At 44.7% G+C, this 72,089-nt stretch overlaps 1 protein-coding gene across 1 annotated transcript; it reads left to right on the forward strand.

The window, feature by feature from the left end:
* The first annotated feature begins 29,583 nt into the window (after window positions 1-29,583).
* Window positions 29,584-60,197, forward strand: LOC147641533 (uncharacterized). The gene is made up of 4 exons (XM_086786767.1): window positions 29,584-29,875; window positions 58,811-59,072; window positions 59,232-59,299; window positions 59,403-60,197. The coding sequence occupies exons 1-4, from the start codon at window positions 29,660-29,662 to the stop codon at window positions 59,658-59,660; spliced, it is 804 nt and encodes a 267-aa protein (XP_086642893.1). The 5' UTR covers window positions 29,584-29,659; the 3' UTR covers window positions 59,661-60,197.
* The last annotated feature ends 11,892 nt before the right edge of the window (window positions 60,198-72,089 follow it).

Consider the following 72,089-nt stretch of genomic DNA (forward strand, 5'->3'; position numbering starts at 1 on the left):
CACTTTGACACCCGTTTTTGTAACCTTTAACCCCGTACCTTATGACCATCACCAGGAGCAATGATCTCTTGGTTTGCGATGCTTATCATCAAGCTATTGATGATGCATGGGTGCCATGCACGGTTGCTTCTCTCAATAGTGACAAAGTTGACCATGACTAGCTAAAACTTCTTGCTACAATTGATACCATCACCCATCTCACAGACTTGGCACACAATTTGTGCTCCCAAATGGCTAGACCATTCATGAACCCTACAAAGCCATTGCCTCACTTAACACCCTCAGTGTTAGTGTATCTCCCCCACTTGAAACAACCACCCTACCGGCTTGGATAGATTTCCCCTTTGGCAAAAATACGTAACGGAAATGTGCCTTGCTATGACCCACAGCTAGCCACAATCTTTTGCCATGGGAAACATGGGGCTCTATGGGCAAACCATCTCTTAAAACTACCAATGCCAAAGTTCAATTGTCGGGTGGACAATGCATACAAAGCTTTGGGTCCTTTATACAAACTGTACATATTGTATCTAACCCATTGGCTTGTAAGTTCTATGTGTTTCCCATAGGTGAGACAAATGAAATAGTCGTCCTTAGCGAAAGCTGGATCCAAAACGCGACAAGTACAATTAACTCCACTCACAACATAGCCACCCTCATGCTTCCACAGGGCAAGGTAAAACAATGATCCTCTGGGATGGGGAGTGCATCCAAACCAATCCTCTGCCCCCACCAACTGCTTCCACAAAGGGTACTTCCTCACCCCCCATAATAACTAGTAGTAGGTATTCCACTGCCCCTGAACTACCACTAGAACACAACCCACCAAGAATATGGATTGGACTCCCGACCGAGAATGGTCTCCAATGGTGGCAAGCCCACATCTATCCTATCGTCTGCACCAATCTCATATGCTTGGAGGCATGGAAAGCTCTTGGAAAACCCACACTAATAAAAGATAACAATCATATTCAAATTTCACATAAAATATGCTTAATGAGTGTTGGGTATTTCATTCCTAAAATTTCTATCGAGAATAACTACTTGGAGTGCAAATTTCACGTCATAGATGCAGGTGCACTCCAATGCCGTATTATTATTGGAAAAGAGTGGATTGATGCCACTCACTTCCAAATCAATTGGCATGAAGAAATGGCCACCATGGAAATCAACGGCAACAAGACCATAGTCCTTTTGTGTCCCCAAGAGGAAATCATACACACACCCTCACCCCCCCAACTGCCCTTCCCCCTCACACCCCATCCTCATCATCGGCAATCTCCCTTGTTCCCACACCCCTTGCCTCACCAAATATGGTTGATCAGCCACTATCGACACCATCCACCAATGACAATCAAACCTCATCATCGACATTGCCCCTTAACTCTACAACCTCAACCACCCACACTGTAAGCACGCTGACCTCATATCTTTATCATGACAATCAATGGTGGGTAACCAAGAATCTTCTGGCTTCTCAGGGCTTCTACAATGGCTACACAAAACTATGGATCCCCAAACGGCCATCTCTGAAACCCAAGCACAAAAAACCAACTAAGCTAACAAAAACCAACCCCGAGTGAAATCTTCAACATTGGCTCATCCCCGACCGCCTGTCACACACAAGCACAAGGCTACTATAAAGGCAACACTCCATGCCTCTAGCTACCCAAGCATGCCGCTTGTGCTCATTCCCCACAGCAACTCCCTAGAAAGCCACGGACAAAAGGTCCCACAACCACATGTTAGGCAACCCCAAGCATTGTATAGCCAACAACATTGGGTGCCTACCAACGTGCTCAAAGCTCAAGGCCTCCATGAAGGGAATACACACCTATGGCTCCCAAAGCCACAATCAAAATCCTCTCCTCCATGTCGACAACCACATCATTCCTCAAAGCCTCGTTGACAAAAAAGCTGGAAGCCTTGACAACCACAGACCTTCATCACTCGACAGTGTTAGGTGCCCAAATGTCTCTTAGAAGCCCAAGTCTTCCATGTTGGTAATTCAATGATTTGGCTCTCAAGGAATACCCCGTAGAGCAGTTTGCCCAAACCACACCCACCACTCCAGTACCAATCCAATCGATGAAGATAGTTTGGCAACCAATGGATAGGCAAGTACCCTCCTCCTCAACAAAATACTACGGACTTGCCCTCACCCAACCCATGGGCACTCAAAAGCTCAATTTTTCCACTCCTTTTCCCAATGGAGCCTCCTTCACGAAGAGTCCACCACACTCCTCGACTTCGTCACCAAACCAAGGGGCAACGCTACAAATAGCTTAGCTTCTCCAACCACTCAAAGGTAAGCTCAAAAATCTAGCCACATGGGCCACTCAATACAAAAGCCTCTTTAGGGGTGCTGACCAATAAACACATGTTTTTTTTTAAGTCTCTAGATGATTAGGATTTAGGTGATTCGGACCACGAGTCCACCTTTTTTCCTCTCCCATGTACAACACCTACAAATCTCACTGGACTATGTCCTATGCTAACACACCACACAGAGCTTCATCATCATTACAGCCATCTAGATACATCTCTAGATGGGGGTACCATGGTGGGTGCAATCCCGGTCAATGGTTTGACCCATCACCTGGATCTTCTTAATCACCCCCACTTCACCCCAATAAACGTGCTTCATGCCTAATCCATCCTATCCAAAACTTCTTCTTCGGCTCAACACCTATGGATCCTCGCCATCAACTACCACTCCTATCCACATAGGATCCCATCGCTTCAATTGACAGAAGAAGACAACACACCAAAAGAAAAAGAGAGAACATTGCAACCTGATGACTCAACATCCACGGGATCTAAGATACCCTTCACGATGGTGTCTTGACAAAGATGCTAGAGCTTCATGAACATTTCCATCGACATATAGCATCTTGGAGCGCAAGCAGTCTCCATGCGTGTTGCCTCCTTCTCCCTCTGAAATTTTCCCCTCGCCATTTGCTTTCTAACCCTATTTTTTACTAACTCCTCTTTAATCATACCACCTACCACTAAGATAATTGTCATTAAGTATTCCATGCTAGTCTACTCATTCAAAGTACTTTGACTCCTCTAATGGGGATGTCCCGCTGTGCGAAGGCGATTTTTAAAAGAAAAATAAAAAATAAAAAATAAAATAAAGAGTACTACTGGGAGCATCCAACAAAGCAAATTGATAAGAACCCATCAACCTAGTTGGATACTTAATCGCCAGCACTCCACTAAATGTTTTCCATTATACTAACTCCCCCACCCCCTCTCATTTTTAGAGAAACAGGAGAACCAACCAAGTTTGACACTTCCCCATGTTCCTTGACAACCCTCACCGATCACGAGGACGTGATCGACTTTAGAAAGGGGAGTATGTTAACCATATATTGGTTAACACATTCCTATGACAACTATGTCCGCACACTTATGTAACGGGCGCCAACACTATATATTGTAAATCCCATCATTTGATGAGGGAAACACCCTAAAGATGCTCACAAGTATTGAGCTTTGATGGACAGACAAGAAGATCTTGGTCAATTGGCCAAACCATAGAGAAAAGCCTTCTATGTTTTGGGTGCCTCGGGTCACTTACTCCCGGGCGGCGGCCTAGTGGAAAAAGGCTTGGAACTATTAAAGCCAATTTCTTTTGTTTGTAAATCATTCTCCCATTTGTGTAATAGAAGTGGAGTGTTCTCTCTCTCCCTCTCTCTTACAACTCTAATCTAGCATGTGTGGTGTGCTTAGGGTTAGGGTTTGGGAGTGCTAATCACTTGTTCCCTCTTGATTTCCTCTTGCTTCCTCTCTCTGTCTTTCTTGAGTGATTAGGCTAACCAATGTGATCCTCTTTCGTGGAGATCCCACATAATCTTCGCAAGAGTGCTTGCATCACCCATATGATTAGAGCAACCGCCTCGATGTGATGAGTACAGGAGAATGGTGGTGACTAGCGGCTACGATAGAGCTCTGGAGCCTTGCTCAAGCTTGGCGGATAGGCAACTTCCCACGACATGTTAGGGTAGGGTTTCCTTAACATCTTATCTTTTGGTAGAATCCTTTTGTTGATAAAAAGAAGAAAATTTTTTAGCCTCTCATCTTGTGTGTTCTCTTCTAGGGTTTTTGTGAGTGTGTGTGTGCTTGCAATAGCTCAAGCTCTCTTCCTCCCTGTATCTTTTCATGGTATCAGAGCCTTGTTCATGATGCTAAGATGTTGAGCAACAAATAAGAGAAGCACAAGAAGAGGTACGAGGGTAAGAGCTTCACCTACTCTTCCCCCTTTGTGTTGGCTACTACACCCTTGTCTGGAGCTCCTCGGGAGGCACTAGCAAACGAACTTTGATTGAGGATCTGTCTTCGTGGGAGCGGAGATGCAAGGCAACTATAGGGTCCTTTAGATAGAATTTTTAAAGCCAAAAACATGTTTTAGGTATGTCTGGACCTCCATTTTTTAGCTCGCAGGCGTTCACGTGCACTGTGGTGGCTGGGTAAGTTTTGATTCTCTATACAGAATTCTATTGTTGGAACTACAGGAAGGGAATTTGGTTATGCAGACACTATGTGTACTACAAAGAGGTCTTACAGGTGCTATTGGGTGTATGTATGCAAGTTGAGGTCTGGTTGTGACAGTTTGGGTGTGCAATATAGTACAGCTATAGAGAATATAGCAGTTTGTGTAGGCCAAACAAGAGTGTTGTTTTTGGTGAGTTTGTGGTGTAGACAAGATGTCAAATGATGGAATTAACCAGATTTTTGCAGAGAAGCTTGACAAGAACAACTTCTATTCTTGGAGGTTTAGATTGAAAAAAAAAATTGATGGGAAAAGGCTACTAGGACTACATTGAAGGTAAACATGAGGAGGCACCAAAGATACTTGAGATTAATCCAACTGTTGTAGATGTAAAAGAATATAAGGATTGGAATCAAGGGGCAAGTAAGGTCATGTATTAAATTTTTATTAGCATATAAGACACTATGATTGGGCATATACAAGATGCCAAGTCACCTAAGAAGGCATGGGACACCTTGGTAAAGCTATATGAAACTAACACTAAGGCACAAAAGATTCAGTTGAAGAATGAGCTTCATATTGTGGAGAAGAAAAACATGTATGTGAATGATTATGCCTTGAAGATCATGGGCATTGTGGAATCCCTTGCATCTATTGGTGTTTCTGTTAATGATGATTGATAAGGTGGAAGAATGTCTGCGTGGTCTTGGGCCACAATACAAGGCATTCAAGATGTCTATTCAAACTCTGAAAAACATTCCCAATTTTACAAATTTGGTGTCAATGCTGATCATTGAAGAAAAGAGTTTGGGTGTTAAGGAATAACACACTACCTTGCACACACAAGAGAAGGAAGAAGAGAAAGGTACATGCAAGAGTCAAATCCGGAGGATAGCACTTGGCCAACCCTAAGAGGGTTAACTCCTCGATGTGAAGCCGCTAGGGGCTCACTCCACACTCTCCTTGTGTCACCCAAGAAGAGATCCAATGCTAAGTGTGAGCAAGAGGAAAGGAGCTATGGAGAGCTCAACCTCTACCTCATGCCAATCATATGCAAATGGGACATGGTAGATAGCAATGATAAGAGAAGGGAGAGCACAATCGTATGCAAATGGGACATGGTAGATAGCAATGAGAAGGTAGAAGAGAAGAGAAGGGAGAGCACAACCATTCCTACTCACATACACCAACAATCAAAGCAACCAAGCAACAACACAAGCAAGCAACCAACCATAAGCTCAAATGAGAGAGAGAGAGAGAAGGAAAACTCAATTAAGACAAATGGGATTGTCCCTTTTCATATTTCATCAAATGTCTTATATACATGAGCTCGTATTTACAATGTCTGGCAGCCCAATTACAAGTGGGGGCCCAAAACTAGTCTTCCTAAATTTACCTCGGGGGGGTCACTCGTATAAATATGTAAGTATCACGTGGGTTCAACAGAAGGACATTTTAAATATTTAAAACTTACAGAAATATATTTACAGAGGGGATTTATTTATTGTATTTTTAAAAAAAATTACAGATTTGAATAGGAAAGGATACATTATATTCACTAAAAAATTCACAGATAAGGGACTTTTTAAATAGGCCTTGAACGCACGTGATATAGAGGATTTACATATAGTGACCCCCCCGAGAAATTTACTAGCTCTATGTACATCAATTCCTCATGATCGGCATTACATATGCCATAAGCTCGGTCATCCCATGTCTCATATAGAATTAGCGCATTGCGCGGTTACAAAAGGATGTGTTACAAGAGTGGCATAGTAGCGATGTGAAAGGTCATGTTAACTGGAGTGGTTAACATACCTCGGGGGGTTCACTATATGTAAACTCTCTATATCACGTGCGTTTAAGGCCTAATTTAAAAACCCCTTATCTATAAATGTTTCATGAATAAAACACACTCTTTTTCTATTCAATCTTTAAATACGCCCTTTAAATGGTACCCTTCTGTATGTAAAAAAATGTGTTAAAAAGGGATTTAAAAAAACCCTTCTGTTGAACCCACGTGCTACGCTTAAATATTTATGAGTGACCCCCCCAGTAACATACCCCCTCCCTAAAACAGGTCCCTCCTCGAAACTAGTTGGATCTATTTGTAATAGATGGAGTAGGTGTGGACGAAATCCCAGCACAAAGTGGGAGCGAGAGGGGCTCAATGGAAGACCCAGTAACTCATCCAGAGAGTGGTCTCCATCATGTCTTCAAATGTTTAAAGCCTCCAAGGAAGCAGGCATCCACATTACGCGCTCGTAGTAGCCAAAGAGCTTCTTGAGAGTGAATCATTTGTTGATGTCGAATGCGAGGCCTTGGGCGCTATGAGGTGAAAACAAGAAAAAAAGACCATGCCTCTATAGCCCTTCACCTCCCAACTTTGGAAACACTAACACCAACGGGGGCACCACCAGCCCCACAGGCTGGAACACTTCTCACTATTCACCACCCACCCACACCAAAAGGACAGCTCAAAACCATGATATATAATTGATCATCCAACAAAACATACACAGCACCATCCACACCATAACACTTAGGGAAATCCAATCCATCTTCACCACACTTCAATTACACCAAAAACCAAGACTCTGGCTTGGATTTACTGCCAAGGGAATTCACCCTTGCGTCTGACAACCAAGCCTTTGTCTCCCGATCTCTGCTTCTCTTCAAAGGGCGCCCCACCAGCAACCCTCAACTTCCTTTGTAGCCCGGCTACTCTTTGTCCAGCTGCTGCCTCCCAAGTGTCGTAGGCGAGCCCCACCTGTCTCCAGCCCATTGTCTCCAGTCCACACATCAGCACCTCTACTGCAGCCAACACAAAACACCCAAGGCACTCTTTCTCTTCAGAGGGCCCCCCACCAGCAACCCTCCTTCACTGCTTCACTCTGTCCCCTCTCTTCTTTTGCTGCACACATCCACGCTGTCCACCCGACCTGTTCACCTGCAGCCACACCTGAAATGGCTTCCTTACAGTCCTTCGCCAGCCACCTGTCCACGCTACTCCCCTGCCCTGCTGCGCCGCGGCTCCAAGAGAAGCATCCCCGTGTGCTTGCGGCTGCACCTAGCCACACACAACAAACAAAAGGCCACACTCTCTTCACTGTCACCGGCGAATCCTTCTGACGGCTCCCTCTCTGCAGTGCCTGCAGTAGCTGCTACCTCTTTCGCTGACGTACCCAATGCTTCTCATCACCAAGGCGGCTCCCCCTCTGCCTGGCCCTCTGCAGTGCCTACTCATCAGCCTCTGCACGATCACCTGAGCAAAAAGCCACCCTCTGGTCGCACGCTCCAGGCTCTCTCCCACAAGGCGACAACACTCTCACCTTGTCTACTCTTCTCTGCAAACTCACCAGAGCCAGGCCTTCACTTCCCCGAGAGCCCCCACGCACAAGGCAGCTAACTTCCTTTTTACAACCCGACTCCACTTCTTCCTTGCGTCCCACGCTTCGCCAACCTTCTTGAACCTCACGCTGGCAGCGAGATAAACCTCCATGTGGTCTCCTACAAGCTGGCCATGTGGATATCATTTTTATATTATTTTCCTTTAAAGCCTCAATTAGATGGCCACCATACTAAGAGGGCTCCTTCTCCTCCTTGTGTTTCACCTGAACATACGGTGCCTATGACCTTCCAAAACAATGCAAGAACTGCCCACAGCCTTCCATCAGCTGCATCATGACTTACCAAAACCCGACCATTGCCCATGCTCCAAAGGCGGCCTCTCTTCCGAATCGGTGCCCTGCATTTGGCAAACACCCGCACACATACTGCTGCAATAAAAAAACTTCCAATCTCCAACAACTGCTCCCAGAAAAAATAACACGTGTACCAGCTCACTGCAAAGCCATTCGCTCTGTACATTTGCCAGGGCATTCAGGGCAAAACTTATTTGCAAACCATGCATCCCATATGTACACAAGCCCAAAACAACTTTTAGAAAAATGCCTGACATACTTTGCCAACCCCCCAGCCTGCTAGAGCATTCATGCTCAGCAGAAAAAAGATAAAGTCCAATAGCTATCCACCAGGATCAAAAGGAAACTGCTGTAACTCATCATCCCATTTCCCAACATCTGTGAAACACAATGGCTGCATCACTACATACCAAACATCAACCATATGTGCCACAAAATCATTTTCGTCCACCATTTGATAAGCATTCACAGACTCTGACCACGCAGCATTACCCTCAAGCCTTTGCTCTTCAAATAGACCATGAAAGAACACTTCCCCCACAACAAACCTCCTTGTCTTCAAAACCTGTGGCATTGCAACATCAAGCATCCAATTCATCAATACCAGTGAAGGCCAGGTTCCAACATTTCGACCTTTCTGCACAGAAAAATCCACATCCTTTCCAATAGCAGTGTCCACTAGCACTTCCAACTCTTGTAAAATAGGCATCTCTTCACAACCATACGACTCAACTAGTTCAGAATCCTTGTCATCCATGGACTTTGTCTTTAGCATTTCAGCAATATGCAAAGAAGCCTTTGTTACACTCTCAGCCATATTTGCATCCATGTCTATCTCTGGCTCCTGTTCATCAAGGCTAGCAACTTCCCACATATCATCCTCAAGCACAATACTCACATCACAACGCTCTTCATCAGCCCAATCTACATGCATACCTTCTTGAATGTTGCCAACCCCCCTAGTATCATCGTCCAAAGACTCCCCCCAGCACATAATGCATCAAATGAAAATATATCCATACCATTCATTGCAGGTACCATACCACCATCAAGCTGTCCAAGAAAATCCATAACAATAGGATCTTCCTCCATGCTCTCCCACATCCGCATTACAAACCGTCTTCACTTCATCACAAGTCTCTACCCCATCCTCCTCCCTTGTAGAATCTGGCAAAGAATCATCCTCAAAACATTTTGTATCCAGCTCCTCTTCCTTCTTATCATCAGCCAATCCCAAGACATCATCCTCTTTGCTTCCATGTGCATGCATGTCATCCAGATCCGAAAATAAATGATCTTCAATAGAGCATTCCAAATCACTGTCATGTATAGCCATGACATCCAAATCCAAAGAAGAATCCACTGGCAACTCCTCATCTGCAAAAGTCTCAAACCTTGACCTAGATTCCTCATCCTGCTTTTCATCCACCTTCACATGCTTTAAAGACTTTGGAAAAAAATCAGAAGGCACATAGAACATCCCCCTTTGCACCTGTATAGGCCTTTGAGGTTCCTGTCTAAACAAACTTTGCATAGAACTCTTATCCACCTCAACCAAATTTACATGCATATCCCTTGCAGACACAACACCTTCATACGGATAAATACCCATCTCCATCTGCTTCAAAATCTTGCCTTCCTTTTCCCTAGCAACCCTAACTGCATCATCAAATGACTTGGGATTCTTCAACTCAACCCTGACCTTCAAATGGGGTAGCAAACCATCAATAAACAAGCTCTTCTTCAGAAACATAGGAGGAACTTCCTGCTTCAATGTCATACACCACTTATCCCACAAACATTAAATACCTTCACAAAATCATCGAGTGATTTCCCATGGACCTACTTCAAGATGCTCAACTCCTGCCAAAGCACACTAGAATCCTCTGCTTGTTGAAAATGCTCCAAAAGGCCTTCTTTCAACCTGTCTAAGGTCAAAACACCATGTAGCTCATATGCCGCATCTTGTACTTCAAAATCTTTAAACCAGCTTCAGGCATCTCCCTTCAAGAAAATCTTTACTAGCTTCAAAACCTGCTCTTCATCTGTAACATGATTGCTAATGCATGCCAACTCCATCTGCTCCAAGAAGTCACACATCTTCACCCTTCCTGCGCCGCAGCTCCAAGAGAAGCATCCCCGTGTGCTTGCGGCTGCACCTAGCCCCACACAACAAACAAAAGGCCACACTCTCTTCACTGTCACCGGCGACTCCTTCTGGCGGCTCCCTCTCTGCAGTGTCTGTATAACTGCTACCTCTTTCGCTGACGTACCCAACGCTTCTCATCACCAAGGCGGCTCCCCCTCTGCCTGGCCCTCTACAGCGCCTACTCGTCAGCCTCTGCACGATCACCCGAGCAAAAAGCCACCCTCTGGTCGCACGCTCCAGGCTCTCTCCCACAAGGCGGCAACACTCTCACCTTGTCTACTCTTCTCTGCAGACTCACCAGAGCCAGGCCTTCACTTCCCCGAGAGCCCCCACGCACAAGGCAGCCAACTTCCTTTTTACAACCCGACTCCACTTCTTCCTCTCGTCCCACGCTTCGCCAACCTTCTTGAACCTCACGCTGGCAGCGAGATAAACCTCCATGTGGTCTCCTACAAGCTGGCCACATGGATATCATTTTTATATTATTTTCCTTTAAAGCCTCAATTAGATGGCCACCATACTAAGAGGGCTCCTTCTCCTCCTTGTGTTTCACCTGAACATATGGCGTCTACGACCTTCCAAAACAATGCAGGAACTGCCCACAACCTTCCATCAGCTGCATCATGACTTACCAAAACCCGACCATTGCCCATGCTCCAAAGGCGACCTCTCTTCCGAATCGGTCGGTGCCCTGCATTTGGCAACCACCCGCACACATACTGCTGCAATAAAAAAACTTCCAATCTCCAGCATCTGCTCCCAAAAAAAACAACACGTGTACCAGCTCACTGCAAAGCCATTCGCTCTGTACATTTGCCAGGGCATTCAGGGAAAATTTTATTTGCAAACCATGCATCCCATATGTACACAAGCCCAAAACAACTTTCAGAAAAACACCTGACAGGCGCCTTCAAAGTAGTGGTCCCATGTGGGGAATGACTCCAGTAATGTGATGATAAGATGGAAGAACCTGATGGTGGCGATCACAGCTGCGAGCCAAAGTAGACATACTGCAGCAGCGACTGAAACGTTCTTTCCATCTAGTGGTGAGTAAGAAGTGGAATGCTCGTGCGAGCACGATGAGATCCTCCTATGCAATATTCGCTTATTCAACACTGTCCTTGTTGGGGTTGCCCCTCTGTAGACCTCTGGTGAGCTTTGATGCATTGTTGAGGTGGACATATGGCTAATCCATATGGGGGAGTGACAAAGCATCCCTGATTAGCTCCACGCTGAGCTGCACCTTGTGCCTCTGGCCCTCATTATCTATTACTTCACCAGCATGTTGATTGGCATCGTAGGTCTCTGTGAAGTATAGAGTGTTGAGATATTGAGCTCATCTAGTGAGGCAATGGACACTGATGACCCGCCTCGGGGATAGGCCCAACACTTACACCACTGGCATGGTTGGTGAGATCATGGGTGATATGCGGCCAATGGGATGAGAGGCTGTGTGACAGCCATTCTAGAGACTGGCATAGTTATAGCGCCAGCTCATTTAGTTGGGTTCACACTATAGAGAACCCTAGTATGTATTTGGTTGAGTACCTTTTCATATTGTGTGTACTCTTATCTTTGTATATGGTGTGTTGAGTGTTGTGTGAAGAAGAAAGTTTTTTAACCCCTCACCTTGTGTGTTCTCTTTTAGGGTTTTGTGAGTGTGTGTGTGTTCTCTTTTAGGGTTTTGTGAGTGTGTGTGTGTATGCTTGCAAGAGCTCAAGCTCTCTTCTCCCCTACGTCTTTTCATGGTATCAGAGCTTGGTTCATGCTAAGGGCTGAGCTGCAAGCAAGAGAAGCACATGAAGCGGTACGAGGGTAAGAGCTTCAACTACTCTTCCCTATTTGTGTTGGCGACTACACCCTTGTCGGGAGCTCTACGGGAAGCACCGGCAAGCGATCTCTGATTGAGGAGCTTTCTTCACGGGAGTAAAGCTATAGGGCTACTATACTGTCCTATCAAACTGCCTTTTTGGGGGCAAAAACGCGATTCGGGCGCATTAGGACCTCTGTTTTTCAGAAAACAGGCGATTTCGAGCACTGCGGGTAAGTCATTGTTTCTATGCAGAACTTTATTTTAAGAACTGCAGGAAGACATATTGGTTGTGCAGACATTGTGTGTGCTACAAGGAGGTCAACAGTTGCCATTGGGTGTATGTATGCACATTGAGGTCACTGGTTGTGACATTTGAGTGTAGTATAGTACCGCTCTGCAGATGAAGAGGATGAGGTAGAGGAGGCCATGGACACGGCCAAGGAGGTGGCCGAACAGGTAATCAGAATTATGGCTAGCAATAGCAACAACAACAGTCCCAGAATTCACAACAACAACAACATGCAAGTGTAGAAGAGGCCAATTCAGAGGCAGGGGGAGTCAAAGAGGTCATGGAAATTAGCAAAGGTAGTATAATGATACACGTTGCAGGCAGATTATTATAAGAAGCAAGCTAACATGCAAAATGAAAAATTGCAGCAAAACAACTATGCACCTCGAGCAGAAACAATAAGGATAATGAAAGGTTGTTTGTTATGCAGCATGTCGTTAATATGAAAATGTTGAAGCACCACATAAAGATGATGTATGGTACGTTGATTCAGGTGCTTTTTCGAACCACATGACAAGTCATGTGGGGAGTGGTTCAAGGAGATGAAAAACCTTGAAAGACCAGGTTTTGTGGAAACAGGGGATGACATTGCTCATCCAATTGCCCATGTTGGAGATGTGCCATTGTCTATGCAGGATGGCAAAGTGAAGTACCTTGGAGATGTACTTCATGTGACACATAACAAAGAATCTGGTTTCAGTTGGCCAGATGATTGAGCAGGGTTTGCAGGTTTGATTTAATCTTGATGGTTGTTATGTTGAAGACTTTAAAGACAAATGCAAGTTGGTTGCAAAAGGCAACAGAGTGGGCAAAATGTTTACATTGAACGTAAACATGCCTGAAGTGAGTGCTGCGATGTTTGCAAATGGTTCAGGAATTGTTGCAGACACAGACATTTGGCATAAAAGAATTGGACATGTGAATGTGCAGAGAATGAAGTCTATGCAGACTAAAGGAATTGTGACAGGGCTGCCAAAGTTTAAAGTTGAAGGTATGCAGAAAATATGCGAAGCATGACAATTTGGAAAGCAAACAAAGCATGTATTTCCACATGACAGAAATGTGAGCAAAAATGCACTAGATGTTGTGCATTCAGATGTATGGGGTCCTACGAAGACCATGTCTATGGGAGGCTGTAGGTATTATGTGACATTTATTGATGTGACCACACAAGGAAAGTGTGGGTATACTTCATGAAGGAGAAGAGTGAGGTGTTCACTCATTTTCAAAATTTCAGAGTTATGGTTGAAAAGCAAACATGGAAACATGTCAAGTGCCTAAGGTCAGATGGAGGGGGAGAGTACTTCTCCAATGAGTTCTCTAAATTTTTGGAGAAGAATGGTATTCAGAGACAGTTTACATGCAGATACACTCCGCGGAAAAATGGAGTTACTGTTGAGCAGAAAAACAGGCACATTGCTGAGATTGCGTAAGCATTGATGGGAGAGAAGAATATGCCGCATAGCTATTGGGCTAAGGCTGTTTCTACAGTAGTTAACATCATGAACAGGACTCCAACTGCAGCCATACATGATGTAACTCCAGAGGAGAGGTTTACTGGCAAAAAACCTGATTTGTCTCATGTGAAAGTCTTTGGATGCATTGCATATGTGCATGTGCCAGATGAGCTGAGAACTAAGCTGGATCCAAAAGCTGAAAAATATGTGTTTATTGGGTGTTCCCTTGAGCAGAAGAGATACAAGTGTTATAACCCTGCTACACGTGAGTTGAGGGGTAAGCAGGGATGTTGTTTTTGATGAGATGAGCAGTTGGTATGCTGCTGAAAAAGAAGCTATTGGGGCTGATGTGAGTGAAAATGTGATTGCACATAATACAAGTCAGTAATCACAGTCTTTCACGAGTCCTCATCTAGTGGTTCAATTGATAGACCATGGAGTGGTAGGCTGCATCATAATACCAGTCCTGCAAATGTGATTAGTACATCACATAAAGGCAAAGAGAAAGTGGTTGAGCCCCTTAGTATGCCTGACATTTCTGCAGGGCATTCTGATGTTGATGGAGAGTCTAGTGGCTCAGAGATGAGCCTTGATGAGGATCTTGGGATACCAGCTCTATGAGAACACCTGGTGTAAAGAAGGCTATGGAAGCCATGAATGCAAAGCTGCGAAGATCTCGGAGAGTGAAGAATCCTGTGCAGAGGTTTACCTATGATGGTTATGTGGCACATCAATATGCATTCATGGCAAAAGTTGTGCAGGTTGTAGAGCTTACATGCATTGATGAGGCTGTTGGAAATGTGTGTTGGAAGAAAGCTATGGATGAGGAGATGGACGCACTATATGGAAATGAGACTTGGGATTTAGTGAATTTGCCTGAAGGCAAGAAAGCCATTGGATGCAAGTGGGTGTACAAAGTAAAACATAACAGTGATGGAAGCATAAGCAGGTACAAGGCTAGATTGGTAGCCAAAGGATATGCGCAGACATATGGCATTGATAATGAGGAAACTTTCAGCCCAGTTGCCAAGATGGCAACACTGAGAGTTGTGATAGTAGTGGCTGTGTCAAAGCAATGGTCTTTACATCAGATGGATGTAAAGATTCAGTTTCTTAAGGATCAGTTGAAAGTAGCAGGAAAAGAAAAGGCTCAGCTTGAGCAAAATTTGTCAAAACTAAATGAGCAGATACAAGGGAAGATGGAAGAAGTGTTGCAAGCAGCTATGGAATTTGGAAGTTGGGCAGATGGCTTAAAAATGTCTATTGATGTGCAGTTCAAGTCCTTTGAAGACCAGATTGTGGAGCTTATGTCGGATAATAATTTCCTGATGAACAGATTGACTCCGTTGATCAGTATGGAGAAAGCAGCCTTGGAGGGGCAATCCGTTTACAGGTGTGCTGGTGGCTGAGGCAGATTTGGAAGAGTTGAAGAAAGAGGTGCAGCAATATACTCAAAAATTATGGAGTCATGCCAGCCAAATGTTTGAAGAACATTTGGGGGAGCCCATTGACAAATTCAAAATGTGGTTTGAAGCTGCAGGGGATAAGAGTGTTCAAAATGAAAATGAGGAGTTGAAGCGGATTGTGGCAGATTTGCAACAGCAGTTGGAAGCGGAGCGAAATGTCAATTTGGTGCAGTTGCAGTTTGAGGGGGAGGAATCAGGAGTTAAAGCGAAGGCAGACAAGCAGGATGAGCTTCAGGTGAATACTATTGTTCTTCTAGAGGCAGAGTCAGAAGCTGAGAAGACAAAGAAGTTGGAAGTTGAAGTGATAGTTCAAGATGCAAGTACTGAGAAGGATAAGGCGTAAAATCATCCGGATCAAGGGATTGTGGATCCGAAGTCAGCCTATGGCTCAAGCCACCGAGCTGTGCCAAGTGTTTAAGGCTGAAAATTAGATGCTACTTTTGTCTACTTTTTTGTCTTTCAATTTGTCATAATCGGATGTAGTGTGAAGTGTCTTTTGAAATCTGGATGGAAGTTAGAAATTTCATGCGAAGTAGTAGTAGTTATCCGCAATAGAAGAAGAAGGATTTTTCATTCGCAGATATGGAGATTTATGTAATCAGATAGTTGACAGTTATTTTGACAATGAAGATGTAGTGTGTTTTGTCAATCTGGTTGTCACTGGCGTTGTCATTTAGTTTGTCAGTTTGTTTATCAAAAAGTCTGAATTTCCCTTGGAGTTTGTGAAGGATGTGATAAGCAGTAAACACTGGCGATCAAACAGTCTCTCTACAACCTTTTGAAAAATAGGGTATTGACTTTGTCACACCAATTAGTCCCACTTCTACTTGAGGTACTCAAGCACGATTTATCATTTACTACTATGAACTATTGTACAAAATAGATTAAGGCCCATGCTATCACAAATCCTGATGCCAAAGCAATAGAATCAAATTCCTTTGAAAATATAATTACTAGATTTGGGTGCCCACTCAAACTAGTGAGTAATAGAGGGACTCGTTTCATCAATGATGTGTGATCAAGCTCTTGTTGAGTAAATGCACGGTAGTACACTACAAATCCTCACCCTATTAGCCCCAAGCTAATGGACAAGCTAAAATCCACAAGATTATATATGCTATCTTGATAGTTGAAGCCTCACACAATGACTGGGAACAAAAGCTACTCTTTTTTAGGCTTACACGACTGCCTACAAGATGGCCATCCACACTACAACTTTCAATGTGATATACGAAATAAATAATAACATGCCCATGGAGTTCTTAGTACCAAGCTTAAGAATTGTTGCTAAGGAAAGGTTGACAAGAAATATCCTAACTGGTCTATTTGTTTGAGCTTGAATGTTTAGGAGAAGCTGGACTATGTACACTCTATGGAATGATCATCAAAAATCGGAGATGCAAGCAATGGTTCTCAATAAAAAGCTCAAGGATGAAGAAATTAAAGTCACGAACTAAAAACATGCAGGAAAAAAGAGAGCTTGAGCTCTTGCAAGCACACACACACTCACACAAACCCTGGAAGAGAACACACAAGGTGAGAGGCTGAAAATTTTTCTTCTTCTTCACACAACAATAGAGGTCTACAAAGAAGATAAAGTGACTAACACACATAATAGAGTATACACAAGCGGTCCATAATGTGAACACGCTAACTGGAGTGGGTAGGTGTGGACTAGTCGGTGTAGTCCAGTTGTAGAATCTCTGGCGAAGATATGTCAGTGCCAGCTACCAAATCTATCAGTGATGTAAATGTCGAACGGTCATGCAGGTGCCTCGTGAGTGTCAGCTCATGTTGAGCTTGACATCTCAACACTCCCCCTCAAGGTCAACTCCAGCTCATGAACTCCAAGAATATCTTGAAATTTGCAAAGCTTGTCGGCTCCCAAGGCCTTTGTGAAGATGTCAGTAACCTGATCAGGTGTACTGACGTAGGCCAAGTCGATGTCTCCCCTGCCAAGACTCTCTCCCTGATAAAATGGTAATGTACCTCAATATTTTTTGTTCGCGCATGGAAAAATGGATTCCTGGCCAACTGTATACTGCTAAGATTGTCACAATATATGATAACCTTCCTCTCCACATGCAACCCCAAATCAACAAGTAGCTTGCGTAACCAAGCTACCTCACACGTTGCCATTGCAGCTCCTCTGTACTCTGCCTCTGTACTCGACAAGGCAATTGTAGGCTGCTTCTTGCTGCTCCATGTCACAGCAGCACTCCCTGATAAAGTGGTAATGTACCTCAATGTTTTTTGTTTGCACATGGAAAAATGGATTCCTGGCCAACTGTATACTGCTAAGATTGTCACGATATATGATAACCTTTCTCTCCACATGCAACTCCAAATCAACAAGTAGCTTGCGTAACCAAGCTACCTCACACGTTGCCATTGCAGCTCCTCTGTACTCTGCCTCTGTACTCAACAAGGCAATTGTAGGCTACTTCTTGCTGCTCCATGTCACAGCAGCACTCCCCAATGAAAACATAAATCCACTGGTAGATCTCCTATTTGAGATGTTACTTGACCAATCTGCATCGTGTACCTATATAGCTCCAATGGTACACCTGCTACATAAAACAATGCATAATCAACAGTGGCCCTCAAATACCAAAGTGTACGTCGCACACTGTCAAGATGTGGTTAACATGGAACTTGCATAAACTGGCTCTCTAAGCCAACAATGTAATTCAAATCTGGCCTGTTGATCGTGACATAGATCAAACTCCCCACAATATTCCTGTACATAGTGGGATCCTCCAACACATAACCTGCATCCACACTAAGCTTGCCATTTTGGTCTAATGGCACCAAGATTGACTTACAGTCAGCCATCCCATACTTGGACATGTCCAATACATATTGTCTTTATAACAGCCAAATACCATCAGGTGTGCAAATGACCTCAATTCCCAAAAAGTACGGCAGATCTCCCAAATCCTTCATCTTAAACTTAATTTTGAGATGACTTTTCACATGCTCAATCTCATCCAAGTTGTCACCCCCCCAACAATAAGATCATCTGCATAGATGGTGATAATCACAATAATTTTATCACTATTGCACACATACAAAGAGCAATCTACATCTACCATATGAAAACTAATAGTGACAAGATACTCTCATCAATCTTGTCATGCCATGCTCGTGGAGCTTTCTTCAGCCCATACAAAGCCTTACGAAGCTTATATACATACTCCAGGTGACGTATCTTCAAAACCAGGTGGTTGATCCATATAGAATGCATTTTTTACATCCATCTGATGTAAAAACCAGCCTTTAGCTACAACCAACACAATCACAGCTCTCACATTTGCCATCTTTGCAACCGGGGCAAATGTCTCCTCATAATCAATCCCATGTGTCTATGCATATCCTTTGGCTACCAATCTAGCCTTATACCTACTTATGCTACCATCACTGTTATGTTTCACCTTATACACCCACTTACAACCAATAGCTTTCTTGCCTTCAGGCAATGGCACCAACTCCCAAGTCTCATTTCCATACAATGCATCCATAGCTTTCTCCCACCACACATTTCCAATAGCCTCATCAAAACATGTGGGTTCTACAACCTGCACAACTTTTGCCATATAAGCATAGTGGTGTGCCACATAACCATCATAAGTCAACCTTTACACAGGGTTTTTGACTCTTTGAGATCTTCGTAACTTTGCATTCATGGCTTCCATAACCTTCTTCACACCAGGTGTCCTCATTGTTGTTATCCCAAGCTCCTCATCAAGGCCAATCTCTGAGCCACTAGACTCTTCAACAAGAGAATGCCCTGCAGAAATATCAGGCATACCAAGGGGCTCAATCACTTTCTCTTTGCCTTTATGTGATGTACCAACTACATTTCCAAGACTGGTATTATGATGTAGCCTACCACTCCATGGTCTATCAACAGAACCGCTAGGTGAGCTAGTCCACTCAATTTGCTGACTTGCATTCTGTGCAACCACATTTCCACTTACATCAGCCTCAACATCATCTTTTTACACACCATTTTCTGACTTTGGATCCAGCTTAGTATGCAACTCATCTGGCACATACACATATGCAATACATCCAAAAACTTTCAAGTAAGATGAATCAGGTTTTTTGCCAATAAACATCTCCTCTGGTGTTACATCATGTATGGCTGTAGTAGGAGTCCTATTCATGATATAAACTACTGTAGACACAACCTCAGCCTAGTAGACGTCTTAACCACCTTGTATGGTGGCCCGAGACCACATAGAAACACTTCCACCTTATCATCATCATCAACAGAAACACCAATTGATGCAAGGGATTCCACAATGCCCTTGATGTTCAAGGCATAATCATTCACATACATATTTTTCTTCTCCACAGTATGAAGCTCATTCTTCAACTGAATCTTTCGTGCCTTGGTGTTGGTTTCATACAACTTCACCAAGGTGTCCCATGCCTCCTTAGGTGACTTGGCATCCTGTGTGTTATGTATACTAATAGAAAGCCAATACATGACTTTCCTTGCTCCTTGATTCCAATCCTTGAATTCTTTTACATCTACAAGCAATCGGATTAATCTCCGGTATCTATGGTGCCTCCTCATGTTCACCTTCAGTGTAGTCCCAGTAACCTTTTTCCATCAAGAAATTTATCAATCTAAACCTCCAAGCATGGAAGTTGTTCTTGTCAAGCTTCTCTACAACAATCTGGTTGATTCCATCATTCGACATCTTATCTACAACACAAATTTACCAAAAACAGCACTCTTGTTTGACCTGCACAAACCGTTGTATTATCTGCAATGGTACTATACTGCACCCAAACTGTCACAACCAGTGACCTCAATTTGCATACATACACCCAATGGAATCTTTGAGACCTCTTTGCACCTCACATAGTTTCTACACAACCAATCGCCCTTCCTGCAATTCCAAAAACAAAGTTCTGCATAGAATCAAAACTTACCCGCAGTGCCCGTGGTGGGTTTGCCTGCGAATTGAAAAACAAAAGTCCAAACGCACCCGAAACGCATTTTCGGCCCAAAACATTTTGTCCAACGGATCCAATAGACAGTATAGTTGCCCTATAGCTATGCTCCAGTGAAGAAAGCTCCTCAATTGGATTTCGTTTTCTGGTGCCTCCCGAAGAGCTCCCGACAAGGGTGTAGTAGCCAACACAAAGGGGGAAGAGTAGATGACGCTCTTACCCTCGTAATGCTTCCTATGCTTCTCTTGCTTGCCGCTCAGCCCTTAGCATGAACCAGGCTCTGATACCATGAAATGATGTAGGTGAGAAGAGAGAGCACACAAGGTAAGAGGCTAAAAAATCTTTTTCTTCTTCACACAACAAAAGAGGTCTACAAAGAAGATAAAGTGACTAACACACATAATAGAGTATATACAAGTGGTCCATAATGTAAACATGCTAAGTGGAGTTGGGTAGGTGTGGACTAATCGATGCAGTCAAGCTGTAGAATCTCTGACGAAGATATGTCGGTGCCAGCTAACTTGCCAGTGATGTAAATGTCGAACGGTCATGCAGACGCCTTGTGAATTTCAGCTCATGTTGAGCTTGACATCTCAAAAGGGACATGGTTCTCAAGTATAGCACAAAACCAAAAGCACAAGCTAAAGTACAAAGGAATGGAATCATTTCTAGTGTGTGAACTCACACCTCAAGGGTCCATACGCATTGAAACACTTGATGGTGTGGAGATGAAAGGATTCTTCAATGGTAGAAAACTTAGATGTTATTATGGCCCTTTAACTATAAATGCTTTGAATGCCAGTCACTAAAAGAAAGAGGAAAAATAAAAGAGGTTGCAATGAAATGAAAGTCGTAGCATGAAGCTAAGGCTATCTCATAAATGAATCCATCTTCAATGAGTTTGTCAATTGTCCTTGACCATTCTTGAGTATTTTGGATTCATGCATTCATGGTGGTCATGCTCCTTCCACAATGGAAATAGTGCATTTGGCCACTTTTAAGGGTACGTCAAAAATGTGTTTGACCACTTTTGGGGTACGCCAGAAGTGAGTTTGACCACTCTCGGGGTATGCCCTTCATGTCAGCATGCACATATGTGAATGTGCATGTGCAGATATGAATGAGCATGTTGATTTGTGAACGTGGAAACGTGTGTGCACAAATATGAACATGTGTGTGAAAATGTGAATATGTGTACTGAGTTGTGAACGTGGAAACATGTGTGCACTGCACAAATATGAACATGTGTGTGCAAATGTGAATATGCGTGCTAAGTTATGAACGTGAAAACACATGTGTGCACTGCACAAATATGAACATGTGTGTGCAAATGTGAATATGCGTGCTGAGTTATGAATGTGAAAACATGTGTGTCCATCTTGTACATGTTGTTTTCTTTATGAATTGCCTTTATTTATATTAGTAGTGTTGATCACTAGCAATTAGGGCGATGGGCCGTACCATGGACCAGCACCATGGCCCCCCATCCTAAGATGTACCTAGAAGGCCTGTGAGCTTAGAGAACCATTTTACATAAATAGTACTAGCTTTCTTGCAAACTCTCCTTCACAAGTCTCCATCCCTCTACTTTATTTTGTTTCTGTTTTCTTCTTGGCCCCTTCTCAACTGCTTTCCTTGACTCTTTGTTTTTGCTTTCTTTGACATTTTTCATGAGTTTTTTTATTGGTATCCTTCTTCATTTAGCCAGGGTGTGGTACTTATTTTTGTCCCACTTAGTGAGGCTTGAGAGGGATGCTGGTTGCAAGGTGTGGTACCTGTTTTTGTCCCACTTAGCAAGGCTTGAGAGGGATGCTGGTTGTGGCAAGGAAATGGGTGGTTCAGGGCCTTCTACTACTGCATCATAGGCTTCTAAGTTTAAGGTGAAGGAATATTCTCTTCATGGTATGTTTGGAGACGTCATGGGGCTCCATGAATTGGTCAATTTTTGCCTTACCCTTTGCTAGGGTTGCACATGGGATTTTTGTGGTGATGGTAGCCTTGGGTTGCCATTGCCATCTCTCCTTAGTTCTTTTTGTTATGAGACTGACGAAGTTAGAGGAACCAATGGTGTGACTTTAGGGACCCAAATGCTTCTGTTACCTTCATAATTTACCCTTGGGCCACTAGAAGCTTATCAGGCACCCATCATCTTTGGGTAACACAAATTTGTCAAGGTTGTCTTATTTGACGGCGAGTTGGTTTTGACTACTTTTGGGTAACCAAAGTTGTTTTTGTCTGGCATATTAGTGTCCTTGGGCTTCCAATAACTCCTTTTTGAGACGAGTCATGTTTTGGGTCTAGGGTTGGGGTTCAATGTTTTGCTACATGATCCGGCCCCGTTGGTGACGTGGCTATGATTGGCATATGATGTTGGACCTTCCTCTTGGGTAGCCAAGATTTCCTTTACCCTTTATAGTATCCTTGTGCCTAGAGCATTACTTTTGGTACCCACCATTTGTCACCCTTATCATGGAGACATTGGTGTTACTAGGAACTAATTGGATGGTCTTGATTCTGCAAGGTTAGAAATGTTAGCAATGTTGGTGTGTTAAAGAGGCCACTTGTGTGTTAGGGGCTATTCCATGAGACAAAGGTTGATCCTAATTAGGTGAGGCTTTTAATGGAGCTTGGTCACTTACCCTTGTGGTCAAGTATGGAAAAGACCCCTTTTTAAGCAGCATGGCTGCAGTGTGGGGAACCTTTGGATGTTTAATGGGTTGGAGCACTTATTTCATGTTTGATGGGTTGGAGTACTTCTTTGATGGGAGAATTCATCTCTTATCGAAGTTTGATAAGAAATTGACTCCTCATCTATCATTAGGATAGTTACCTATCTGGCAGGGCTAGTTTGCAAAGGTAGAAATTCGCGAGTCCTAGTCTATTTAGTATCGATTGTGCCCCATCCATCCTCGCCTGAGAAGCACTTCTTCCTACATGGTACTTGTAGGAATAACATAGAACTTACCTTCAAGGGGTTATTTCCAATGTGAAACATAATAGCAATCAACAATCCTATGCATGAGGTTTTGAATGCGTCTACTCCTTCACCTCTCGCTTTTGTGGATGTCAACAATGGTTGTTGTAGTGCACACCAAGCTGCATGGGGGACATTAGGTTATGGCTAGAGCTCGTGTGAGGGCGAGCTTATGTTCTAGGCCATTCTTTGTGGTCATGCTAGTAGCCAGAGTCTTGTAGGCTTCACCTCCCAGTCTTCCTCATCTAAGTCAACAACATGGGCCATGTCAATTCTTCCTCTAAAGAGGATGTGAAGAGATGTTAAAACTATATCCTCACCTCTTGAATTGTTACTTGGTCTTCCCATTGTCCTCTTCCCTTGTTATATCTTCTTAGACCTTCGTCTTTTGGTCTTAGGGGTAACTTTATGATGTTCTAAAACTTCATGGAGTGCTGAATTTTGCACCATTTGAGTATGAGAACCTGAAGCATGTTTGGCTTCATAAGCGGTGGCTCTCCTCCTATTCTGCATACTAGTCATAACGTTGAGAGGAACCGTTTGTAATAGCCCATCCTTGAAGCTTAGAAAATTAAGGCTTGTACTTGGTTTGTGCTCTTGAGCTAGAACTGGAATGGATGCTCTTAATGGGTAATCCTTGTCTGTATGTTCAATATCACAACCTATACAGAGTGGTACTAGTGGTTGTGGGCTGGTCGATATGTATGGCTGCCCATAACCTTCTTGATGGGACACTCTGTCGCCTTGCCGATGAGGTCCCTTGCAGTGATAGCACTATAGTGGCATACATGATACTATAGCATTGATCTCTCTCCCTCTATTGGATCGCACTATTGCTATATATATAGGGTAGACACTACCACCATCTTCAACATAGTGACTTAGAATTTGACTTGGGGAACTCTAGGCCTCTAGTGGTTCTAGGTAGTTAGCCCCCCCCCTCCCATTCTCTCTTCCTCTCCCTTAGGTATTTCTCTCAGGGTTAATTGGTTCATGGGGGTCACTCTAGGAATGGGTAGTTGTTTGTGGTAATAATGGAGGTGGAAGGGGTAATTCTAAAACTCTTAAAACTCCCCTTTGAGGCACATACTACCCCGAGTGAGGTGCGTTGGCAAGCATGGGTCTTGCTGGGTGGAGTTGGAAAAGCTAGATGTTGGGTAAGTGGAGTTGGTGCGACTAGCATGACTGTTGTTATTGCCTCTGAGGTTGACTCTTATAGCAATAGGCAATATCATGGTTTCCCATCCTCATGTATTACGCACACGGATTCCCCCTTATCTCGGTCTCAAGTGAGGGCATTCTGTGCTTGTGTGGTTGGTGCAGCATATTGAACACTATAGACCAACTCATGTCTGGGGTACAGATGTAGTTGACCTACGTTATCTTTTCTTACCCCAACCTTCCACTACTCAATCATTTGCTGTAAGAGCATGGTCGCTAGGTCTTCTATGGGGCTAGTGTAGCCTGTGGCTCTTTCACTTCACCGCTGCCAACCTTTGAAGGAACTATGCCAAAGGATGCTTTAGAAGGGGTTCCTTTAGGGAGATTCCTTGAAGAAGTTCCCATGAATTTATTATCAAAGTCTATGGCAGTTCTATAGCATGGCTTAATGTATTTATGCTTTTCTGAGTATAAGGCATTATGCAGGGCAAAATCGAGGATTCCTTCCAAGAATCTCCCAATTAATTGTTCGGCAAATAATTTTTCATTATTAGAGCATCGAGACTGAAGGTATTTTAGTATGTTGATGTAGTCCCTAATCGATTCTTTTCCTTATTGTTTAACATTGTAAAGTTGATTGATTAGGTTCCATCGGGTTTTTTGGTGGGAGTAACTAATTGTGAAAGCAGTCTTTAGGGTGTCAAATCAATCTTGTCTTCTAGTTTCAGAGATGGGAACCACTGACCGGCCTTTTCTTCCATGGTAAGGTCAAAGGCACTCGCTTCTTGTATAAGATCATCCAGGCCGACCACATGTGTCTCATAGATCTAATAAAACACTTCCAAGTGTGAAATGGGGTCTCATATCCCTTTGAACTTGGGCATTAATTTTGTAATTTGCATAGGTTTGATAGTATTTTGGTGTCTAGGATTCACTTCAGTTGTGCTGTTATAACAGGTGGTGTTGCTGTTGTTAGTCGTGTAGCTACCCACCTCCTTATTTAGGCTGCTATCCTTAAGATATCTTGTGAAAGTAGTGGTGTAGGTGTAGGTGGAGGTGGAGGAATGGGCTCTGAGTAATAGTAGAGGTATGGGTAGGTTAGTGGAGGTGGAGGCATTGGGCTGTGAGAGTGATAATACGGGTATGGGTAGGTTGGTGGAGTCGTGGCATATGCTAGGTGTTGCCCTTTTCCTTGAGGCAATTTAGGGTACTATGGAGGGTAGATGTGAAAGGTCGGTTCATACAGTGGCGTGTATGCTCCTCCTAGAGTTGCTAGAGCTCCTTGCTCTATGCCGCAAGGTTTCCATAGTCATGCAACTTGGATTGACTCTTTAGCCCTAGTGGCCTAGGTGGTTTTTGTTGTCATATTAAACCTAAATCCCCCTGTATTACTCATATTGGGGTCCAATGCTGTGAAACAGTGGATCTTTAGGCTGCTTTGAACACTCCAAGATTCATGTTTTGAGAGCTAGCCTAGCCTAAGGTTGTAGATGTAACCTCTCTCTCTGTGACCATTCCAGTTGTAGTTATAGAAAGGATTACTCCTTCCTCTATAGGGTTGGAGATTCTCATTCTTGAGCCAGACTAGTTAGGCTCCATATCGGGAGTGGATGCCTCCATGCTTGGTCTTTCAAGTGGGCAGTCTCTCGCTTGCTAGACAGTTTGATGAGTCTCACTCCTCATTTGGACCTCCTTTGATAATGTCTCTAATGACATCTACAAAACTCCTTTAAGTAGTTGTAGGGGAGTCAGGCACTCCAACTTCTTGGTCTATACGTGTCTCTGAAGAGATAGGTTCCCAGTAAAATAGGCCTCGCTTAGCTAGCATCCTTGCTATATCGCTCGAATGTTCGGTTCCTATTGCTCAACTTTTGTGAGGTCTCAGGGATTGTGAAACCTATAGAGATTCCTCTTGTTGAGAAGGTTATTAAACATTGTTTGAGGCATTCTTCTCAAGCGTGGGGTTGAGTCCAAAAATCCTTCTTGACCTCGTGTACATATAAGGGTCATCAGCTTAGAGCACACCCCCTACATAAGTCAAACAGTGGGCCTGGATTTTTTGGATAAAATTGCGAACGTGCATTCGCAATATTAGGAACATGCGTGGAAAACTAGGAATGTACGTGGCCCGGTATGATTTGTGAACATGCGTGGCTAGGTGTCACTAAACTTATGAACCTGCATTCGTAAAAGTGAGAATGTGTGTTCCCACTTGGTCACGTGCGTATGTAAGTTACAATTCTACCACTTATAGTGGTAAAAGTCAGGGCCATGTGATGGTCAGTTTTTAGCCGTTTTCATCATTATGGGCATTTATGGAAAGAATATTATCTGATCTTTCCTTAATGAAAATATTGTGCAGATCTTCCCTATCAGACTTAGGAACTTGCATTCCTACTTGCGAATGTGCATACACAAGCAAACTAAAGAGCAGTTTTCTGTGTTTTGGTTATAAAATCCAGATTTCGACCTCTAATTTCCTCTTTTTTCTCCTTAATGGTGCATGTTTTTGGATTTTTAATGTAATAGCATGCTTTAGCTTTCCCTAACCTATCTAATAATGTGCACAATGCAACCTAACGGTATTTCAAAGATTAATTCCTAAAATGAACAAAAACTCATAAAATTACAAATACAGGAAGGTACTAGCCAAAATCAAAGGAATCGAATCAAACACTCACTTGTATTCATGCAACTCGAGCCTTAAGGGTTGCTCCATGCTCCATTGCACCAAGGTGGGAAAAATAAACCATAAAACAACAACAAACAAATGTTAAACCAATGAATTTACACTCCAAAATCGGCCTATGTCAATACTCCAAATGCAAAGTATAGCAAGGGAGTTCTAAGCCAAGGCACTTCCCTGAAAGCGACACCAAAGATGTTCACCGATTGAGAACACTTGAGCTTTACAAGATAAAGAGAAGGGAAGGAGAATGTAAGGTTCTTACTGGTTTACACCTCAAGCCACTCTTGGTAGAGTAACTCTCTCCTGTGGAGAGGTAGGGTCCTCAACCTTGCCTCCTTCATTGTTACCATAAAGGAGCTTCATAAATGGGTGGGGAGAGAGAGAGAGAGAGAGAGAGAGAGAGAGAGAGAGAGAGAGAGAGAGAGAGAGAGAGAGAGCTATGGAAAGCTCAACCTCTACTTCGATGCCATGGTGAGTGAGACCATGAGATAGTAGACAAGAGAAGGAGAGAGGGAGAAGAGAACATACATCAACACCATCACTCACCCACACAATCCCTAAGAATGCATGCATGCAACAAAGAGGAAGAGAAAGCATAAAAGCTACTCTAATCACAAGAGCAAGAAGATTCAGACTCAATTGTGAGAATGGGATTATGTCCTTTCTCATTAGTCAAATTGTCTTATATATAAGACTCATTTATACTAGACCCTCACCCAAATAATGTTCGAGGGCCCAATAAGTTAGTTTAGGCTATTTTCCTGGTCTAAACATACATTACCAACATAACACAAGTTGTACGATCGGTGTTTGATATCTTCTAGCATTACAAAGGTCATAAGCTCGAAGATTTTTCATAATCGTTTTACATAAAGCGCATTGCGCGGCATAAAAATATGGCTTGAAGATGTTGCCACACGTTTTGGAGTAATGTTAGCCAATATGGTTAACACTCTTATTCAAATGATCTTAAATAAAGCATAGATTTATTGAAATAACTGCACTTTAAAGTCTATGTAAGGTATTGCACCTCAATAATCGACACCTATAATCATGAATCATTTCTTGAGATGATATATTGTGATTAACTAAAAAGTCTCTTACTTTTTTTATTTAAAAATTATCCTCATTCATTCCATATAATGCATGATTGTTTACATTTTCAAAATCACAATCCCCCTCCAGTTTAGATATTTCAAAAGATATCAACTTTAATCATTGTCTCATATATGTTCTTAACTATGTTTTTTGAATAAAGGACTTAAAAGGAGGTTCCAACTTAATGCATTCTTAAATCCTCTTTATTATATGGCTATAGCTATTAAAAGTTATTATGAAAAGATATTAACTTTTAAGTATTACCTTCTTATATATCTTAGTGAAGCTTTTGAACAAAGGACTTAATAGGAGGTCCCAATTCAAGGCATGTTTAACTCCTCTTCAAATATATGGTTTGTATTAATGGAATTATGCTTGGGTGTAAATTTTACCAATTAAAAATGGGGTTTTCAAAGTTGGGGTAAATATGAGGTGAAGTGCGCAGAAAGTGAGTATCTCAAGAAGGCAAGTAGCACATGCTATATTTGAGAAGTATGTGAGAAGCATGTGATTTGCGAAGGATCAACCCTCTTGAGGTGGGTATATATAATAGAAAGGCTTGGTGTCGAGAGTTGTGCAACCCCAATAATTGTGATTGGTATGATTGATTGGTGGCTTATTGAGGCCATGTGGTTTGCAAAGGATCAACACTCTTAAGGTGGGTATATATAATAGAAAGGCTTGGTGTCGAGAGTTGTGCAACCCTAATAATTGTGATTGGTATGATTGATTGGTGGCAAGTAGGTGCATGGGCACTACAAGTTTTTAAAAGCAACCTCCATGCTTTGGCTTAATGTGTCAACTCTTTGGGAAAAAAATAAAGCACGTCACAAGATTCCACACAAGAAGTTTGAAGTAGTGCCACACTTTACGCCGCATAAGATAACTTGCAATGAAAAAGGCAATACTAATCATTCATGGGTTTGCCCCACCGCATCAAGGCATGATGAGTTAAGCTTAGGCATATTAAAGAAAACTCATGCACCTATCCTGATTGTGAATAGTGAGTATAGTAAAACTTCTTACGTGTCCAACTAAAGCATCTGTCTTAGGATGTTTACCATGTTGCAATTAGACTCATCCAGACTTCACGATCGATTCTTGGGCTGGCCAATAAATTGAGTGGCACTCTGTGTTGTCACCCTCCTTCTACGTAAGGTGTACAATGCCACCTTGGGGCTGCTTACCCACCATGGACTTGTCCATTGTCATTTGCTAGGTTCAAAAGAGGGCAACGTGTGTGGGGTGTAAGTCTTGAAGAGACGATTGGAAAATTGAAAGGGTTGTAAAGTATTGGTATCTAATTATTCCTAAGATTTAAGAATTAGTAATGAAGTTAGAAATGAATTCTAACCTCGAGAGTGCACCTTCTGATAAAAAATAGTATTGTATTATGAAGCAGGCCGCATATATACTTTCCAGGGATTGGCTATGTGAGTTGCGGTGGCGTACGTTCAATTGGAAGGGCTTCATGATGGCGGAGGTCTTCCTCCATGTCTATGATGTAACCAGCAGTGCTTCTGCTACCACCAACAGTGCTGTAGTGCATATCAACAAGCTTCTGAGAGGCGGCATTGGACTGGGCGGCATCTTCCACAGCGCTGTCGAGGTAGTTTTCTTTCACCAAGCCAACAAACCCTCCTTTTCATTTTATTGCATTTAGGGTTCGCATATGCCATTAAATGTAATCTATCTGCCGTGTCCCTTTGATATGTTGATCATGCAATTCCATTGATTTACATCTGTTTCTGAGCCTATTGAGTTGCATTTAGCTTGGCTTCGCCTTTTACTTTCATAATAATGGTGGATCTTAGCATGGATCTGATCAACAAATTGAAGTGGAGAGCAAGCAATCAATGCCACTTAGCCATTCAACTGGTTTTGCTCCTCAAGGAGTTCAATGAGTAATCTTCTTTAGTTTTCATAGCATCGATGAAGATTTTGTATGTGAGCACATGCCCTTCACCGTCACATGCACTTACTCTTGGGTGCCGATGCTTTAGGGAATGCTAGGCCATTTTCATGCATGACGCAGGCAGTAGGGCGTATTAGATCAAGGCTTGGAGCTTTCCTTGCAACACACTGAGGCAAATAAAGAGCATGAAGTTGACAAGAGAAGCCACAAGCTGCAGATTTTGAGAAACGTTGACTCCTGGGCATGTACTTTTTACCACTAACAACAATGAACCTATGTCATGGGCCTTGCAAATTAGGAGAAAAGTCTGTCATGGGGAATTAAAGAGCTGGATCAAGCATGCCTTATGTGAACTTGAAATGTTTTAGTTAAGGCTAGTCAGGAAGAGCTGGAGTGCTGATCCTTTTCTCACTTGAACGCATGGTTTTGAGGATTGCCTGCTTCAACTGCAAGATGCATGCGAAGCATGCTTGGATTAACACTAATTAATTTGCTGATTAATGCTCTTTACGTGACCCAATCATTTGACTGCAAATACACAGAAGAGCAAGATAGACCTAATCTACTGTCTATACTGCAAAATATGAATATGTACAATGCTGATCTGGATCTAAATTGAGATCCGACACCTTCCAACTGTGCGTCAATGCAACAACTGGAAAAGGTTACTGTTCCAGCTATTTACGAGCAAGATCCGGCTCTTGGGGAATGCCCTTCTGATGATCCTCAACTTGTCTCTTGCTTCTCCTGACTTGGACTGCAGGTCTTGCGATCTGGATGCCCTCGCTTGGTCTTGGGATGCACAACTTGCACTCTTCCTCTGAGGGCTCTGGCTTTGCAACATCCTTCAGGGTACACACGTCTTGGAACTGGAACTCTTTGCATTTTCCTTGGGAATGAACCGTGGGCCCGCATGACTCTGGGTCATTGGTGTTGCCACCAATTCTAGTTCTGGCTGGTTCTATGGCTGTTGCGTTGGCTTGGTAGACTTGGTCGTCAGCATATCTTTTTGCTCTGCACTTGTTCAAACTTCTGGAATCTTTGGTTTCTTGATGCTCTTCGATTTGCGAGAAATCCCCTTCTTGGACAACTTCTTGTTTGGCTGCTTGGAAACTCCCTCCTACTGAGTTCCAACCATGGGTGTACCTGCCATTGCTACATTGCCTTTGCTTTTGTGAAGGCTGCCAATGCATCCTCTTAGACCTTGTGTTTTCTCTTCCTGTGCCTTGCGTTCTTCATCTTCCCAATCATACTGGCTCTCCCGGATATCAAGATCTTGCATGCATCACTCATACGTGGAATCCATGAAGAGAAAACGTTGACTTGCCAATTAGACCTAGCGAAACTACATGCAAACTAAAACAAGGATCTACTCCAGAACCTGTTTATGCAAATTAACGTAGATGCAAACTAACACACGTGACTTGCTATGCGAAAGGCCTCGGGATGAACCTAACGTTTTTGTTGTAATAATTCTTCCTGTTTGTTATGATCCCTAGTGCTAGGCTTCATTATGGTTGAGTTTGCCTTGTATCTCCGGAACTTGATAGAAACTTAGTACACAGACCTGACCTCTGTATGAATGTATGTTCTTATGTGTGTGCATGTGCGTGGGGGGTGTGTGTGGGAGCATATATTGATACCAAGTTCTACACCCACTATCGGGCATTGATGACATTAGTGGGGATGTCGTAATAACCTGTCCATACTATGCATGATGGAGTTGTTGGTTTATTGTCTTGTGGATGACAACCATGAGGTTATAAATTGCACTTTCTTTTTTAAGGTGAATTTGGACATGTTCTTGGATTCATCTAGGTATATATATATAGTGCTACATGACTTGATTGCAAAAAAATAAATACAAAAGCAACAAGACATACCTAATCTATTGTATATATGACAAAAGATGCATATGTATAATGCTGATCTAGATCTATACTCAGATCAGACACCCTCCTAGTATGTGTTAATGCAACAACAATTTTTTTAAATTGTTTTGGGTGTTATCGGGCAAGAACCAACTCTTGGAGAATGCCCTTTTGATGACCTTCAACTTGCTTGCTCAGACCCACATCTCCTTGCCTGTTGGTTCTCCATACGGGCACCATCTTTTGGAACATACTCTAGAAAGTACACCTTGCGATACACTGAAGATAACAACATGAACTCGCTCTGAACAGTTACTTACAAAGATGTCTCCGATGAAACGTCATCCTTGGCATGACCTCGTGTGGTGATGAACACACATCTACGGACATGTCTTTTTGTGGTGACAACTCTATTGAAGAAATTATTTGTGTTGTTGAAGAAAGTGAAGACTCTCCAACCAACTCTTTAGATGGCTATGAAGAATCCTTCGGGTCTAGTTCCAAGTCCAAGTTCCAAAAAGGTCTCCAAGCTCAAAAGAAAGTCACATGGAGGACATGTGTGTCAAATCCCCTTGGATCTCCTCGTGATCGTTCTTGGTTCGAGACTCGAATCCTGCAAACAACGAACAAACAAACAAACAAACAAGGGGGTGCAGGCTTGACTCACCTCCCAACCATGACAGCCGTGGACAAGCCCACAGTCTTGGCTGTCCCCACCGAGCCACGAGCTGAGCTAACTAGGTTGACGTACCGACCAATCTCCTCCTCGTTCGCGACGTCCCATACCGCCACGAAGCTGTCCTCGCGGGCCTCGAGATTACTGTCGGCCTCGGCTGCATAAAGCAGGTGCACGTTTGCACTAGATCCAGGCTCCAAGACCATAGAGCTCTCACAAACTCGCGAGACTCTCTATATCCCAATAACTAACCTTGGCCACCCTTTTATAGGCTCTTGGCCGGTCATCGGGCATCCACACTTGGGCGCCCGCCTGTCCATACTTGGGTGCCCGCCCGTTAGTCTTTCCCTAACTCAGCTCGTTAATCAGCGTGCCTAGTTCCAAGTTTCCCCAAGCCTCGAAACTAGTCTTGCGTGCGTGTAGCACATGGTAGATACACATTGTGCACATGACATACTCCCCTTCCTCTAAGAGCTCACTCCTGAGCTCACTAAAAAGCCAGGGTAATCTCTCTGAAGAGTAGTCAATGTCTCCCATGTAGCGTCCTCCTCAACACGATCCTTCCACTTGATCTTGTATTCCGTGTGATAAGCATATTACGCAATCTTCTTTCACGAAATCCAAGAATCTTTTCAGGTTCGCGCGGAACAAATGTCATGTCCTCGACATCTATAATTTCTTGAGGAGTAACTAACTGGTCTGTGCCACCCAGTACTTCCTTAAGTCTACTGACATGAAATACAGGATGAACTTTCACATGAGAAGGCAAATCCAATTCATATGCAACTGAACCAATCCGTCGTGTAATACGAAATGGGCCACAGTATCTAGGGGATAATTTCGGAGATCGACCTGTCCGTAAAGTCTCGGAATCTTTCGGAACTCGCAAATACACCATCGTTCCTTCAGAGAACTCTCTGGGTGAACGATGTCTATTAGAATAAAACCTGTCTCGGTCGTGAGCACTTCTAATAGATTCCTTCGCAACTTGTAACATTTCTTGCATATCTTGCAAAAAATTACGTGCTGCATCATGCTGAAGTCCTGAGAATCCTACTGTAACAGGTGATCTAGGTTGAAAACCATACATAAGCATGAAAGGACTAAACCCTGTACTCGTATGCTTAGTACTGTTATATGCAAATTCTAACATAGGAAGATAATCCTCCCATGAACTCTGTCTTTTGGATACATATGCTCGAAGCATATCCTCCAAAATCTGATTCACTCTTTCAGTCTGGCCATCAGATTGAGGATGATCAGAGGAACTCAAATTCAAAGTTGTTTCCAACTTCTCAAAAACAAGTTTCCAAAAATCACTCGTAAACTTAGAGTCCCTATCACTAACTATGTCTTGCGGTAACCCATACAGTCTAAACAATTGCTCGATAAACTGCCGAGCTAATTGCGTAGCTGTAATAGTCTTCTGAGTCGGTAAAAATCTAGCCATTTTTGTCAAGCGATCTACCACAACCCAAATAGAATCGTGGCCTTGATGTGTTCTTGGCAATCCGGTTATAAAATCCATGGAAATACTTTCCCATTTATTACCTGGGATTTGCAAAGGATGCAACAACCCAGCCTGTCTAAAGCGTTCAGCTTTATTTGCCTGACAAATTTGACACTTGAGAACATAATCTTCTATATACCCTTTCATCTTGGGCCAATAAAAAGTGTGTTTCACTAATGATAATGTCCTGTGCAGGGTGTCCAGCAGAAGGGGCGTCGTGACACTCCTTAAGAATCTTGGACCTAATGTCCGGGATCTGTGGTACACAAATTTTGTCATTACGGAATAGTAAACCATTCCAAATCATCCACTGGCCTCCTGCAGCCTGAATAGTAGACTGCTCAGTCACCGAGTCTTGGTCAATCAATGAGCTCCCGTCCTGGATCTTCTGCCAGAATGGACCAAAATAACTATCAGTCCTGCAAAGCCCTCTCAATGACTGAAATAAGTCAGTAGAAATCTCGGTGAACGACAAAGTATTCACCTCTCGAATTCGACTAAGCGCATCTGCTTTCCGATAACGGATCTCAAAATCAAAATCTTGCATTAACTCTGCCCAACGAGCTTTCTAGACTCTCAAATCATCCGCATCACACACATACTGGATTGACTGATGATCAGTCAATACCACAAACTTGGAGCCATATAAATAATGTCTCCAAACCTTGAGAGCATGAATCACAGCATAAAGCTCCTTCTCAAGGGTTGGCCAACGAGATTGACTGTCGTCTAGCTTTTTACTTTCAAAAGCAACCGGTCTACCATCTTGAAATAAAGCAACCCCGATAGCATAGTCACTGGCATCAGTTTCTTAACTTAGCATATAGTCGATTCTGTCTTAAAATAGATAAGACAATAGTGAGGTGTCTGACATGATCCTCAAGAGTACGACTATATATCAAAATATCATCTAGGAACACCACCACAAATTTCCCCAAATGTTCACGAAAAATATCGTTCATCATTTGTTATCATCATTTGTTAGAAAGTGGCTGGAGCATTGGTTAACCCAAAAGGTAATACGAGAAACTCGTAATGGCCATACCTAGTCCGAAAGGCGGTTCTTTCGACATGCCTTTCATGAATACGTATCTGGTGATAGCCAGTACGTAAATCTATCTTTGTGAAATATTTCGCTCCTGCTAACCGGTCAATCAGGTCATCTGATCTAGGGAGAGGATAACGGTTCTTAATGGTCAGCTTGTTCAATCTCTTGTAATCTATACACATTCTCCAGGTATTGTCCTTCTTTCTCCTAAGCAACACAGGTGCACCCCAAGGTGATTTACTTGGACGGATCTGGCCCATCCCAGCTTCTCGAGAATATAATCTATTCGAGGCATCGGAAATCTGCTCTTGCTAGTCAGCTTGTTGAGTGCACGATAATCGACACACAAACGGGAAGATCCATCTTTCTTCTTAACAAATAAGATCGGTGCTGCAAATGGCGACACATTGGGGCGGATGAAGCCAGATTGCAACAATTCTTGGAGTTGGCGGTCCAACTCTGCTTCCATTGCCTTGGAAAGGCGATATAGAAACTTGCTCGGGGGTTCCGAGCCTAGGAGGAGGTCAATCTTGTGGTCCTCCGGTCTGGACGGGGGGAGCTGGGGAGGGAGACTGTCCCGAAGAAAAATCTTCTGGAACTTTTCATGGAGAGTCGAGTACTTTTTGGAAAGCACTGGCCACCGTCTGGGCTGTCTAGATGTAATTCCTGGCTCACACTTAATGGTCACTGGGGCGTTTGACACATTCCGATTGATCTGGAACGTGTGCTTGTCCCACTTGACATCAAGAAGAAACTTGTGAAATGTAATATGCGGAAGCTTCGGAGAAGGATCGGTACTTCAAAACTCAGAAATCAGCACTCTTTTCGCGACGGAATTAACGCACAAAACTGAAAGACGATGTGCAGAAAAAAGAGAGAGAAGGGGGAGATGGAGAGGACACAGTATTGGGTCCCAATTACCCTCTGTAGGGCCCCCACCACGGATGGTGTATTTGCTTTATTAGAACGATGTAAATCTGAAAACAAATACAAAGTACTTGACCTTTTCTTGGCTGGAAAACCTGCCCTTGACCTTCAGTCCTTCACCCCTTTGCTTTAGCAATGTTCTTGGCTGTCCTGGCCCTTGTTTGCTTGGAGCACTTGGTGAATTATGAGATGAGATCATTGAGATCTTTGCTGGGCTTTTATACCCCTCCTTTCATCCAGTCGGCCAGCTAATAAAAGCTCCACGACTGAGTTTATTCCAATAAACTGAATTCACACTATAATAAGTGCTGTCCAGCCTACGCATGCTTCTGGGGCAGCATCCTGGCTGCTGGGCACCATGCGCATGGGTGTGGGACTGCCCCCCACACCTGGCCGACTGGCTGGGTAGGGTTTCTGACCCTGTCGGCTGCCTGTCCAGCAGCAGTACAGCTGGCCGATAGCCCCTCCAGCCCATGCCTTGGCTGGTGGGCACAATGTGGGCCCTCCTGGCCCCTTGGGGGTGGTTCTATACCTCCCCCATGCCCACACTAAGAATGCAAATGCAAATCCTCGCACTGGGGTAGCCCTATGGGCTGGCCCCATCTCTACATGCAAACCTACATGCCTACAGAGGCCTGGCATCCAGTTGCAAACCAGATACACAGCACATCTGACATCATTCCAGAGGGAGACTCACAGTGCGGACTGGCACTGCTTCATGTGCAGGACAATGCACACCTGACCTTGGACTCATGTGCAGGACGATGCACACCTGACCTCGGACGACTGAGATGGATCCCTGGCTGACTCGTCCCGGACTGGGCTCACATGGGACCAGTTCACCATCCCAGGTCCTGCACCTTCTGTACAGAAATGTCTACGTGGCATCCAAGTGCGGGATGCACGTGACATCCCTTTCTGCTTAACTTGACGGAAGCTGCATAGCCTCCAAATAATCCGTCAATAATGCCGGATAGTCTTCGAAAAATTCTTTGTCGAGCCATACCGCTTCATGAGTTCCTCAGTCTTGAAACTTCGTGAGGAACTGTCGTAGTCTTCGGCCTGAGCCATGCTTGAAACGGTGCAGAAGGATCTGTTCTGGAACCATTACTTCTGCTTCATCAATGATGTCTGGTTCCGCTTCGTCTTTGACCTCTGAAGGGGGTGGACCTGCATATGGCTTTAACCAACTGACATGAAATACATCGTGCATAGTCCAACTCGGAGGTAGCTTTAACTGCATAGACACCTCATTAATCTTTTTCCGGATGGGAAATGGTCCGAAGCTCCTGAAAGACAACTTTGGGCATCGCTTGCCCACCTGCTTTAATCTTTGCTTCATAATCCGAAGATACACCCAATCTCCTTCCGAAAACTTCATGTCCCTTCGGTCTTTGTTGGCCTGTCGAGTGTAGGCCTCTTGCGCTTTAGCCAACCTGTCTTTAACGAACTCTAGGATCTCCTTTGTATATCTCTGTCTGGCCATCAGTCTGTGGGTGGAATGCACTGGAAAAATTCAACTTAGTACCAAAATTATCAAACAATGCCCTCCAAAAATGACCGGTAAACTTGGCATCTCGGTCTGACACTATGGTCCTAGGAATCCCACCAATCGGGTACCAATGCCGAATGAATAGCTGGGCAACATCCTCGGCGGTCACATTGGCCCTGCAAGGAATAAGCATAACAAATTTGCTGAACCTGTCAACAATAGTTAAACACTGTGTATTACGCTTACTCGGACTGGGAGGCAGATTTGTGACAAAGTCCATCGAAATGTCTTGGAAAGGTCCCTCAGGAATTGGCAAAGGCTGTAACAACCCTATCTTCTTTCCACGAGGAGCTTTCACCTTTTGACAAATGTCACAGCGTTGTACATATGTAAACACATCACGCCTCATCTTTGGCCAAAAGTATTGCCGTTCTAATTTCTCCAGAGTCGAATTCATGCCCCTATGACCACCTGTAATGGCGTCATGGGCATCATGGAGAAGAGCTGCCTGGAATGATTTCATGACACATAGTCGGCCTTTGTAGAAAAGCCAACCATCGCGTATCAGAAAATGGCATGGTCCTGTGGCATCCAATGCCTGTTCCCACTGAGTACCGAATTCCTCGGAATCCGCGTACGTGTGCTTCATGTCTTCTAGTCCTGTACCAACAAGGTCCAGTCTAGTGGTCTGAATCGCAGATACTTGTCCCTTCCTGCTCAGAGCATCGGCCACTGGATTGGCCTTTCCTGGAAGGTACTCAATCATACCACCGAACTGCTGGAATATCTGACTCCAGCGGTGTTGTCGATCACTCCACTGTGCACTTGGCATCGTCTGAATCCAGCGCAATGCCTGATGGTCAGTGCGGACCTCGAAGTCACGGCCATACAGGAAATGTTTCCAATGTTTCAAGGCCTGTATAACTGCTAGGAGTTCACGATCATAGACTGAGTAGTTCTTTTCGGCGGGCAGTAACTTACGAGACATGTAAGCTACTGGATGACCATTCTGGTGCAATACACCTCCAATTGCGATGTTACTCGCATCGGTGATCACTTGAAATGGTTCGTCCCACGAGGCAAGGGCTAAACAAGGCGCTTCTGACAAAGCCACCTTGAGGTTCTGGAATGCCTCCAATGCTCGTGGAGTCATTCGAATCTTTTGCCTCCTTGTTTTCACTCCCTTTAGCAGATCGGTGAGGTCTGCCGAGAGATCAGAAAACTTGTCAATGTGGGTGGAATATGCCTGGCATATATCCACAAATGATCTAATGTCATAAGCGGTCTGAGGTACTTCCCAGTTAACAATCTCGGCCACTTTAGCCGGATCAAGTCGAATGCCTTCGGCACTGATTATATATCCCAAGTAATGTACCTGGAACAGATAAAATTCTGACTTCTTTTCATTGACATAGAGCTCGTTGCTTTCCAGCAACTTAAGGACTTTCTCCACATCAATGTCATGCTGCTCAACTGGAGCTGAAAATATGAGTATGTCGTCCAGAAATATGAACACACACACTCCAATCAACTCCCGGAAAATACGCATCATCATGCGGTTAAATGTAGCTGGGGCGTTCGTCAATCCAAATGGCATAACCACAAATTCATAGTGGGCCCGTTCTGTACGGAAAGCTGTCTTGGGGATGTCTCCCTCTACAATCCGTACCTGGTGGTACCCACTCTTTAAATCCAGTTTGGAGAACACCTTAGCTCCATTCAGCCTCTCGAGAATATAGTCAATTCGAGGCATCGGGAATCTGCTCTTGATAGTCAGGTTGTTGAGTGCACGATAATCGACACACAACCGAGAAGACCCATCTTTCTTCTTGACAAATAAGATCGGTGCTGCAAATGGCGACACGCTGGGGCGGATGAAGCCAGCTTGCAACAATTCTTGGAGTTGGCGGACCAACTCCTGGTGCACTCTGGTCCCATGGTTCTGGTTCTCTCTCGTTGCCGAAACTCGCCATAGCGGGAAAATGCAGTTCCTTTCCGGAACGCAATCTGACCATCCACTATCTGTGTGGGAGACTTCCGGAGGCTAAAAACCAACCGTCCTTCGAGGGACAGGAGTCACTCCGAAAGGGGTAGTCCACCGGCGTCTAAAAACCAACCACACGAGCGAAAAAAAATTTTCTGGTTTTCTTTGCTGAATCTTTGTCCTTGAAGTGAGCTCTAATACCACTGTAATATGCGGAAGCTTCGGAGAAGGATCGGTACTTCAAAACTCAGAAATCAGCACTCTTTTCGCGACGGAATTAACACACAAAACTGAAAGACGATGTGCAGAAAAAAGAGAGAGAAGGGGGAGATGGAGAGGACACAGTATTGGGTCCCAATTACCCTCTGTAGGGCCCCCACCACGGATGGTGTATTTGCTTTATTAGAATGATGTAAATCTGAAAACAAATACAAAGTACTTGACCTTTTCTTGGCTGGAAAACCTGCCCTTGACCTTCAGTCCTTCACCCCTTTGCTTTAGCAATGTTCTTGGCTGTCCTGGCCCTTGTTTGCTTGGAGCACTTGGTGAATTATGAGATGAGATCATTGAGATCTTGGCTGGGCTTTTATACCCCTCCTTTCATCCAGTCGGCCAGCTAATAAAAGCTCCACGACTGAGTTTATTCCAATAAACTGAATTCACACTATAATAAGTGCTGTCCAGCCTGCGCATGCTTCTGGGGCAGCATCCTGGCTGCTGGGCACCATGCGCATGGGTGTGGGACTGCCCCCCACACCTGGCCGACTGGCTGGGTAGGGTTTCTGACCCTGTCGGCTGCCTGTCCAGCAGCAGTACAGCTGGCCGACAGCCCCTCCAGCCGATGCCTTGGCTGGTGGGCACAATGTGGGCCCTCCTGGCCCCTTGGGGGTGGTTCTATACCTCCCCCATGCCCACACTAAGAATGCAAATGCAAATCCTCGCACTGGGGTAGCCCTATGGGCTGGCCCCATCTCTACATGCAAACCTACATGCCTACAGAGGCCTGGCATCCAGTTGCAAACCAGATACACAGCACATCTGACATCATTCCAGAGGGAGACTCACAGCGCGGACTGGCACTGCTTCATGTGCAGGACAATGCACACCTGACCTTGGACTCATGTGCAGGACGATGCACACCTGACCTCGGACGACTGAGATGGATCCTTGGCTGACTCGTCCCGGACTGGGCTCACATGGGACCAGTTCACCATCCGAGGTCCTGCACCTTCTGTACAGAAATGTCTACGTGGCATCCAAGTGCGGGATGCACGTGACATGAAACCACTGAATGCCCAAAATTATGTTTGCTCCTACAAGAGGGGCAACCATAGAATCACGCACAAATTCTATGCCCCGAATAACTAACTTAGCACCTAGAGCTTCATACTTGACGCTCGTTGTCATGCCTATGCTAAAACCCTCGACTTGTTTGTCACCGAAGTCAGGTCAAAACGGGCACGCCTAGCGGCCTGTTCCGTGACCACATCCTCCGTGTTGCCGCTGTCAAACAAGACAACGACTCTCTAGCCACCTATGTAGCCAAAGGACTTGAGTAATTCGTTGTACTCATACTCCTGGTCATGGGCGCCCTTTTGCTTATCTTCGAGCTCTCGGCTAATAATTGCTCGAACTGAAGCACCGAGATTTGAAGAACTAGGGGCCGCCACTGGGGTTTGTGTGGGAGCTGAGCTCACCACCATGGAAGATGTGGAGACAGCGACGGTGGGCTTTGGAGGCTTCTTAGGACACTCCCGAGAAGTATGTCCTGTTGTATGACAAAAGAAACATCTACCCTCCTTGTATTGAGAAAGCTCCTCAGCACTCAACTTGCCACCTGTCTTGCCTGCCTTTGCTTTTTGGTCTAGAGTAAGCTTAGACGCATTGTTCGAGTTCTTGGAGCTAGAGGCTCCCGGGCTTTGTCCTGGGGAAGACCCCGTCTGGTTCTAGCCTTTTCCCCCCGAGGTGGTAGCCGGCTGGGAAGTCTTGGGCTTGCCACCATTGTGCTTCATTTCTGCACTCTGCGCAAGCGAGAGTCCGTCTTCGAAGGTGGCTGGCCTAAACATATGCACCTCCCACTGGATTTGCGTGTCAAGGCCATACAAAAACTGCCCTTTCTTGTCCGAATCAGATAAGCCTAATTGCAGACATAAAGTCAAAAATTCTATTGGCAAACTGAAGGACTGGTTGTGCGTTCTGACGCGCTCCCCTGAACTCGTCTTTGAGTTGCTCAAGGTAGTGCGTTCTGACGCGCTCCCCTGAACTCGTCTTTGAGTTGCTCAAGGTAGTGGGACTGGTTGTGCGTTCTGACGCGCTCCCCTGAACTCGTCTTTGAGTTGCTCAAGGTAGTGGGGCGGTAGAAACCGCTGCGTAAGGTCGCAGACAAACTCGTCCCACACATAAGCTGCCATACTGAATCTGGTGTGGGCATGAGCCACTGAGTCCACCAAGGAATGGCCTCACTTTCCAAGTACCAACTGGCTAAGATCACTCTGTCAGTATCTGTCTTTCTAACTGCGGCAAAGTAAGCTTCAAATTGATGCAACCATGAATAGAGAGTTGTGGGGTCGAGTTTACCATTATACCTACTGAAATTCATTTTCTCGGGAAAATGATTCGAGGGCGCCGCTGGTGTCAATCTGGCGTCCAAAGCTTTGAGGTAATGCTCATGTTCCACGCGTTGCATGGCTTCATCTTCACGTTGTCGGATCTCCAATGCACGCATCTGCAACTCAAGCAAAGAGCTGGACTGCGGTCGTGACCCCGTGAGAGGGTCCCTGTGTCGAGGATCTGGAATCTGGGATACAGAAGGAGAGGGAGGAGGAGATGGAAAACGTGACGCTAGAGAACGGGTACGTTCTTCCAGAGCCTGAATCTTCCAACTTGGTCGTCTGGTCTGCGATTGCTCGCATCATCTGCTAGAACATCTCTGCAACACTCAAGCCTGGTGCCCTAGCTGGGCTGCCTGGCGTACTCTGGTCCCAAGGTTCTTGGTCTCTCTCGTCGTCGAAGCTCGCCATAGCAGGAAAACGCACTTCCTTTCCGGAGCGCAATCTGACCATCCACTATGTGTGTGGGAGACTTCCGGAGGCTGAAAACCAACCGTCCTTCGAGGGACAAGAGTCACTCCGAAAGGGGTAGTCCACCGGCGTTTGAAAACCAACCACACCAGCAGGAAAAAATTCTGGTTTCTTTGCTGAATCTTTGCACTTGAAGTAGGCTCTGATACCACTGTAACATGTGGAAGCTTCGGGGGAGATCGGTAACTTCAATGCTCAGAAATCAGCACACTTTTCACGACGGAACTAACGCACAAAACTGAATGAAGATGTGCAGAAAATAGAGAGAGAGGGGGGGAGAGGAGAGGACACAGTATTGGGTCCCAAATACCCTCTGTAGGGCCCCCACCACGAATGGTGTATTTGCTTTATTAGAATGATGTAAATCTGAAAAGAAAATACAGAAATCTTGACCTTTCTTGGCTGAGAAATCTTTGCCCTTGACCTGCAGTCCTTCACCCCTTTGCTTTAGCAACTCCTTGGCTTGTCTGGCCCTTGTTTGCCTTGGCTTTTGATGAATTATGAGATAACACAATGACTTGTGCTCACCTATTTATACTCCCAATAAATAGTAGTCGGCCAGTTCTTATCCAGGCAGCCAGCATCTTTTTGTCCCACGACTGAATATTCAGCATGTAATGCTGAATAAAAGCTGCGCTTTTCTTCATGGCTGGCTGGGCATCAGGCGCATGCTTCAAAAAGGACTGGGCACTGTTTTGCAAGCAACTTGGGGGTTGGGCAGCCTGTATGGGCTGCCCCATACTTGCCCTACAGCCATATAAGGCTGCATATCTTGTATGTTTTCCCCTAGCCTGCCCCTAGGGCTGTCCTACAGCCCCTCCATGGCTGGTGGGTTTAGCCAGGGCCTTCCTGGCCCTCATGGGGTGGTTTCACACTATCCCCATGCCCACACTAAGACTTGGGGTAGCCCTATGGGCTGGCCCCTTTTCCTAAAAGCAAACCCTAACAATGATCTAGCATCCAGTACCATACCAGATACACAGAATCACTGACATCATTCCAGAGGGAGACTCACAGCGTGGACTGGCACTGTTTCATGTGCAGGACAATGCACACTTGACCTTGGACTCCTGTGCAGGACAATGCACACCTGACCTCGGACGACTAAGATGGATCCCTGGCTGACTCGTCCCGGACTGGGCTCACATGGGACCAATTTACCATCCCAGGTCCTACACCTTGTGTACAGATATCATAGTCACAAGGAACGGGGGACGGGGACGGGGACGGGACGGGGGACGGCCATAAGTAGGGAACGGGGACGGGGGAGGGAACGGCACTAAAAAAAAACTTTTTTTTAAGTTTTTCTACTCTTCCCTTATTCTACTTTGGAAGTACATCAAAATGAGCACAAATTTACATAAAATGGTAAGCTTTTGAGTCGTATTAACACCGGATGGTGGCCGATTGTGGCCAGATAGCATGAGAAGATTCTGGAGAAGGTTGGCACACTGCCAACCAGGCTACATGCATATGTGGTGAGTTATTATACACCTACTGCATATGGGCTGTAAATTTTGGGTCCGTTGCGGCGCGCAGTTTCACACCAGCCTACTTGGGGGAAGGTGCGAAGGGCCGTTTACGCTAAAGCCTAAACTCCATGCTTGTAGCCTTGTAGCCTTGTTCTTATATAGATATTAGATAGGCAAGAGAGAGGCAAGGGCAAGTGAGAGAGAGAGAGAGAGAGGCAAGGGCCAAGCCTCAAGGGCCAAGGCCCAAGGCCCCAAGGCCCAAGGCCCCAAGGCTCAAGCCTAAAGGCCAAACCTCAAGGCAAGAGAGAGGCAAGGCCCAAGGCCCAAGCCTCAAAGGCTCAAGGCTACCCCAAACGGCTAGAAACGGCCCCGCAAAACGGCTAGAAACAGACAAAATAAACCACAGATGGCTCCCTGCCGTCCCCCCACAGGGCCGTCCCCCACAACCGTCCCCGTCCCTATTGCCGTCCCCTTCACCGTCCCTTGTGAGGGACGCCTCCAGGGGGACGTCCGTCCGTCCCCTGCCGTCCCCGTCCCTGCGCCGTCCCGTTTCGCCGTCCCGGCGTTCCAAGCTTCCGTCCCCTCCGTCCCCTGTGACTATGACAGATATGTTTGCGTGGCATCCAAGTGCGGGATGCACGTGACAGCCAGTCACTTGGTGGCAGCATTGGTCTAATCTTTATACAGACTAGACCACAGGTGTCATAGCTTTTAGCTGGGATACCTTTGTCCATAGTCACAAGGGACGGGAGACGGTAACGGGGGATGGGGACGGGGACGGGACGGGGGGCGGCCATAAGTAGGGAATGGGGACGGGGGAGGGAACGGCACTCAAAAAATACTTTTTTTAAAAGTTTTTCTACTCTACACTTATTCTACATCAAAATGAGGCTTGAGGGAGAGAGACTAGAGAGAGTAGATACACTCATAGAGTGTAACTTGAGGCTTGAGGCTTGAAAGTTGAGAGAGAAAGAAAGATTTTATTAACGTCTTCCAAAAGACCGAACTCGGCCTATGGGACAAATCAGTGTACCTGTGTGGGGTATCCTCTGTCATCCCAACAAAATGAAAAAGTACTGAACTAAAAAAGCTGAATCTGGGTCTGCAATACAATGAGTGGGGGAGGTGATGGAGCTCTACTACTAGGAGAATGCAAAGCTATATGCATGGAGTATACAATCATGATATGCAACCTAGCTAGCTCCATCCTGTACCATACTGGGGGTATAGAATGGTATACATCAATGAAGGGGGTGTCCACAGCTCCCTGAAGAACATGCCTGGGTCTGCTATGAAGCGAGCCAGTCGCTCTGCACCCTCTCTGTGAAACTGAGCTCTGATCTCTGTCATCTCTTTGGTATAGGCGTGGTGTCCGAAAGCCAGGTGTCCTCTGTCTCCTGCGGGCTTTGAGTGTCTCTGCTCTCTGGAGAGTAATTCCCTGCTATGTAGGGGCTGGGAGTGGGGTGGTCTCTGAAAAAATGTAGTAATCTGTGTCTGTCATCCCCCCTCTGGAGCTGTCTGAGCCTGTAATGATGTCTCTCTGTGATGCTGTATGTCTAGAATGAATCTCCCCAGTATGCGCTGGTCTACTGCCTCAAAGATCTGGCGTAGGGAATGTGGCTCTCTGAATAAAATGGGATATCTCTCTCTGATGGCTGTATACATAATGCTCCTCACTCTCCACCTCCTCTCTGCACAATCTGCATACCCTCTCCTCTCGGGGGATCCGTGCTGCTCTGCCAGTCTCGATCTCCAATCGATGTGATGAGACTCTAAGCTGACCAATAGCTACTCGGGAGCCATGTGGTAAAAAGCCCTCCATGTATCTAGGCCTCTCTATAAATCCATCATCAGTGATACTCATGAAGTGATCTCTATAGTATAGCATCTTCGGTGGAAGAGGCTGTGTAGGTGATATCCATGTCTCTCGTGTATAGAGCTGCCACAGGTCCTGTCTCAATACTCTGTTCCTCTCACTATGAGAGAGACGGATATGTGGTGCATCCCTGTCATACTGGAATGGTGGTAGATGATCCATGTCTAGGCCATGCTGTGAGAACCAATGTGTGACCTGTGCATACCATGATCCTCTGTCTCCTGCCTCAGCCAGCTGTCTAGATGCCTCAAAAGCTCTGTATGACAATCTGTCCTGTGGCATCTCTCTGAATCTGTCTAGCAGGCATATAGTCTGGAATATGGCCTCTACCATCATAGGAGACGCAGCAAACTCTGCTCGGATAATGTCATGAGGTACTGACGGTTTGCTGCGTATCATGCATGCCATCATGAGGGCCTGTGGTCTCTCTATTTGTGTCCACCAATGGGTAGCAAGTCCTGGCGCCCATACCGCTGCTCCATACATCAGTGCCGGTGTGACTAATGTGTCAAATAGCCACCCTTTCGTCCAGGGCTCCTGAAAATGCGCTTGGTGGCACTGTCTCTCTAGCATAGCCAATGCTGCATATCCCCGTGTCAATCTGGCTCTGGCTGTTGAACCCATGGTGAAGTGCGTGGCTGCTGCAGAGAAGGTAACCCCTAGGTACACGTATGATGTCACCACCTCCACCTGGCGTCCTGCGAGAGTGAATGTCAGCTGACTCCTGCCCTGTCTCGATGTATGAAAGACCATAACCTTGGTTTTCCCAAGATTCACAGTAAGACCCCTCTGTGTGCAGAAATCATCGAGTGCATGTAGATGCTGCTGTAGACCTCCTGGAGACTCAGACACTAATACAATATCATCAGCATAAAGCATAATATGTACTGAGGTACCTGTTAGATCAACTCCATATCCGCCTCCCCGTGTAATGAAGTCAGCCACCTCATCAATGTATAACCCAAATAGCGTGGGGGAAAGTGGGCATCCTTGCTTCACACCAACGGTGCTAGCAATAGTCTCGGACATACCTCCTGGGCATCTGACTCGCCCAAAAACCTGCTCATATAATGCATAGATGCCCCATGTCATATCTGCTGGTATGCCAAGAGATTGCAGGCGCTGAAAGAGCCTCTCTCGTGGTACTATGTCAAATGCCTTGCGGAAATCCACAAAGGAGCAATAGAGCTTTCTCTTCCTCACTCTAGCCTGATCAATCATACATCTCAAAGTGAATACACGGTTAGTGGTAGAGAAAGCTCTCCTGAAGCTTGCCTGCCCTGATGAGCGTAAACCTGCTCGCTCAGCATATAAGCTAAGCTCTTGCTCCAACACTGCACCATAGAGTTTGGCCAACACGTGGCCAACCATAACCGTCCTGTAGTTGCTGGGATCGAGCATATCCCCTGTTTTGTGGATCGGCACAATGGTGTGCATCGCCCACTCCGCAGGCAAATCCTCTGCTAGTGCCCTGTTAAACAGGTGTGCAAGAAAAGGAGCCAAAGAATCCACTGCATATATGAGATGCTCACCCTGTAGGCCCATATGGTCGGCGGCCCGTCCATGGTGTAAGCGGCGGATAGCTTCCTTTACCATCGAGTGGGTAAAGAAGCTAGCTGTGGTAGGTCGAGGCTCCTGTGGCTGAGGTATAGGTGGCTGCTGTGGGGCGTGGTATAGGCCCTCTGATATGTGTGCCATGTTTGTGGGTCTGCAATGGGTGTCGGTGTCCGGGGCTCTCTGAAGTGCCGCCATGAGATAGGGCTATCTCTACTCATGAAGAAATGAAAGATCTCTAGCTCCTATATCTCTGCGAAGGCCCGCCTTTTGCGGCGAGTAAGTCTCCTCATCTCTCTCCTCGACTCCTGCTCTGTGAACTTTGAAGTTTGAAGCTTTGAAGCCTTGAAAGTTGAAAACTTGAAGGGGTGTGTGTGTGCTTGTAGCCTTGTAGCCTTGTTCTTATATAGATATTAGATAGGCAAGAGAGAGAGGCAAGGGCAAGAGAGAGAGAGAGGCATGGGCCAAGCCTCAAGGCCCAAGGCCCCAAGCCTCAAGGCCCAAGGCAAGAGAGAGGCAAGGGCCAAGGGCCAAGCCTCAAAGGCCAAGCATCCCCAAACGGCCAAGCCAAACAGCCATAAACAGCTAGAAACGGCCAAGGCAAATGGCTAGAAACGGGCAAAAAAAAAACAGTCGGTCTGTGCGCATCGGCTCCCTGCCATCCCCCCACAATGCCGTCCCCATTCTTGCCGTTGTCCCCTTCCCCCGTCCCTTGTGACTCGTGAGGGACGCCTCTAGGGGGGACGTCCGACCGTCCCCTGCCGTCCCCGTTGCTGATCCGTCCCGACTTGGCATCCCTCTGTTCCAACCGTCCGTCCCTTCCGTTCCCTGTGACTATGCCTTTGTCCATGACTTGGAGACCAGATTCTCCCGCCCCAGTACATGACCGGTCTGGCGGATGAGTTCTATGGACTCAGACAGAACGGATCCCCAGTGCTTCAGTTTTCTAGCAAGGTTATTACTTTAGCACAGTAGTTAGGGCTATCTGCGCAAGCCAAGATGGAGCAATTCATTTGTGGATTGGATCCCAACATTCGGTTCATAGTACGTGACTTTGAACCCAATACATATGACCGGGCTTTGACTCTCGCTCAGAATGAAGAAATGAAAATGAACAGAGGCAAGCCCAAGCAGCCATCCCAGTCCAGTACCAAACCCCAGCAGCAGCAATCCACTGCACAGCCAGGGAAAGGTAATGCATCTTCTAAAGATGCTAAGAAGGACGGCAGTAATAGCTCCAGTTCAAGGGGTAAGAAAGATAAAGAATCTAAGCCTAAGAAAACCCTTGATGAAAAGGCTAAAGCAGGCATTATTGGAGGTTATCTTCCTCCAGAGGAGCAAAAGAAGTATCATTCAGAAAACAGGTGTTTTTTCTGTCACATCATACGGCATGGTAAGAAGGATTGCCACAAATGGCAAGCAGAACAAGCTGCTAAAGCCCCTTCTGCCACAGTTGCCACAGCATCCCCAGCTCCTCCAGCCTTGCCTACTACCACCAATGCGGTTCAACGTTTACCTTCTATGCATCCTATGCCTTCCGTGGTATTTGATGCTAAGCAGGAGGGTGAGCGATATTGCACAGAAAAGCCTCATCCGAGCTTATGGCTCTACCAAGGGCTGACAGTTTGTAGTCCTCTTCGATATGGGTAGTTCTGAGGATACCATCTCTCCCCAGTTGGCTAACAAAATGAGTTGCACATTAGTCCCATATCATCTGGATGTGGACGGGTTTACACCTGGTCTCCGCATCCACATTTCTCAGAAGGCACAGCAATTTGTCTTTGAAGTTCAAAAGGTCTCATTTCAATGAGATTTCATTGTCTCGCCTCTTTTGGGGTGTGACATGATCTTAGGAATTCAGTGGTTCCGTCAGCATGAGCCTATTCCCAATTGGGAGCAGGACACTTTTACTATCTGTAAAGGTTTTCCTGAGCCTGTCATGATTCGTGGGGATAGAAGCATTCTTGGTATCCCATTGATTTCGCATCTCCAGGCCCGACGAGCTATCCGCAAGGGAGCAGAAGGAGCACTACTTTGTTCGTGCTCAAACAGCCTCTACCTCATCGGTAGCATCCATCTCATCTTCAGTCCCATAGCTATCATACCTCCTATCCAGACATCAGGACATTATGCTTAGGGACGATCTCCTGCCCAGTCTCCCTCCATCCCGTCCGGAGGACCATCATATCGATTTGGTCCTTGGATCACAACCTCCTAGCAGGTTTCCCTATCGTCTTTCCAAGACCTTAGAGGGCGAGCTAGAAAGATAGTTATCTAAGATCCTCTGAGCCGGATTCGTTCAGCCTTCTTCCTCACCATTTGCTGCACCCATCCTATTTGACCAAAAGAAGGACAAGTTTGCACGCCTTTGTGTAAACTACAGGGCATTAAATAAACTCACCATTAAGAATAAGTTTCCTATGCCAAGGATTGAGTACATTTTGGAGTGTTTAGACGGTGCTAAATTTTTCACTAAGATCGACCTCAAGAGTGGTTACCATCAGGTCCGCATTTTTGAAGCTGACATTCCAAAAACAGCTTTCCGGACAGAGCGTGGTCACTACGAGTTTGTAGTCATGCCTTTTGGGCTTACAAATGCACCCGCAACCTTCAACAAAATGATGTCCAGGATTTTCGCAGTCCTCATTGGGAAGTGTGTTTTCATATTCCTTGATGACATACTAGTCTTCTCAGCCACTGCGGAGCAGCATGAGAAAGATGTGGAGAAAGTCTTGCAACTTTTACGAGAGAATGAGCTCTACATAAACGCCAAAAAGTCTGTCTTTGGTGTTAAGGAAGTTCAATACTTGGACTGTATCATCGGTTCCAATGGTATTAGATTGGACCCTTCAAAAGGTTCAAGAAATCTTAGATTGGGACATCCCTCAGACCGCCCAAGAAATCCGTTCTTTCGTAGGTCTTTGCCAGGCCTATAGTACCCATGTCCATCAGTTTTCCAACCTTGCAGCACCTCTTACCGAGTTGCTCAAGGGGGTAAAGACTCGTAAGCAAAAAGTCTCAGTTACAGACAAGGCGTTGTTAGAAGTCATCTCCTGTCTATTTTTATACACCAGGGCCTTTGTTGTGGGTGTGCCCGCCCTTATGAGGTGTTTTATCATTTTTCCTCACTCCCCGTATTTTTTCCCTATTTTTTCCCATTTTCCCATGGTATGCATGGATGCCAGATGGTTGGCAGGAGCCTATGGTGCTGGCCGACTGCACCCCATGGTTGGCCGACCTGTTTGACACAGTCGTGGAGGTGCTGGTGGCTGGCTGACTTGCTCCTTCAGTCGTGGAGGCTACTACTGCTAGCCAATTGCTTTATGCAGTCGTGGAGAGCCTCTAGCAGCACAGGCTGACTGCATCTATGGGGCATATAAATATGCCCCATGCTTCCATCACTTTTGTATCTTACCCGGGATCTTCTTGTGTATATAGAGCAGAGTTACACGCCTCTATCTCTCACACTCTTGTGTTGTGATTTTCTGCACTGCGTTTTTGCTCTTGTGTTCCCAGATCTGGTCATCATCTCCGCTGCGTATTCTGACATGGTATCAGAGCCTAGGCTCTAGATAGTTCTTGGGATTTGTGTGAGCAAGAGGGAGACTGCTGTGTTGCTGATTGGTGGACCGTACGGGACTGTTCGGGAAGAGGAGAAGCAAGAGGACGGCGGGCTGATTTGCTGGACAGCCACTTGCAGGTGTTAGTTCTTCTTTGTTCCCACCCACCCACCCTTTTCAGAGTACATCCCCGCAATGGCAGCTCTGTTTGAGATGGCCGAGAGGCATGTGAAGATCCCGACACTCTCCACGTTTCCGGTGGACTGTCAGTTGGACGGGAGCAACTACGGCATATGGAAGGTTATGATGGAATCTGTTCCGGAGTCTTACGACCTCACTGATTTCGTCGTCGTTGGGGTTCCACGGCCGGAAGTAGAGGAAGGGGAGTTACCGTCGATCCGAAAGGACCGGGAGGCTCAGACACAGATGTGGGATCGTGTCAACGCCAGGGTCTATTCGTTTATCTTTCTCAACTGCACACCGCAGGTAATCAATCATGTAAAGCATATGACGCTGGCCAGAGGTATATGGCAGCATTTGGCCTCTCTTTACAACAGGGTATCGCCCATGAAGAGGATTTCCTTCGAAGTACAGATGCGGGTTATGAGCCCTGCAAAGTCGTTGACGATGCGGGAGCATATTAACAAGCTGCAGGCTCTTCAGCAGGAAGTTCTTCAGGCTGGGAAGGAGATATCATCAGAGGACATGGCCATAACGTTGCTATCGCACTTGCCCTCTCAGTACTCAGCATTTTACTCGTCTTTGATTACCAGTGGCAGGCTTAGCACCATCACGTGGGAGGAGCTTGTGCCCATGGTCTTGGACCAGGAGGAACGCTTCACGAACCCTCCTCAAGGTAGAGGTTCGGAGGCCTTAACTGGCCAACAGTCGAAAGGCCGTAACACGGGCAAAGGGAAGGCTTCGTCGGAGAAGTCTTCTGAGAAGAAGTCCGTTACTGACCGCGAGAAACTAAAGGCAGAGAGGACCTGTAATGATTGTGGCGAGAAAGGCCACTATTGGAGGTAGTGTCCCAAGCAGAAGACCGAGAAGGGTGAAGATTCCTCAGCAGCAATCATGAAGACTCCGGCTTTTGTGCACTTGGAGGTGGTGGACACCGATGTTTCATTTTCTTCAGGCAGGGAGGAGATTGGAGGACTCTCCGCAACGGATACTCGGGAGTGGATTCTAGACAGTGGTGCTTCCAGGCACATGACTCCTTCCCGTTCCGGTTTACAGGATCTCTGCAGGCTTTCTGGTCACATACTTACTGGGGATACATCCACTATCCTAGTTCACAGTGAGGGCAGGATGGAGAGAGTTCCCGATGGCAGAGGGGGGAAGCATTCCTCCCAGGTGTTGTATGTTTCGTCACTTGGTTTTCATCTGTTGTCAATGCATCAGGTTTGCAAGACTGGCGTACGGGTGGAGTTTGATGAGCACTTTGTTGCTCTCCGGGACAAAGCAACAGGCCAGGTAGTTTGGGAAGGCGGAGTGGAGAATGGAGTTTACAAGCTTTCAGCACTCTCTCTCCCAGGTCCTCAGGTTTGTGATGTGTGGCAGTCTGGTAATGGCCACTTAAGTGTGGATACGTTGCAGGTACAAGCTTTCCGAGACCAGATCGTGGATAGCTTGCCAGTAGATGGCAGCAGTTGGCAGGAACTCTCCAGTACTGATGTTGGTAGTTCTTGTGTTCGTCAGTCAGATGAAACTGAACAGGTAACGTATGCTCTGATGTCTCGTAGTATTCGGGACAAAGAAACTCCTGTAGATGAGGATGTTCTTCCCATGGGGACCTTTTTGAAAGCCAAGCAGGTGGCAATTGATTACTTGCAGAAGGAGGTGGTTTCTCCAGGCTTTGTGGTTCCGGATTCAGAGGGGGTGGTTGACAGGTTTCAGAAGGCCTTGCGTGGTCTTCAGCAGGTTTCCAGGACTTGGTTTTGCACCGTAATAGGTGTTGATCCTTGTGAGCAGTGTGATGCCTCTTTGACTCAGAAGCAGAATGGTTCATTGATCTGGTTGATGAACACCAGATTGGACGGGAGCTTCCTGATGAGGCAGTTGAGCTCATGGTTGCGGATGACTCTTTGGGAGGCAGGATTGCGTTTCCTGTGGTTTCTGTGGCATGCGAAGGATCATGGACTCTTGTACACAGGAGGGGGATTGTTGGATGGAGTCCGACTCCATGGTTGGAGTGACTCAGTTTGGGGAGGACATCCGGACACGAGGAGATCTACTTCAGGCCCAGGAGCAGTTTTACGGAGCAGTAAGAGACATCCATCTTTTGCCTTGTCGAGGACAGAGGCAGAGTACCGGGCTGTTTGTGATGCTGCTTGTGAGGTGGTGAGGATGCAGAGGTTGCATTGCAGGTTTGGGCTTCCACTGGAGGAACCCATGGTCATCCAGAGGCACTTTGTTCGTGAACAGATCGTTGTTGATGACATCTTGCTAGAGTTCTGTTGTTCGACGGAGGACAGTACGGTGGACCTCTTCACGAAGTCGCTATCTCAAGATTTGCTCAGGCGGCACCCCAGCTCCCTGTGGTTGGTTTCACAGCCAGGAGCTGAGAGGGGGTGTTAGAAGTCATCTCCTATCTATTTTTATACACTAGGGCCTTTGTTGTGGGTGTGCCCGCCCTTATGAGGTGTTTTATCATTTTTCCTCACTCCCCGTATTTTTTCCCTATTTTTTCCCATTTTCCCATGGTGTGGATGGATGCCAGATGGTTGGCAGGAGCCTATGGTGCTGGCCGACTGCACCCCATGGCTGGCCGACCTGTTTGACACAGTCGTGGAGGTGCTGGTGGCTGGCCGACTTGCTCCTTCAGTCGTGGAGGCTACTACTGCTGGCCGACATGCTTTATGCAGTGATGAGAGCCTCTAGCACAGGCCGACTGCATCTATGGGGCATATAAATATGCCCCATGCTCCCCATCACTTTTGTATCTTACGCGGGATCTTCTTGTGTATATAGAGCAGAGTTACACGTCTCTATCTCTCACACTCTTGTGCTGTGATTTTTTGCACTGCGTTTTTGCTCATGTTCCCAGATCTGGTTATCATCTCCGTTGCGTATTCTGACAGGCGCTTGATGTATTCCGTGCACTCCAGAAAGCCGCCTCAGAAGTGCCTGTATTAAAGTTAGCATCTTGGGATGAACCTTTCGAGGTCATTACCGATGCAAGCAATGTAGCCATAGGTGGAGTTCTCCAACAGGACAATAGACCCGTAGCATACTACAATAGAAAGTTGGATGTCGTCGAAAAGAATTATTCGGTATATGACAAAGAGCTTTTGGGTGTGATCACAGCGCTCAAACATTGGAAGACTTTTCTTTATGGATTTTATAGTAAAAACAGACCACCAAGCACTTAAGTGGCTTCAAACCATGCCCAGTGCCTAGTGGATTGATTGGCATGCCAGGTGGAGTCAACTCTTCCAACAGTTTGGAGGAATGATTGAGTACATCCCTGGTAAGCATAACCCAGTAGCAAATGCTCTTAGTCGAAACCATGCCCACTGCCTAGTGGATTGATTGGCAGGCCAGGTGGAGTCAACTCTTCCAACAGTTTGGAGGAATGATTGAGTACATCCCTGGTAAGCATAACCCAATAGCAAATGCTCTTAGTCGAAAGGCCAGCATCCTGGCAGTCCAGGAATCTACCATTCTCGAAATCACGGGGAAGGACTTAGATAGCATGAAAGACCAATATGTGGATCCCCCTGAGTTTGGTACTCAGTATAATTTGGCTCTCACCTCTGAGCCTGGCCATTATTCAATACAGAACGGTTGGTTGTTCTTCAAGAACCGCCTGTGTCATTCAGGAAAAGCGATCAGCTCTTCTCCATGATGCCCATGACTCCTTAGTTGGAGGACATAGGGGTATCAACAGTACCCTCGAGAAATTAGAACGGTCCTCTTAAAGGCTGGTTTACTTCAACCTTTGCCTATTCCCAACGGACCCTTCATCGACATATCTATGGACTTTGTAGGGCCTCTACCAGCATCCATCGGATCCCGGAACACTCAGTGTTTCACCATTGTGGATCACTTCAGTAAATTCTGCATGCTCATCCCATGCAAGCATACGGCCACAGCCGAGGACGTAGTCGGCTACCAAATAAACAAAGTGATTCTGTAAGCCGTAGACAGATGGGTAGAAGTGTTGGCAGATGACTGCCTTGGCTAGTAGGGGTGCTGGCAGTCGGTTGCGCTGGCCAGTAGGGGTGCTGGCAGTCGGTATAGTAAGCGGTGTAGACAGGAGACGGTGGCGCTGTAGGCGGCACAGACAAGCATAGAGGCACTGCTTGGCTGCAGATAGCGTTTGCTGGCTGTTGGTTGTTGGCGATGCTGCTGAACAGGACGATGTTGCTAGTTGAGGCAGTTGAAGCAACTAGCGCAGGGCGGAGTTGTTGGAGTAGGGCGGCGGGCGACTACACAAAGGCGGCGGTGCAGGCAGGGCAGGGGGCGTTGATGGCTGTCCGACAGTGGCGCACGGGCTGAGCTGGCGGAGCAAGGCGGCACAAGGTGGCGCAAGCTGCTGTCTGACGGCGGAACAGGGTAGGAGGAGGAGGCGCAGCCCTAAACTCAGCGAATGGAGAGGGTGGAGAGTTTGAAGATGATAATGATGATGTTGATGTTGATCTCCTTGCACTCCCACACGCTTGATGCCGAAAGAGAGGCTCATGGTACCTTTTAATACTTGGGAAGAGCCTTGCTTTTTGCCAGGAAAGCTATATTGCTTTGCTTTTGTCTTTTTGCTTCTATATTTTAATAGTAATTAAAATATTACACATCTTTTCAAAAGTTCTTGATTTATTGCTTTTATAGCTTCAAGGCCTTGCTTTTTGGCCTTGGAACTGCTTTTTGGAAAAGCGGCTTTTAGCTTTTTGATTCGGCTCAATCCCCTCTTTCCAACGGTGACCTTGGCTCGTGGTCAACCAAGTTTGACTTTCTACTTTTCTCTGCTTTTTGACAAAAACAGGTGCTTTTTCTTGAGCCAACTTCATGAATCCTGTTTCCATGCTTTCATTAACCTGACCATGTGTCTGGGCATGAGTTCCATCATGTGAAATAGAGCTAGGAGGGCCAAATAGTTACATGCACCAAATATGTATCCATGAGTACTACTTGCACTCAGATATTTGTGCACATCGGCCACGTTATCTTTCGGATGCAGTTCGACCCTCAAGAGGTGGGAGAGTCCCAAGTCTCGGACTCAACAAAAGGGCAAGGAGATTCCTATAGGAGGACCTTTTTAGGCCATGAAGGATAACACTTCCAGTGGGGGAGTGTTGTAGACATAACTCTCCGAGGAGGAGTTCCGAGCCAAGCGACTAGCCAATCATGTGTCAAGTGTGACTCCACCAAGCACATCGCCGCGGATCTTGGAGGAGCAATCAAAGGAGGATGCTTCCTCACATCGGAAGGTTTAGCTTAAGGAGGAGGCTTCTTCAGAATTGGAGAATGAGTGTTGACGAATGCATGTGCATGATTCAGCTTTTTTCATTTCTTGAGTTGAGCGCACACACGGTGTTTTATTGCGTCATGCCAGAGGCTCAAATAGAGGATGTTTATGACCAAGTCTCTGAGGGAGAGTCTTCACGGTTGCCGTCTGCACTAGGTGGACACCTACCGTTTGTATTGGGTGGAGTATCGTATAGTCTGATGTCATGGAGGCACCACAAGAGCGCATGTCACTAGATTGGTCTTCACTTTGGGAGGATATAACAGTGGGTGTGTCTTCCCAAGGCACAGATTTCTTGGAGACTGTACCAACAACAATCCAAGTTTTTTCTTCGATGTATAACAGATGTATTACTTGGAGTATGCTCCACAGAGAGATGGTGGTCTAGAGATGCACATGCCGAGTAGAGAACACTTTCAAACTATCCACGAAATGCTCAACTTGCTTTGACCGTAGTCCTCAGGGGAGCATGAGCAAAAGGTTCCAAAAATGTGCTAGTTACCTGCTCATCTTACTTTTGGGCAAAGTGCTCCCATTGTCGCTTTAGCACACGGTAATAGTCCATAGGAATAAACTGCTTCAAGACCATCTTGCGGTGATGCGCAAGGTGGCCTTTCCACCAGAAGAAGGCAGCACATGTCAAAGCCGTATGCACCAAATGGAGCTGAAAAACATCCGCATCACCTGTTGCCCAACGTGGCAGTCATCTAGTGGGTCCAATTGGTGGCAACTTCTCCGTCCATCTTCCCTTTTGAACTTGGGAGGCTGCAAAAGCTTCAAAAATTGAGTTCGTTTCTCACGAGGCATGGAGGAAGAGCTTGGCAAACTAGTAGTCCACTGATGGCGAAGAGCCGGTGAAGGACACCCGAAACTATTCAGATAATCTAGTGGAGAGGGGCTCTGCAAAGGAGACCATTGGTGACGCGAACGGTGTCTCTCCTGCCGACTATGTGCACTGTCAGAGTGATGATTGCCGAACCAAGAGCAAAGCTTGTCGGCTGCATCCTTTCCTGCATCCAAATGTTTATTTGTCGAGCTATGGACAAAGTTATGCTGTCCAGAGCTGAGATAATTGGAAGGATGGCCAACACAAGCAACTTGCGACCCCCAACTTTTGTGAAGGGAACCTGCAAGCCGCAAACTATCTTTGTTGAAGCTCAATGCGAAGAGCTTATTGACATTGGCAGGTCTCGAATGTTGCACTTTCAAAAGAAAAGCAGCGATAATGTGTGGCCAACTGCTTATTTATCCACATCTGGCGCAGGAGTGGGAAAAAGACGATGAAGGTGCTCTTTTTATTCTGATTCAGACTTTGAACACCAGTATGCTACTGTTCATCTTGATGGCCACATGTGTGCATGAAACTTGGATCATCTTTAAGGATGAGTACAAGATGGTCAATTCTATGGAGATATTCAAGCTTGGGGTGCAACTTAGTTGGGAGAAGCTTGTAATGGTGAGCCAGTTGTAATCTTTCTAACAGGATTGAAAATTATACGTGAATGGTGATCAAGTGGTAGGTTGATAATATGGTCTTATGGTCTTGGAGGTTGAGGGTTTCTTCTTATTGCTCTTGTTTGGTTAGAGGCAGTATGTACTGCCGTCTACCTACTCAATTGGAGCTGCATGGTGGAAAATAAACTGAAACTAACATCAGGTTTACACCTGGAAGAAACTTCTGCTTTACATTCTATGTTTTGGGTACTAACTTTTATGTGTTTCTACTTAACTGACTCAAGTTCTTAAGATCAGGAGTACTCTTTGAGATATTTTTGAGAGCTGCAGAAACATGGGTTCTATGATCCCCCTGCATTGTTGGTATGCTGAGTATTAAGAGCTCAGTGTTGCCAGCGCATGCAACACTGAGGTGTTGCCAGCTGCATTACCGGCATTGTTGGTATGCTGAGTATGAAGAGCTGTTTCCAAGCCCTGGGTTGCACTTCTCTTTTTGGAGATGCATGTATGTTTTTTGAGCGTCTTTTGCGCATCTTTTGTATAATGATCGATATAACGATGTGATAATTCTCTGCCTTTATTTACTCCTACACAATCATTTGTTTCGTTGTTGTGTTGCAAATATGTTGCATGACCATAAGCTCCTTGCTGCTTACACAGGCTTATGATTGTGAAGAGTGGTCATTTGGATACTGTGGAAGTGGAAGTGGTGTTTTTTGTTGCCCCCATAAAGGGAATCCTGTGTACTCCTATCGGGAAAGTATTTCTCTTGGATGGACATCCTTGTCCCGTCTTGAGGTCACTCAAGTTTTGTTTGAGCTTGGGAGAGAATGGCCGGGCGAATCTTATGATCTCCTTTCCAGAAATTGCAACCACTTTTGTGATGCTTTCTGTGAGCGACTTGGTGTGCTAAAACTTCCGGGTAAGTTGTAGGGATAAAGGTGAACAGTGTGTTCTTGAAATTTGGCCGAACTTTTGGCTGTATGGAGGCTTTGTATGGTGCAAAGGATGATATACATTGATTTTTTGCTTTTATTGAAGAGATGAAACTAAGTTGTGCTCTTTGACACGTGGAGCTCAGCCTGGGTAAATCGCTTTGCACATGCTGGCGTTGCTGCAGTGGAAGCAGCAGAGACCACAATCAAGCGGGTAAGATAACTGCAGGTTATTGATTGTGTTCTGCATTGTTTGCACGTTTTGATCATACCCAAGCTCTCTTGGCATTCAGCTAATGCATCTAAATTGTAAACAGCTCCAGCAGGCAAAGAGTGGTATTGTTTCTGCAAGCAAGGTTGTATACCACCTTTTGGTGAGGGTGAACTCAACATCTGCACGCAGTCCCGAATCAGAGGTGCTCCCTCTTGTACCGAACAGGACCAGTGCAAATGTGTTTCGTTTGACGTTTCTAAAAGCTCCTGCAGTTTGCATATCAAGGCTTTTCATATCCATGAACTGTTTTGGCTTTCGGGAAGAGAGCATGGTGGAAAGGGCACATGTGGAAAGGATATGAGGATGCATGCAAAGATGCCACCCTTCAGAATCCACCTCAAATCTTTTGAAGCACAGCAGTAAAAGTGGACACGTGCAATGAGAAAATGCATGCGGATTGTTTGCAACCTTCCTCAAGAATGGGGCTGTGGGATTAAATCGAATGTCACAACTGTCTAACCATGACAATGCAATTTGTGGTAACTTGAAGGATTGAGTGCTGATTTTGGAGGTACCAGTTTCGTGGCTTGGTTTCTTATGACAAGAGGACACTTCTAAGTTTTTGGTTGGTATCCTAAGGAGCTTCACAGCCTGATCTTAAATTGCAGGATACTTAGGATACTCGACTAGGAAGCTGATCTTACAAACACTCGTGAGTGTTTTCATTTACTCTCAAGGCTATGCAGTTTATGAAAACTCCATGCAATGATCTTATATGCCGTTGCATGTCCTTATTGACATGCAAGTTTCAAATAACGCTATTATTTCAAGAGAACCGTTGTGCAAAAATGAATTCTGTAGGTGAGGCTGTGATGTAAAGAACATTTTCTTTGATCAATTGTCACAGTGGAAGTTGGACCTTAGCGATTCCTCTCAATAAGAATCATAGTCGAAAAAGGGATTGGAAACTCAATTACACCATCTTCTGCTTTGTTTCCATCTGGGAGTATGTAATTGTTGACTCTTCAAAATGCTCAACGATCTAGACTATTGGTTTGGATTCTACTGCTTAATCTAGATTGCATGTGTTTTGAAGCTTCTGTTTTAGTCAACCGAAATGTGCTTAGGGTAAAGGGGCGTGTACAAGAGTACTGTAGCAAATTGAAACATACTTTGTCAGTAACCTACTTAGTGGCTTATGTTTGCGGAATCTGCCTCATTATGGGGGAACATAAGCGTTGAGCATCCACCGTCAAGGTGGTGGACAGGAAGCCATGCAAGCAGTTTTTTCTTGAAAGTTGTTTTTCCTATTTTTGTCATGGAGGGCTTGGTTCTCTGCTGCTGGGCCCTATTGGCTCCCTTACTCTATACATAATTCAGTGTATTGATGGGAGCCAAGAACCAGCCATATCAGGCAACTTACAGGCCCGAAAGTCGCAATAAAATTGCACTTCATCCCTATGAAAGAATATCATTACATCAGCAGCAAACATCCTTGAGAAAAAGCTAGAGAGCACGCAAGCCTGCCCCTGAAGAAAGAATATCATTGCATGAGCAGCATAGTAAACTAATGCATGAAAGAATATAATTTCATCAGCAGCAAACAATCTCGAGAAAAAGCTAGAAAGCCCATAAGTCTGCCCTTCTCATATGAAATACAACTGCACTGCAAGTACCTTCACAGATGTAGCGAAGAGCCGACTCCAAAAGAGAAATAGCAGCAGAAGAAAGCCTCAATAAATCCAAGGAGCAATATAGAACAGGACACTTAGTCCAAGAAGAATTCATCTTCCCGTTTTATTAAAACGCACAGCAGCAGGTCCAACTTCTGTACGATGAGTTCCAGATAGCAACCAGCATCTTGACATCCCTGACAATAATTGGCTTGCGCTGTCATGAATGTACATGTGAAACAATCCGACAAACCAGTAGGAACTGAAATGATGTTCAGATCACTCTAAAGGTTGATGCAGCTATCTACAAACGTTGCCACCCTAAATAGTGCGCTGCTGCAGGCACGAATAGGAAGACGAAGGCTTTCATGGCGGGTGTGCAACAGCAATGGGCAGCAGCATAAGCAATAATTGGAGGAGTACCCGCTACAGGCGGGATCACACATGATTAGAAAGAGCGATGGCGAAATGCTGAATCGCCCGTTTTGTCGAACGCTGCATGGAGGTACGCTCCTATATTAGAAATCGTGTAATCAAGGCAAATAACCTCATAATTAAGATAATTAAATATCCAACATATCACATCGCTTGAAATGAGTCCTAATACACCAGTCCTTATGCCTCAAGAGAGCATTAATTGCATACACTGTACATGTGCCTAGCACCTAAACAAAAGCCATTTGACTAGCACACAACATTCTTTGGGAGGTTGAATTTTTCATTAATTGAACCTTTCTTACATCTACTCAGTTGCCGACTGTGTGCCTCTTGTATGGCAATGCTATCAATAGAGTCCTTGTCAATGGGCATCCCTCCCTCTCTCTCCCTCTCTCAGAAATTCTTCCTCAATAGCTCTAACTAGTGGATTAGCCCGTCTCCGACAGGTAAAATCTCAATCTCTCTCTCTCTCTCTCTCTCTCTCTCTCCACGCCCTTCATTTTCAATGAATCCCCCCCCCCCTCCTCCCCTCTCTCTCTCTCTCTCTAATCATCCAGTTGAGGATGCTAAGTGGATGCCAGAAACCGTAAGTATCCTTCACTCTTGCCAATAAAACACAGTAAATTACTCTCTAGCAAACACACAGTAAGTACCGGGGGCAAACTCCGAGCAAACACACAGTAAATACCCGACCATAATATACATCTAAGCGAACACACAGTAAATACTCGAAGATTATGCGGATATGCTAGTCTCGAATGCCGAGTTTTTTGATGTCGAGGGCATCCCTAGCTTTCACGTTCACTAGGTTGGCGTTCTCGTCGTAGAAGAGAAACTCTGCGTCCAAGAAGTTCAGGTTTGTGGGGTCTGTTCGGCGCCCAACCGAGATGGACTTCCAATCCACGTTACTGTGGATGTTTTGAAGTGAATGGGGTCTAAACGATGCACAGTCTTTAAATCACACCAATAATGTAGCTCATAGAATATTGTTCGATCTTCCTTCATTCTGTGAGGTCCCTCTCTTGCTTCTCCCCCTCGTCTTGCGATCCACAGGATTCAGCTTCTTGTAATAAGTGGGCTCAATGTATCTTCTTGCAATCTGTGGGCTCTGCTTCCTCCTGCGATCCATAAGATTAAGCTTCTTGCAATCCTGGTGATCTTCTTGCGATCTTCGTGATAGTTCATTTGTTGTACCAACCTAATGGATACAAACACGATGGTGGGATACGGAGAATCCTCTATATGATTCCAACAAAGCAATCTCTCTCCCTAAAATCTCTATCCATAAATCTGTAAGGATGGTCTTCAGACTGCTTGCAAGTGAGTGACCTAAGTTGCTTTTCGGATTACGATTATGATGACTTACATGGCCTTGTATTTTTCAACACATTCTACCACTAGAGATTCAAGGATGCCTTGGCTTATAGAGGGTGTTCGTGAAGGTATCTATTAATTGGAATCGCTTGCCAAGTCTTTCATGTCCAAACAATCAAAATATATTCATATGCCAAAATGTTATGCCTAATATAAACGTTGTTTTGTGTAGGTGGATTGTGTCAATGGACATTGATAGACGAGTCCTCTAAAAAAAAGGGGTGGATCTCGGCATCAAAATCCAGTGCAGTGGTCAAATACACTTTCGTACATGAAACTGGTTGGTTCCTTGATTTGGTTGCTCAACACATAGCCTGATTGTGCATTTGTGGTGGGAACTCTTAGTTCTTTCATGCAAGCACCTTTGGACACTCATTGGCCAGGCAGCACTCCGCGTGTTGTAGTACTTGAAAAGAACCAAGGATTTTGGCATTTCTTATGGAGAGGGGGGCACTTTACGTGGCTGGAGCAACTCCTCGGCTGGAGATGCAGATTCCCGAGCGATGATCTACTATAGGGTATTGCTTTACTCTTGAATCTGGAGCCATTTCATAGACAAGTAAAAAGCAGCCTACGGTGGCACTTTCATTGATTGAGGCGGAGCATGGGACAACCAGAGTTGCTTGGCTATTGCTAAGAATCTGGTATCATGTGCAGACCAAGCATACAGAGATCCAGTACCACTTTGTGCAGGAGCAAATCTTGGAGGGAGATATTATCCTTGAATATTGTCCTACCCATAGGACAACGGTGCATACTTATTTGCCAAAGGCTTATCTCAGGCGTTCATGGTAGCTCCTTGGGTCTTGGGCCACCCCTAGGACCTGAGAGGGAGTGTTAGCATATATCATCTCATGTTGTTGCTAGCTATACCATGGGTAGGCTTGGCACTTGTAAATATGAGGCATCATTTCCAATAATTAGAAAATGGAAAATCCCATGATCATAATTTGAGCTTGATTTCTTAATCTCTTATGGTGTGATGGCTTTCATGCTTGCTTCTTCTCCTTGTTTATTCATGGAGTAGCTCATTAGAAAGCATAAGGGTTTCCCTTATTCTTGTTTATTCATAGAGTATCTCATTGGAAAGCATAAGGGTTTCCCTTATTCATGGAGTAGAATCCCTTGAACATTAATGTGGGTTCCTAGCAACTTGCCATAACCCCACATCCTCCTCTGGCTTCTGACCTTGAGTGTTGGGCTAGTCACGCTCGGGTCGCCTTGGATGCAATGCTCGCTAGCCTGTTGTATCTAGTTTATCGCCTTTCACCTTGGTACAATTACCCTGGTGATATGTGAAGTTTTATTGTGAGTATCACATTCTCCCCCTTTCTAGAAATCATCATCCGCTGATTGGGTCCTAGGAAGACCAACTATAAAATCCATGGATATACTTTACCATTGCCTTTCCAGAACTTGCATGGGGCGAAGTAATCTAGGTGGTCAAACTCTTTTACGTTTATTCACCTGACACTTAAAATAACGAGTGACGTATTTGTGGATGTCTCTTTGGAGATTTGGACACCAAAATGTTCTCTTAATTAACTGTACAGTCTTACCCATTCTAGGATGTCCTGCTGAAGGACTTTTGGGTGTATGCACGTTAACGTGGTACCAAAAGTTGTGTCAGGGACATTGCTATTTAGTTGATTTCAATAGTTGGATTTCTTTTACTCTATTCCCTTTAAAAGTAGTTCAAAATTTATCTGTTTTTGAGCCCGACGGTTAAGAGGCATTTGATATTCTTTGCACTCCCTCCCTCACACCTATCCTCCCCGCGCCCCCTCTCCACCACCCTGCCTCTCTCATTCTCCCACTCTCCACCCTCCCTCTCTCATTCTCCCCCTCTCAACAATAGTGGAAGCAGCATAAATGGAGTGCTGCAATGCAATGAAGTTTTCTATCTAGCTCATGGCTCATTTCTACAACAAGGCTCCACTCAAGGTTGCTCTCTCCCATCTGCACCAATGATAGATTTCTCTTAACCACAATGGTCACCTATGCAACAAGACTCCATGCAGTTTATCTCGACACCTAGAAGACTACATATACGGCAGCCGAAGAAACACCATATCTAAATGTAAGGTTCTGCCATTGCCCACATGCCTTATGTGCCTATGTTGGAGCGGATTGCAATAAGGCAGTATGAAGCTAAGAGAAAAAGAGTGCAATGCAAGTGAAAAAACGCCAACTCGGGGGGCTAGGTAGACACTAATGAAGACACAACAAGCGATAATCGCAAACGCTCAAAAATTAGTAACAAGGTGTAATTTAAAAAAAACATAGTTGGAATGACTTCTGAGGTAGTGAGAGATGTATGGGGGAGAGTGTGCCTTCATCCATTTCTCAATCATGTTGAAGATAGAAAGAAGAGAACAAAAGTGCGGGTTAACCAAGAAATTGTGCTATGGTGAAACGGCCTAGTTCAAATAAAGAGCTATTTCTTAAAAGGAGTAGCAAGATGGCCCTAATGAATTCTACTCAAGTTTGCGAGGAAGGAGTCAACATCAATTTTCACGCTGTCTCAAGAACATTGAACATTCATCCAAGGAACTTGTATATGTTGTGTGCACTAGACTTCTCCCTTCGGGATGTTTTCCCCTGAAAACATGCCAGCGGCAAGAACACACCATCTGTATCATAGAAGAGGTGAAGGATTTGGTATTTGAGATATGATCATCCCATACCAAAGTCTCACCAAACAAGGACATTTGCCATAAATGATTGGGAAAAAAATCGTACGAGAAACATCCAATGCATCTCCTTGAGATGTTCAGGTAATATCCCATGTCTGGATAGCCTATTGCGCAACGTGAAATGCTAGAAGTGTAGTAAGTGGGTGAGATGCATCTTTGCTAATGCATGGTTAATAGCTTTGATTTAGGTTATGCACAGCTAGAAGCTTGTATTAGCTAATAGGAACTATCTTTTGAATTGGTTATAAACTAGTAGTCCATAGTAGCTATCCAAAAGACTAGGTCAAAACAAGGAATAGTAGCGAGCTAGTAGCTATATGTGGAAATAGTTGTGAACTAGTAGTAACTATCTATATGTTTGAACTAGTATCGATTTTTTGAAATAGTGTGAGCTAGTACTTTATAGTAGCTACCTTATGAATTGAGCTATGGACTAGTGCCTATCTCCTGAAACAGTGTGAGATGGTACTTTATAGTAGCTACCTCATGAGCTGAGCTAGTACTTTATAGCACCTATCTCATGGACTAGTACCTATCTGCTAAAATATTTGTGAGCTAGTACTTCATAATACCTATCTCTTGGACTAGTTGTTTGTGAGCTAGTATCTTCCCAATGTAGTTGTGAGCTAGTACATTATAGTAGCTATCTCATGAACTAGCTATGAACTACTAACCTATCTCCAAAGTAGTGAGCTAGTACCTAATAGTAGCTATCTCAAGAACTAGCTGTGAACTAGTACCTATCTCCCAAAATAGTGAGCTAGTACCTAATAGTAGCTATATCAAGAACTAGTAGCTATCTCCCAAAATAATTGTGAGCCAATACCTAATAGTAGCTATCTCAAGAACTAGCTATGAACTAGTAGCTATCTCCCAAAATACTTGTGAGCCAATACCTGATAGTAGCTAGCTCATGAACTAGTTGTACTTATCTCCTGAAAGAGTTGTGAGCTAGTACCTCATAGTGGCTAGTTCATGAACTAGCTGTGAACTAGTACCTATCTCCTATAATAGTTGTGAGCTAGTAGCTAATACCTTTGATCTTGTTGTGAACTAGAAGCTAAAACTCTTAAATCTGGTAGAATCTAATTTTTGAATCTAGCAAGCTAAACCTATCCTAGTTGATTTCTAGCCAAATAATCTGTTCATGTACACATGCTTTGAGAGTTTTGTTGGATACAAATTGCCCATATTAAAGGAGAGTGCATCAAATGACACTAAACCTCTTGGTAAGAGTTAGCATGATGAGATCCATTCATAGAGACCTATAGAAGTCACACCGCCTTAGTAGTTGAGTTGTTGACACACAAGTGATAGTGAGGATGCTAGTCTAGTTGATGTCAGGAGCTAGAGATATCCAGGCCTTGTATGGATGACCACTCATTGCACCTGACTCCCCAACCCCCACTCAAGAAGCTTTGATTCTTGGTTCAATTGCTGAGTGGTACCCTTCACAACCCCAATGGGGGCTAAAAGACAGCCTTAGAGATAACCATTCTAGGAATAGGCCCTAATGCATCAGGGAAAGGAGCCTTGTGCTTTGCCAATTTTCAAACTTTTAACCTAGGAAGGGGATCTTTAGGCTTTGACCTAGGATCATTTGGCTTTGGTGCAAGAGGTTTTGGGGATGGAACCTCCAAAATATTCATATTGGGAGTAGGAGGGACTATAAGAGCATCACACTTCACATCCTTTATCTTTGATATGAGTAATTAAGGGGATTTAGCTTTGGAGTGAACATAAGTCCACAAGAACATCCTGAGCTTAACAACATCACACTTTGGAGCATGAAGCTGAGGACAAATGATTCATCTTCATTGGGGGAGGTTACTATATACATTTGAATGCTTGGAGCATGATTCACCCCTCATTGGGGGAGGTTACTATATATACATTATGATCTAACCACACATGATTAGCTTGTTAGCTCACAATGTGTTGAGATGTCAAGCTCAATACAATTTAACACTTATGATTTACTTGAGTGACCGTTTCTGCCACTTACATCACTATCGTGTTTGGTAGGATGCTTGGAGCATGATTCACCCCTCATTGGGGGAGGTTACTATATATACATTATGATCTAACCACACATGATTAGCTTGTTAGCTCACAATGTGTTGAGATGTCAAGCTCAATACAATTTAACACTTATGATTTACTTGAGTGACCGTTTCTGCCACTTACATCACTATCGTGTTTGGTAGGATGCTGACATAATATATCTTTTCCAGTGATTCTACAGTTGGACTACACCAGCTACTAGTCCATACCATTGAGTTATGGCATACTTAGCTTGCCAGCTCACTCACTTATTAGCATGTTCACATTATGGACCGCATGTACATAGTACTTTAGTACTTATGTTGTATTTCCCTTATCTTTTGGTAGAACCCTTTTGTTAAGAAGAAGAACAACAACAATTTTCAACCTTTCATCTTGTGTGTTCTCTTCTAGGGTTTGTGTGTGTGTGTGTGCCTACAAGAGCTCAAGCTTGGTTCATGCTAAGAAGCTGAGCAGCAAGTAAGAGAAGAACAAAAAGTAGTACGAGGGTAAGAGCTTCACCTACTCTTCTCCCTTTGTGTTGGCCACTACACCCTTGTCGGAGCTCTTCGGGAGGCGTACTGGAATACGAACTCCGATTGAGGAGCTTTCTTCGCACAGGATCAGAGTTGAAGGGCAACTATAATGTCCTTTGGACAAAAATTTTTAGGCCGAATTTTTTTTTGGGCGCATCTTAACCTCCGTTTTTCAATTCGCAAGTGTTCATGTGCACTGCAGATAAGTATTGATTCTCTACAAATTTCTATTTTTGGAACTGCAGGAAGGAAAATTGGTTGTGCAGACACTGTTTGTATTGCAAAGAGGTCTTACAGTTGCCATTGCGTGTATGTATGCAAATTGAGATTACTTATTTTTGGTGACATTTTGAGTGCAGTATAATACCGCTGGCTGCAGAGAATACAACAGTTTGTGCGGGAGTTTTTAGTGAGTTTGTGTTACAAACAAGACGTCGAATGATGGAATTAAGCAAATTGTTGCAAAGAAGCTTGATAAGAATAACTTCCATGCTTGGAGGTTTAGATTGACAAATTTCTTTATGGAAAAAGGCTACTGGGACTTTATTGAAAGTAAACATGAGGAGGCACCAGATATATCTGAGATTAACACAACTGCTACTGCAGATATAAAAAGAATACAAGAATTGGAATCAAGGAGCAAGGAAAATCATGTATTGGCTTTCTATTAGCATACAAGACACCATGATTGAACATATATAAGATGCCAAGTCACCCAAGGAGGCATGGGACACCTTGATGAAGCTGTATGAAACTAACACCAAGGCACGAAAGATTCAGTTGAAGAATGAGCTTCATACTATGGAGAAGAAAAACATGTCTGTGAATGATTATGCGCCTTGAAAATCAAGGGCATTGTGGAATCCCTTGCATCTATTGGTGTTTCTGTTGATGATGATGATAAAGTGGAAGTATGTCTACGTGGTCTTGGGCCACAATACAAGGCATTCAAGATGTTTATTCAGACTCCAAAGAACATTCCCAACTTTACAGATTTGGTGCCAATGTTGATCATTGAAGAACAAAGTTTGGGCGAGGACCAGTCTTCACAAAACAGAGGCAGTTTAGAGCAACATGCCTTCTACACAAGTACATGTAGAGTACGAGGCCGAGGCCGAGGCCATGGCCAAGGTGGTGGTCGAACAGGTAATCAAAATTATGGTCAGCACAATAATAGTCCCATGAATCACAACAACACACAGAAAATAAGAAGCAAAATGACATAAGAAGTGAAAAAGTGCAACAAAATAATTATGTATCCTCTAGCCAAAGTAATGACGACAATGAAAGGTTGTTTGTTATGCGACATGTGCTTAATGCTGTGTCAAAAATGATGTATCCACATGCAATGATGATGTATGGTATGTGGATTCAGGAGCTTTAAACCACATGAGTAGTCATGAGTGAGTGGTTCGAGGATATGAAAAATTTTGAAAAGCTAAGTTTTGTTGAAACAAGGGATGATACTACTCATCCAATTACCCATGTTGGAAATGTGCCATTGTCTATGGAGAATGGTAAGGTGAAGTATCTTGCAGATGTGCTTCACGTTCCAAATATTATAAAGAATCTAGTTCCTGTTGGCCAGATTGAGCAAGGTTTGCAGGTGCGCTTGAACCCTGATGGTTGCTATGTTGAAGACTTTAAAGACAAGTGTACGTTAGTTGCAAAAGGCAATAGAGTGGACATAATGTTTATACTAGATGTAAATATGCTTAAAGTGAAAGCTGCAATCTTTGCACAGAGTTCAGGAGTTGTTGCAGATACAGACATTTGGCATAAGAGAATTGGGCATGTAAATGTGCAAAGAATGTAGTCTATGTAGACTAAAGAAATTGTGATAGGGCTGCCTAAGTTTAAGGTTAATGGTATGCAAAAAGTATGTGAAGCATGTCAATTTCGAAAGCAGACAAAGCATGTGTTTTTGCATGATAGAAATGTGAGCAAGAATGTACTAGATGTGGTGCATTCATATGTATGGGGTTCTGCAAAAACTATGTCTATGGGTGGTTGCACGTATTATGTAACATTCATTCATGATCACACGAGGAAAATGTGGGTGTATTTCATGAAGGAGAAGAGTGAAGTTTTCACTTATTTTTAAAATTTTAGATTGATGGCCGAAAATCAGACAGGAAAGCATGCAAAGTACCTAAGGTCAGATGGAGGGGGAGAGTACTTCTCTAATGAGTTCTTTGATTTCTTGCAAAAGAATGGCATTCAGAGGCAGTTTACATGTAGATACACTGTAGAAAAATGGAGTTGAGCGAAAAAATAGGCATATTGCAGAGATAGCACGAGCATTACCATAGAAGAATATGTTGTATAGCTATTGGGCCAAAGCTGTTTCCACATCAGTTTATATTATGAACAGAACCCCTACTACAGCCATACATGATGTAATGCCAGAGGAGAAATTCAGTGACAAGAAACCTGATTTGTCTCACTTGAAATTTTTTTAATATATTGCCTAATAGTATGTGCATGTGCCACATGAGTTGCGTACAAAGCTGGATCCAAAGGCAGAAAAATGTGTGTTTATTGGATATTACCTTGAGCAAAAGGGATACAAATGCTATAACCCTACTACACATGAGTTGAGGGTAAGCAAAGATGTTGTGTTTGATGAAATGAGTAGCTGGTATGCTGCTGAGAAAGATGCCATTGGGGTTGATGTAACTGGAAATGTGATTGCACAGAATTCAAGTCAGTAATCACAATCATTGAGTGGACTTGGAGAGTCCTCTTGTGTTGGGTCTGTTGATAGACTATGGAGTGGCAAGCTGCATCAAAATACCAATCCTAAAAATGCAGTTGGTACATCATGGAAAGGCAAAGAGAAGGCTGGTGAGCCTCTTGGTATGCCCAACATTTTTGGAGGGCATTCTTGTGTTGATGGAAACTCTAGTAGCTCGGAGTAGAGCCTTGATGATGAGCTTGGGATCCCATCTGTAAGAAAGACAAGAGAAGCTGCAAAAATGCCAGGTAGTGATCATGGACAATGCATGCCAAGGAGATTCAGAAAAGCTATTAACAGGTTGACATATGATGGTTATGTCACTCATCATTATGCATATGTGACTAAATTTGTGCAAGATGTTGAACCCACATGCTTTGAAGAAGATATTGGAAATTTAGATTGGGAGAAAGCCATGAATAAAGAAATGGCTGCATTGGATACAAATAAGACTTGGGAATTGGTGCCATTGTCTAAGGCCCCAAGGTTATTGGATGCAAGTGGGTGTACAAAATAAAGCACAACTTAGATGGAAGTATTAGCAGGTATAAAGCAAGATTGGTTGCCAAAGGTTATGCTCAAACTTATGGCATTGATTATGAGGAGACGTTCAGCCCCGTTGCCAAGATGGCAATTGTGACAGCTGTTATTACGGTGGCTGCATCAAAAGGATGGGTTTTACATCAAATGGATTAAGAATGCGTTCTTGCAAGAAGAAGTGTATATGGATCAACCACCAGGTTATGCATTCTTGCAAGAAGAAGTGTATATGGATCAACCACCAGGTTATGAGGATGTGGGTCACCTTGATTTTATATGCAAGTTGCGCAAAGCTTTATATGACCTGAAACGGGCACCGAGAGCATGGCATGATACGACATCACAATATCTTATCATCATCGATTTTCACGTGGTAGATTCTGATCATTCACTATATGTGCGGAAGAGTGATAAGGGCCTTGTGGTCATCACAATCTTTGTGGATGACTTGATTGTTGGGGGGGGGGGGATAGTGGAGAGAAAGTTGAGAGTGTGAAATGTCTCCTCAAGCAGAAATTTTACATGAAGGATTTGGGTGAGCTGAGGTACTTCCTTGGCATTGAGGTGCTTAGGACGGCCAAGGGCATATGGTTATCTCATAGAGGCAGTATGCATTGGACATGCTATCCAAATATGGTATGGTTGTTTTGTAAGCTAATTTCTATGCCATTAGATTCAAATGGCAAGTTGAGTGCCGTTTGTTGTGGGTGAACCCCACTATGTACAGGAAGATAGTGGGTACCTTGATCTACG

The sequence above is a fragment of the Cibotium barometz genome, chromosome 1, assembly GCF_041138505.1.
Source record: "Cibotium barometz isolate CiBa-2024 chromosome 1, ASM4113850v1, whole genome shotgun sequence".
Lineage (NCBI taxonomy): Eukaryota > Viridiplantae > Streptophyta > Polypodiopsida > Cyatheales > Cibotiaceae > Cibotium > Cibotium barometz.

What these genes read in the sequence shown, in the direction of transcription:
- LOC147641533 (XM_086786767.1), top strand. Translation starts at nt 29,660, where the DNA reads ATGAAGCAGGCCGCATATATACTTTCCAGGGATTGGCTATGTGAGTTG. An exon ending in TCTTCCACAGCGCTGTCGAG is followed by an intron (nt 29,876 to 58,810) that starts GTAGTTTTCTTT and finishes CTGCTTACACAG; the next exon opens with GCTTATGATTGTGAAGAGTG. An exon ending in CAGAGACCACAATCAAGCGG is followed by an intron (nt 59,300 to 59,402) that starts GTAAGATAACTG and finishes AATTGTAAACAG; the next exon opens with CTCCAGCAGGCAAAGAGTGG.